The sequence below is a fragment of the Eucalyptus grandis genome, chromosome 6, assembly GCF_016545825.1.
Source record: "Eucalyptus grandis isolate ANBG69807.140 chromosome 6, ASM1654582v1, whole genome shotgun sequence".
In the NCBI taxonomy this organism is placed as follows: Eukaryota; Viridiplantae; Streptophyta; class Magnoliopsida; order Myrtales; family Myrtaceae; genus Eucalyptus; species Eucalyptus grandis.
Window position 1 is genome coordinate 15,464,260 of NC_052617.1, and position 72,089 is coordinate 15,536,348.

The window sequence follows — 72,089 nt, forward strand, 5'->3', positions numbered from 1 at the left end:
TTTAACGCAATGGATTTCTTACCTTTAGGGTCTTCGTCTTCATTGATTCGTTCCACTTCATAAGACTGAAGAGTCCCAACCAACTCATCAACAGATAGAGGCATTATTCTTTGGGTTTCTCTGATTGAAGTCTTTATGTGATTCAAATCCTTGGAGAGTCCACGCAGTAGCTTGTTTACTTTCATGGGATCGAAATTGGTTGACCTTGATTTTCAAGACCGTTCACAATATCTGTAAAACGACTAAACATATCAGTTATAGATTCTCCTGGTTTCATTTTAAATGCTTCATATTGGCCGAGGAGAATGTTGATTCTAGTCTCTTTCACTCGATCGGTTCCTTCATAAGTAATATGTAATCTATCCCAGACTTCTTTAGCTGTAACACAAGATGATATTTTGTTATAGTCAGTAGGAGATAAAGCACAATATAAGGAATAAATTGCTTTTGCATCAAGAGCTTGTCTCTTGATTTTCTCTTCCTGAGTCATTTCACTAGACTCAACAACATCTTTTCCTCTTTCTAAGACAGATGCAGCTTTAGGAATAATTCCTTTTTCTATAACGTCCCATTCCAGAGGATCCTTTGATCTTAGGAATGCTTTCATTTTGTTCTTCCATATGTTGTAATCCTTTCCATCAAAGTAAGGAGGTCTGGTATTGCTTTGCCCTTCTACCAGCCCTGGAGCCAACATACTAGCCATTGATCTTTAACTCTGAAGTAAAACACTTCAACAAAAGTGAGTACACAGGCTCTAATACCAATTGAGATAGCTAGTATAATCACCTAGAGGGGGGTGAATAGGTGCACAAACAAATTTTCGAGATACGGATGCGATTTTAGGCAATCGATAGAAAGGAAAATACGATCAAGGTAAAGTAAATGAGAGAAATGAACACAAGATTTATAGTGATTCGGCTTATTCCAAGCCTACGTCCACTCTTTCGCACTGACAGCCCACCGGCTAGATTTCACTATAACAAAAGAGAAGTTACAGCACAGCTTTTCCTTGATTCCACAGTGTAGATGTTCTACCACACTTCCTCAAGGTTTCTCACGAGTATAGACTCTCTTTTGTTTACACGATTATGCTCAACAAATGAATTGACTAGAAACAAGGAGCTTCAGACTTTGGAATTCTTCTCTCGTACATCTTCTCGAACGACTAGAACGTCTTCCTTATATACTCCTTCATGCCATCATACCCATTGGCACTTACCAAAGGAATTCCTCCAATCTACCCATTGGACGGAATCAATTAGGAAGATCATTCGAGCTATTAAAGGAACATGTCGATAGCCCATCAATCATGTTCGCCCATACAATCGGATCTCGGTTTCCATAAGTAGAACCTTCCAAGTAAACTTTGCCAATTATCGGATCCTTAATATTCGAACCAATTGTGATCAAATAAAGAATTCCGATATGTCATATCCAGCCAAGAGATCTTCTCCAATCGATAAGGCCACATCCTTAATGAAACATTCAGTTCTGGATAGCCTTTCTTTAATGGATTAGAAACTGTCAATGAGGATAGACTTTGAGTCTTGAGTCTGGCTGTCCGGAGGTCTTCAGACTTTAAATAGTAGAGTTTGCAATCATTCAGACTGGACTGATGGAAACGTTTTGTCAACTTCAAAACACTTCAAGGGGAATTTCTCCAACAGATGTCGCCATAATACCTTAACCAGAGGGATCTTCTTAGTCCTAAGAATTTGTTCCTTTCGATCCAATATCTGTACAAGCTCTTCAATGAACCTCACTTTCTCATCCACTTTGATGGCTTCATGATCGAGTATGTGACCAGGATCCAGCTGGTACTTCCTCAACATCGATACATGAAACACATCATGCAAATTTCCCAACTTAGGAGGTAGCGCTAAGCGATAAGCTACATCCCCTATCTTTTCGAGTATTTCAAAATGTCCAACAAATCTGGGGCTTAATTTACCCTTCATCCCAAATCGAGATATCTCTTTCATTAGAGATACCTTAAGGAATACATGGTCTCCCATGCTAAATTCCAAATGCCTTCTACGCCTATCTGCGTAGTCCTTCTGCCTACTCTGAGCTGTTTTAAGTCTTTTCCTAATAATTTCAACAGCTTCAGTGGTAACTTGTACCCGATTCGGAGTCCTGTCAATTTCCTTTCACCTACTTCATTCCAGCGAGAGACAGAGTCCTACATCTCCTTCCATATAATGCTTCATAGGGAGCCATGCCTATACTTTTAAAACTATTATTATAGGCAAATTCCACCAAATGCAATCTTTCATCCCAATTTCCTTTGAAATCAATTACACAAGCCCTCAACATATCCTCTAATGTCTGGATTACTCTTTCTGTTTGTCCATCTGTCTGGGGATGAAAAGCAATACTAAACTGAAGCTTAGTTCCTAATGCAATTTGAAGACTTCGCCAAAAGTTCGAAGTAAATCTCGAATCCCGATCTAAGGTATACGCAAGAAGAGCTGGACAAAAGCTTAACACCTCCACTCTGGATGAATATCCCAACAATTGAGACAATTAAGGAAGACTTGGGATCGTCTCTCTCTCACTTTCACACATCACTCTCTCACTCTCACATCGAGATGTACAAGAGCAAAGTGTCTTTGTCCATTCTCCCTCTTTCGTGAAGACCACTCTTAAGAGCAAAGAGTCTTTGTCCATTCTTCCTCTTTTGTGAAGACCTCTCTCTCTCTCTCTCTCTCTCTCTCTCTCTCTCTCTCTCTCGATTGAAGGTAAATTTGTGGTCCAAGAAAGTTATTATGCAAGAAAAGTTGAACCAAAGCTCACTCAATTTTGGATGAATATTCATACATTTGAGGAAGACTTGAGGTCATCCCTCTCGCTCTCAAACATCACTCTCGCTCGACATGCAAACATACAAGAGCAAAAAGTCTTTGTCCCCCTCTCTCTCTAGGTTGAAGGTAAATATGTGGTTGATGAAAGTTATTACGCAAGAAAAGTTGAACCAAAGCTCACTCAATTCTAGATGAATATTCATACATTTGAGGAAGACTTGTGGTCGTGTCTTTCACTCTCAAACATCACTCTCGCTCTTACATGCAAACATACAAGAGCAAAAAGTCTTTGTCCCCTCTCCCTTTTTTTGTACAAAAATGCATGAAATTAGACCGTTCACTTAACAATCATCTCTTTCTTGCTTTCTCGCTTAGCCAAGTTTTGTTTTCACACACTCCAGTTAAAGAGCGGGAGATCTCTCTCTCTCTCTCTTTGCGTTGAGCTCGAGACTGAAATGATGATGGTTCTCTTCTCGGTTTGATGTCTCTTCTCTGTGCTTGTTCTTCTCCACACTACTGACTTAGCTGCCATCGCTACTCTTTTGCCCCAAGATGAAGGTGAAAAAAAAAAAAGACCCGCTGATCTTTTATTGCTTTCATCGTACCGTTCCTTTACCTTTTGGGCTCCAACGTACACCGAGGTTTTTTTTTATTTGTTTATGCTTGTTTTTCATACATATATTCAACTTCAAGTACAAGTGAATCTGACATCGTTTGTGCTTGTTTTGCATGATATGTTGCTGTTCCTACTACTTGTCGGCTCTTTTCTCTTTTAGTGGATGCGTTGAAAGAAATAACAGAGACGTTAGGGAGATTGAACTGGAACATCAGTGCAGACCCATGCGATGTAGAGAGTGAATGGGGCAACATCATCACCTGCGAAACTTCCACCGACGCCCACAACAACACCGTTTCCCACATCATCAGCATGTCTCTCTCTCAATTTCATGAATTTTACCATCACAGATTCCTAGCTAGACTTTGATATTAATCACACGATTGCACATCAAATTTTTTTTTTTAATCTCTTTATAGAGTCGAGTGGCTGCCGAACTGAATCTCTTTGCACTATATTAGTATTTCATCGAAAAAAATTAGCTGATTATCTGGTTGAAATTTTAGTGATAATACATAAATTATTTATCATATTAAAATTACTCATGAAGTAATTATGAGCATAATATTAATTGTTCACGGTATGATTATATAAATTTTCATAATTTTAATTAATACAATCACATATTATGTGCTTAGAATTTAATTATATAAATTAAATTTTTAGTGATAAATGGAAGTGTTAAACTCAAAGATCATGATTGAATATCAAAGTGATGAGAGTTATATTCCCTCTGACTTTAATTGTATGGTTAATTTCAGAATTTTAATGCTATTCTCTCCTTATTACAAATGTCATTCATACTAATGCACGGTAGGGTTGTGCTTTGATGCGTGCTTTTCATATTAACTATATATTCGTTTGCTTTAAACAAAATCTTCTTTTTTTGAGGCAATTTTTGAAGAATTTTTTTTATTTAGAATCAGCTGAGATTTATGTATATGTATATCAATAGATGTAATAGAGCCATTTTTTAACGTCATTTTGATGCCTAGTTTTTAAGTAAAGATAGAGTAAAGCCTTTCCGTCGTTGCGAAAACAGAATTCTTAGGGAGCAGTCACTTGCTGGCACTCTTCCGCCTCAACTGTTCAGATTGCCTTCCCTCCGGACCTTGTAAGCACTCTCTCTCTCTCTCTCCATTTCCCCTTTCTCCATTTTCGATCTTCTTCTTCTTCTTCATCCTCTCTCTCTATAAACAGTGATGTCTCCCGCAACTACCTGAACGGCCCAATTCCTAAAGAATGGGGCTCTACGACGTTGCGCTACATGTTTGCTCTCTCTCTCTCTCTCTCTCTCTCTCTCTCTCTCTCTCTCTCTCTCTTGCGAGTGTATGTTCTATTGATTGATTGGGGGAAACGCGATGATGTGGGTGCAGTTATCTACTCGGAAACCGATTGACTGATCGAATCCCGAAGGAGCTAGGGAACATATCCACACTTTGGGAATTGTAAGTGACCACTCATTCCGACGCTCGCGTTTGGCCTCTTCGCTGTTTTAAATTTGATTGATAGTTTCAAGATTTTAACTTTCTCATTCTGCTCAGAGACGTCGAGATCAATTGGCTTTCTGGACCTCTGCCTCCAGAGCTCGGGAACTTGTCCCTGTTAGATCTTTTGTGAGTCTCTTGATGCAAATTTCAGTGTTAGGCATCGAGTTTTTATTCTCCGATGATTTTGTATCTGGCGAGGGAATTTTATCCATTGGAGTGATCTGTTGAGAGATCATCATTTAGGTTCTATTAACCAATGTGATGTCATGGGTTCTTCTTGTTTCAGGAGCCTTTCGTCAAATAATTTCACGGGAGAGCTGCCTCAAACATTTGTTAACTTAACGGATTTGAACGAACTGTTAGTTTCCAGTTTCCACAAACTCAGCTAATATTTAGCCATTTATGTTCTTTCTTCTTCATGTGAATCTTGTTGTTGAATGCACTGTAGGCGACTCAGTGATAATAATTTCACGGGACAGATACCTGATTTTATTCAGAACTTGACATATCTCAGAACTCTGTAAGGCTTAATGGTTCTTCCCCTTTTAAGTCAGCCTATAAAGATATACCCCCAAGATAATACAATCTATGAATTGTATTGTTAGGGTTATTCAAGGAAGTGGATTGCAAGGGCCAATTCCCCCTGAGATCGCATTTTTGGAGAGATTGTCTGACTTGTCAGTGTGGAAGTTTGGCATTTCGATCTGATCTCTCTTTCTTTGAGATGTTATCAATCAAATAAAGCTCCCTATTTGATTTTGATGTGCAGGAGATTAAGTGACTTCGATGGACTCGAGTCCCAAGTTCCAAAACTTAGGTGTAGAAATATTGAGACACTGTGAGAGCGCTGTTCCTTCATAGATGGTTTACTTTATGCAAAAGAGCCAATTCGTCTTAGCAATGTGAAAAATATCATGCTATTTTCTTATAGGATTCTGAGGAGCTGCAATCTCACGGGAGAGCTACCTGCTTTTCTAGCACAATTGACAAACCTAAAAATATTGTGAGTTGAAAACAGATTTTCCCTTTTGCTATTCCAAGTTGAACAAATAATTTTATCCTTAAGGAGTGAAATTTCTACTAGCTTTTGGTTGACTATTTGTTGCAGTTAAAGAACCCATTTAAAATGGCTTGAAGGTCCCTTACTAACTTCAATGGTGTTTTGATATTTTCTGTTGAAATTGCTGAATTATGAATGATGTGGCATTTAAATTCTTCGTGATTGTGGCCTCCACTGTAGAATATACAGTTTTGGGCAGAAGTATATGGACCTTTTCTCTCTCTGAGAGTTTGTGGGACTATTGCCAACAGTTCTAAAATCTCAAGCTATTAGATGAAAGCGTGATTCGTTATTTAAATATTCTAACACTCTCTCTGTTTTCACTTTTCCAGGAATAGAACCACAAGAATTCTTACCTTGGTTGTGGTGTCCATTTCGTCTAATTTACTTTTGCTTTGATCTGTTATCTTAACTTCTTAAGAGCATTTATGCAAAATGGAGGCTTCTAGTGGTTGATTGCCTGGAAACTTTCCTTCCAGTGGTTTACATTCTCGAATCTTAGCCCTACAATATCTAACTGGGGTTTTATGATTGACTTTTGTACACTTGTAAGCCATAACATTCATAGTTCAAACGAGAGCATGGCTTCAAATGCATCTCTATGCAAGTCAATTCTTCTTGTTCATCTGGTCATCTCTGTAAATTTTATAAATGTTACTTTTAACAGCAACTTTTTCCCATTCTGTTATGGCTCCATTTGTTTCACAGAAAACGTTTTTTGGCATTTGATTTGCTTAAGAAAATGAGTTAATGGAAAATGTTTTCCTAGTCAACAAAAAATATGCGTTTAAATTCAGGAAATTTTTCCTTTTTATTGAAAATGTCAAAACACATTTTCCAAAATATGATTAGGTATGGCGCTTTAACCCACAATCTTCGCTTGGACATGGGAACCCCGATGCCTGGTTCTTGGTCCTCGGCTTTTAGGACCAAGTCTTTAGTACCCAGGCCTGGTCCATCGAGGTTGGGCCCAAAGCCTTGGTGCCCGGGCCCGAAGCCTCGGCATCCGAGCCCAAGTACATAAAGGCAGTGGGTCCTTGACACTCAAGCTCTGGTCACCAGCACTTAGGTTCAAGTCCTCAAAGGCTGTGCGCAAGTCCTTGGCGCTCAAGTTCGGATCCTTAGTTAATGGAATGTTCGTTCTTATGAAAATTTAATAAAAAAATCGAATTTTTAATTATTTTTTCTTTCTTTTTCTTTTTCCTTCTTCCTTGGTCTATTATTGGCCACGGCGACAACCGGGGACTGACCATAGACAAGGGACAAGCTCATCCGATTCCAGTGAAGCTCATGTGAACTTATCCCTCGCCCATGGCCCGTTGTTGTAGCTAGCAACCTCGGCCAAGGAAGAAGTTTAAAGAAAAATATTTAAAAATAAAAAAAATTTGCATTTTTTTGGTAATTTTTCCTTAGAAAATCAAATCAAATTTTCCATATCAAACCACGGAAAATATTTTCCGTTTATTTTTTAGATTTCAGCCAAACACTGGAAAAAAATTGTCATTTTCATAGAAAATAACTTCCTGGAAAACATTTTCTAAAAACGTCACATTTTCTGCGAAACAAAAGGAGCTTTAATTCTTTGTTTTTCTGACATTCTTGGATGATGTTCTGCTGTGGCTTATCATATACTCTATTCCCTTTCCTGTTTTTTGAAATCCTCATTTTATTCTTTATTTTTTATTCACTCAAGCTGATATTTCATTTTCTAAGCACCCTAGTATTGAGTCAGCATCCCTGTATTCATAAATAAAATAATGTGAAGGAGATGTGTTCAACAAATTATGTTTAGCTTTAGTTTTGGTCCTATTAGATTAGTGGAATCTCCCAATTTGAACTATAATATGTTGCACTCCTTGGGATGCACTCAATTTAGTGCCCGAATAGCATTTCTAGTTATATAAAGTGAAATTTCCATTTTGTAAATTTGATTTACGGCAGTTTTGTATAGATACAGCATGTGACCAACTTGAAACATGGATTTTGGCGATGAATGCCTTTGGAAATTAATGTCTAGTAGAAAGCATAGGCACTAGGCTGTCGACCTGTATGTCTAAACATCTGAACTGGCTTTGTATGTTCGTTAATGTTGTCTGTGTTTCTACAATCCTCTGAAGTATGCTCAAAGAATGTCCTGTGGGAGTCAGTTAAAACTATCTTCTCAATATATATTCACATTAAATTGCTTTGCAGAGACCTCAGCTTCAACAAACTAAGTGGCAAAATCCCTATCTCCTACAGGAGCCTGGAAAGAGTAGGATATATGTACGTACTTCAATGTTGAACTTAGGCTTCTTTTCGTATTTTGTGGAAGAATCTAAAATCTCAAAATGTTCCAGTGGTCAAGCTATAGGCAACTTTTACTGTAAAGTAGTTGAGCTATCAATAGAACTTAGACCGTGCTAACATATCCATTTTATAACTACCAAAGTCCTCATGTCGTGAATGCTTATTATTTCACCATCCATATTTTATAATAACTTGGGTTATGAATTTATGATTATTGTCAAGTAATTATTTTGGTGGGACTCTAGTCATGGAGCAGGCGTAGATCGTTAATATTCTGTTGCTTAATAAGCATGATTCACAAGTTTCAAATAGTCACTTGTTTACGCTGGAAGAGTTAAATGAATCAGTGATACTTAAGTATTTGACAGTTGTATGTGTCTGTACTCAATGCATGTCTTGTGTGCCTATTTTATGATGTATAGGAGATTAAAGATAGCAAAAGTCCTTAGGCTCTCTACTTGGTTCTTTCCACAGCAATGGCCCTAGAAGTTTGGTGAGAGCAGTTCTTAAGTGCTATTTAGAAGGTCTGCGGAGGACCTTGGTATCTTGTCCCTAGTTTTGAAAATGATGAGACTGTTTTAACATTGGTGCATTGTCTCATCTTCCTGCCTGATGATTGACAGCTTGACAATGGCACATCTTCCTTAATTATTTATCTTAGGTCTTAGAAGGACAAAAGCATTAGCGCGAGGAAATAGTTGATAAGCTAGTTTGGAAGTATCCTTCACTAGTTCAGCTTTGTGTACTAGTGTTATGGTAATCGTTCTCCTTGCACTCCAAGTTTCACAAGGATCAGGGTTTTCCTCTGTCATTGATTTCCTTGATCTTTCATCTCCAGCTAAAAGCTCTATATTGTTATCATGACTTGAACTGATTTTTTTTTTCCACACCACTAGTAGATAAATGATTTTAATCTGCTAAATAATGTGTTGTTGAGGTATAACTCTTAAAAAAATTTCAGTTTGAGTGCATAAAGTACATGAGGAACTGACTCAATCAAATAATGTTGTTTAGCTATCTGACTGGAAACCAGTTGACTGGAGAAGTCCCTGTTTGGATCCTGGCGAAAGGAAAAAATGTGTAAGCTTTGCTGCCTGAAGAAAATGTCTTGTTTAATCATGAATTTGCTTCTAGCTCTATCTGGCTAATGTTGCTCTGAACCAAGCAATTATGCATTCCCATCTTCCATCTTTATGGTTAGTAGCCTTTGGAGGTAAATGGAAACATCATAAGTACCTTTCTCCTTGATACTGTATGATATGCATGAAAGAATATATAGTGGATTCTCTTGAAAGTGCCTGCTTAGCTCCATTTTCCCCTATACAAAAAGCCGTTCCTTTTTAGCTGGAGATCTTTCAGACCTCTTGGAATGATTAAAATTACGTTTGAAATTTTTTTTACTTCCTGTTAATCATCTTTGAAAGTTTGTCTAATGTGTCACCCGCACTATATGATTAGTTACTTGGGCTATTTCTTGCTGATAACAATGTTTTTATGGGTTTGTGTATTTGAGAAACTCTACAACCAAAATGAGTGTACTTAGGAGAAGTTGATATTATCTTATGGGCGTAGGAATGAAGCTCTCATGTGGTAGCTTAAACAGATAAATGGTGGTGTGGATATTTTCTTATTAGAAGACGCGACTTAGCACTAGTTGGAATCACAGTTCTGTTTTAGCCTCTTTGCCTTATACATCATGACTGTTGTATTGTTACTGGGTAAAAATGTTTTTATACACTATAAATAGTTTTGAAGTCTCCGTTTACTCCAATTAGTGTTTCTCCTTTTCATATTTTAAGATGAGATATTTTCAATAGGAATAAAATATCTTTCATCATCTTGTGATGTTTTTGCCTTTCATCTTGCCTTACCTGTCCATATTTTGCAACTGGCCTGCATTTTTGTACATACTTATCATTTGATGGTAATATAAAAAAAAAAAAATCATTTGATGGAATGACTTTCAGCGTATTCTTCAAATTGATGAGATTTTGGAAACGGCTGACTGTTTCTCTGTGTAGTGATTTATCATACAATAACTTCACTGCTCGAGGCTCAGAATGTCAAAACAGATCTGTGTATGTCCTATTTCCTTCAGTCAGTCCAGGGCTCCCCCCAAATGTGTACTTAATGAGTAACTTATATCCTGTATGTGTATGATATTTCCATTGCTCTGCTGAATGTTGATTTTGTCTTTTCTCTACAGCAACTTGTTCGCAAGCTCCGAGGTTGAGAATGCGTATGTTCGCGATTAAATTTTGAACGAGAGACTTGGATTTCCAAGGACCCGCATTTTTATTGTTTATGTGCTTAGCATTGAACTTCATTTAGAATGATGATGATTATAACAGTAAAATATTTGCTGACTTGCTCAGAACCTCAAATTCTGCCACAAGTGGACTTGTCTTATGTTTGCAGAGTCACCATTGTACAAAAAGTAAGTTAATATGCTACAAAGTCATTGTTGTAGAATAAGTAAGTTGATATGTTGTATATCTTATGAGATTTTGTGGGACCACAGCTAACTGTTCTAAAAGTTTAAGTTGTTAGATGAAGTGTGGACATATTTAATTGGGGAGACAAATGGGGCCTCAAAAATTGAACTCATGACATCCAGCTCACCATACAAGATTTTATGAGACCATAGTCAACTATTTTAAAAGTTTGAACCTTTAGATAAAGATGTGATTTAATATTTAAATTATTCTAACATATCCTATGATTATCATCATATCCTAATTTGCATCTTTCTCTCTGTGTAATTTCTCATCAAATTTATCTCCTTGTCAACTCTCCTCTTGGCTATTGTGTCAATCTTTGATGGTTAATGCATAATTACTCAAATAACTTCAAAAGCCACCCACCTTCATGAAATAATGGGTTGCTCATACACTAGGGAGTTTCTATGTAATTTTCCAATAAGTGAATGCTAGCTTATTTAGTGTGTCTGGAAAGTCCACTCCATATTAACAAAAAGAAAAAAACTTGATTTTTCTCTGTGGCTGCTTCTTTACTCCATCCAGATCGGTATAACCTCTTCATAAATTGTGGTGGGAACAAAGCAAAAATAAGGGGCACCACATATGAAGATGACTCGTGGGAGGCTACACCTTCAAGTTTCTTCGAGAGTGATTACTGGGCATGCAGTAGCACTGGTTACTTCACCGATTACGAAATCGCTACATATGGCTATACAGTTAAAAATACATACGGGCTGTCCATGAATGATGCACAACTTTACATGAAAGCACGACGTTCTGCTATCTCTCTAACTTATTACGGTTTTTGTCTGATGGATGGGCCCTACAATGTATTCCTTCATTTTGCGGAGATAATGTTCACAGACGACAAAACTTATCAAAGCCTTGGGAGGAGAGCTTTTAATATTTATATACAGGTAAGCTCAGGGCATTATGTAGTGCGGGTTCTAATATGTAAAGCATATAAAGCGTTCAATATGATATGGTTGGGAAGTTTATCCAAATATCTCGTACTTGCAAATCATGATTTTTTCACAATTTGTACATTCTATGGAAAGTTTCACCTTGTTGGTTACCAAAAAAAAAAAAAAAAATTCACCTTGTGTAGTGTGGAGACACTCAACTTGATTCAGATGAAACATTTTTTCAGGGGATATTGGTGTGGAAAGATTTCAACATTGAGATTGAAGCAGGTGGAGTTAGAAAGGAGGTCAAAAGAAATTTTTCTGCCTATGTGACCAAGGGCACTCTGGAGATACGATTCTACTGGGCTGGGAAAGGAACCACTGCTATACCTGACAGAGGAGTCTATGGTCCTCTTATATCTGCTATCTCTGTCTATCCTGGTATGAAGATGGATGCTTCCATGTTTCACTTGGTGCTTCTCTGCTGAGAAAGTTACTCATATTCATGTTGAAAAGAATACCCATATTTTTGTCTTGCACCAGAAGTCATCAATAGGCTATTCAGTTACTTGGTTTGGTTTTAAATGCCTACTGTTGGATTCAGGCCATTGGCATATGTCACTATTGATCAGGTCAATTACGCATAATAGCTGACTAGGGTCTATTATTATTCTCTTAGAGTTGAAAATTGGTTATCAATTGCTTTGTGTTCTTTCTATCTGAGCATGTTTTCTCTGTGTATCTTTAATCCTTCCATTAGACTACAAAATGATAGCCTTGTTCACTTTTCCGCTATGGATTACAACCATTGCGCCTGTATTATACAGTACAGCCTTGAGAATGAAGAGTAGATTTTTTTTTTCTCCCTTTGTATTTTGTATTACATGTTCCATAGGTGACATCTTCCTATGCTCATTTATCTGATAGTTTCTGTGGAGTACTCTGGGCGGTTTTATGTCCTCTTGATTCTCAATTAGTGTGTTCTCCATCAATTTCTTTCTGTGTTCAACGAGAAGCTACAGATATATTTCTGCATTAATGTCTACCCCATGTAACTGAACAGTTTTGGGTCAATATTTGTATGTTCTTTCTTCTCTGCAGGCTTTGATCCCCCAGCCAGCAAATCTGCTGGCACAGTGGCTGGGATTCTGGCTGCTATAGTTTCTGTAGTTTTCCTTATCCTGGTTATCCTTTGGTGGAGAGGATGCCTTGGACGTAAAGATAAAATGGCACAAGGTAGTTGCTTACCTGGAATCTCTGCTGTTTAGTCCAAGTGTATCTGTCAAGAAATATGAGAATTTTATGCACTCTGAATACATTTTCCCCCTTCCGTACTCTGGTTGAGAGGGAGAATAATCATATTGCATCATTTATATTTCCTGGTGGGGAAGGTGTAATCACAATGCATCATTAATGCTGCATCTAGATTTACAGTTCCCGTAAAATTGTTGATGTGTGACATTTGTCCATTCCATAGGGAATTCGATTCGACGCCAAAAGCCAAAGATCATTATTAGGCGATATACAGCCAAAGCGTCATTGAACCATTTGGTTTGCTCAACTAACTAACTTTTCATTTAGAAATCCATAAAGTGAAGGAATAGATAGTTATAGGGAGAGACGGTAGATCGTTTCTCAGATGCGCGCGCGTGTGTGTACACACTAAGTCTACATTTCATGACACCGAAAATAGCTGCCGGAACTTCACATGTACGAGAAATTAAAACATACAAACCATGCCCTACGTTTCCAAGTGGGTTTTGTGTATGATTTTTCTTTTCCTTCACTACCAAATACCAAATACCTTGGGGACATTCTCATTTTACTTTTCAAAAATACATACCGCCAACTGATGCCAGACTTTCCTAGAAAGTAATTTTCAAGATGCTAAGCTATTCTGTACTGAACTTGCTCAGACCAAAAGGTCACAAAAGGGTTTTCTGGAGTATTGAGAAGGAATTGATATGTCTTTGTTAGATAGTTTATTACATACTTTAGCTGTTGACTTTTCCAAATTCTTAGAAGTTCCAAAACATGTTACAGATTTGAGGGGTCTAGCATTGCAAATCGGTTTATTTACCTTGCAACAGATTAAAGCCGCCACAAACAATTTTGACGCTGCCAATAAGATAGGAGAAGGTGGTTTTGGTTATGTATACAAGGTATGCTGGAAAATTGGCAAGCCAAATTCCCCCAACTCCCAACAGAAAAGATCTGTAGAAAGCAACATTCAATGTAACTCAATTTTCACAGCATGGATCTGATGCCAAAGTTGAATTGCAGGGTTTTCTGTCGATGGCACCACTATAGCAGTGAAGCAGCTTTCATCCAAATCACAGCAAGGAAATCATGAGTTCCTGACTGAGATTGGGACGATTTCTGCTCTTCAGCATCCACATTTGGTGAAAACTCTATGGATGCTGCATTGAAGGAAATCAACTTTTGCTGGTTTATGAGTACATGGAAAATAACAGTCTTGCTCGCGCTTTATTTGGTAATTTGATATCACATTGTGCTTCACTGACTTCAGTTAATGACATGGCAATAAAGCAGCTTTGATGTCTTCTGATACAATTGAAGGTCCTGAAGAATTTCAGTTAAAGTTGGATTGGCGGACAAGACACAAGATATGTCTGGGTATTGCCAGGGGCTTGGCATATCTTCATGAAGAATCAAGGCTGAAGATTGTGCATAGAGACATTAAAGCTACTAATATTTTACTGGATAAGGATCTCGACCCTAAAATATCAGATTTTGGTTTAGCAAAGCTTGATGAGGAAGACCACACACATATTAGCACCAAGATTGCTAGAACTTAGTAAGTTTCTTGCTTTATGTTCCTGTTAACCTAATTAGGAGTTAGTTACAACATAAAACAATGGAGTTGGAACATATAGTCTAACTTAAGAAAAGTGAGTTGAATGGAGCTTTGTGATCAATTCACATCATCCCAAAGAATGGAGCTCAACAGATGTGGCTTAACCACAAAAGTTTATGCCTGTCCTGCCACTCTTCATGTCAAAAGAATGTTAAGTATGTCACATAACCTACCATTAATAATGTTACTCTGATATTGACTCATGTAATCTTTAATTTGAATATAATTGAGTATTATAGGCAATAGAGCTAATTCACCCACGTTTCTATTTTATACCCAAGGAAAAACATAAATAAGCATGTTCACATGTTTCAAAATTTTGCATTAACATGTGTGAAAAGTCAACTTGTTTATGAAAAGAATGTGATTAATTAGGGAAAAGGATATAGCTGTAAGTTTGTTCTACTAACTCTAACATTAATTCAACAAAAAAGAACTATAACATTAATTAATTTCCGTTATCTCAACAAACTTAGATAACGTAATACAATTTCTGGAAAGTTCGTATCCTCTTACGGGAGATTGATTGATAATATCCTATGTGCTCCATTTACAACATTAAGAACAATCCAAGATAAATATTTCGTACGGTAATTCAGTGTGCCCTACCTAATGTGTTTACTCAGACAAAAAGCTTGTTTGTGAAACTATTATGATACAATTATGATGCAATACATTTTAACAACACATATTGACACGTAATATTAAGTGTTTTAATATGTTTCCCCTATAACAATCAACTTAATGCAAAACAAGTTAATGAACATTAACTACTGTATGTTAAAATTTCAATATGAATTATCTATATATACTCCTTTGTATGAAAAACACAATTTTAGTAGATATGTCTCACATGACATTAACATAGAGGATGCACTTTCAAAGTGAGTTACAAACAAAATAAAACCAAAATATACAAAGCAAGCACGTGCGTCGCAAGGGTTAGAAAGCTAGCGAGGAAGTGAAAGGCTGTTTTTCTATTGGTACAGCAACACCGATGACAACAAACTAAGAAGCTTTTCTGCCCCTAGGCTTGGCTTTACAAATCCTCCTACGGTCGCTGCCCATGTATTCACAGACCTTGGCTCAGCGTGTTTCCAAATCATTTTTTAGTCGGAGTGCCTCTTTTCCAAGTTATGAAATCATATATGAAGCTTGATAATTATATAAAACAACAATGGTCTTTTTCTTTTTTTGAAATATTCTCAGTAAATTCTATTAGAATTGTCACATTTAGGAATCTCTCTTTCTTTTGAATTTTATGAATATTAAGTACGCACTATTTAAGGCAGTTACCTTGTTGCAAACTCAAGCTTTTTTCTTGTTGTGCAGTGGATATATGGCACCAGAGTATGCGATGCATGGTCACCTCACTGACAAAGCCGACATCTATAGTTTTGGCATCGTTGCCTTAGAAGTTGTTAGTGGCCGGAGCAACAGTAGTTCCAAAAAAAATGAGGAATGCTTTTATCTACTTGATTGGGTAATCAACTCTATCATTTCAATTATGATCGTTTCCATATTTAAATCTCTACTTGTGCCGGTGGAAAATGGATTAAGGATGCGTGAGCATAGTATGTAATTCCTCACATGCACTTTTAATTGTTGCAAAGGAGTGTTACAGTTGCCAGCTATTGAAACCTGCTTAACGAATTGTCGTGCTGCTAAGTGCAATTTGTCATTTCAAATTAATCTAATTCTTCTTATTATGTTGGTCTACACTGAATTTTCATGTAGATTCTTATTTTGGATTGAAGAAAATTCTATTCCTTCAAGTTTGGGGTAGTTCAGTTTTGGTCTTTATGTTTTTATGCTTGACGTTCATACTCCTTGTAGTTCCATTGGTGCCAAACAAGTCCTTCGACTACTATTCAATTTTGGCAATAACTGTTATATTAAAAAAAATTCAAGACCATGTCTTGACTAGAATATCCATATACTTTCAATTGAGGTATAACTTTTTTCACATTCATATAATTTTGAGTCCTTTAGTTAGATTTTGTCTTGCTTTGAGTAAGTAATCATTATTAGTCCCCGTTAAATTTGATTGTCACCTGAGTTGCATAAAGTATTTCTTGTTAAACTAGAATTGAGAGTAGAAGGCAATGGATGGTGTAAAACATTTCATGTAATGACACTGACAAATAATTCTTGCTAATAAAACTCAATAAAAGCTGGCGATTTTAAAACAGTATTGGTAAGTTTTTGGCAACCAGTGAACCATTAGTAAGTGATGTTGGAGTTTACCAACTTTTAATCAAAATCGGTAAAGAAATCATGTTTGATCCGTATTTGACTCATTTGAGATGAAAAACTAGGGGTGCTTATCAACTGCATTTGTCACGTAATAATCAAGAGACATAATATACTTCATCCTGTTGTAGTATTTAGAGCATATTTTGCAACTGATCAGTACCTGAAGCTTGAAAGGGAAATATTTGCACTTTTCATTTCTGTTTCTAGGTATGAGTTTTGAAGGAGAGAGGAAATTTGATAGATTTAGTTGATCAGAGGCTCGGTTGTCACTTTGACAAAGAGGAGGCGCTAGTATTGACAAAGGTAGCTCTGATGTGTACTAATGCGACTCCAGCACTCAGGCCGCCGATGTCATCTGTGGTTAGCATGCTTGAAGGGAAGGTTGCTGTTCCGGTGCTGGACTTTGGAGGCGCTGTCATGACTGAGGAGAAAATTGAGGCCATGAGGAAGCATTTTAGAGGTGACAAACATCAGGCAGTTGGTGAGAAAATCACCAACAGTATGTCCATTGATGGCCCAAGGATCGGAACCACTTCGTCCGCATCTGCTAATGATCTTTATCCAATATTTCTGGATACTGATTACCGACAGAAGAAAGGTTTGTTTTGTTCTAAGTAAAATAGTTCCCCAAAGAACTAGGCTTTAGCTCTTGAATTTCTCTCCGAAGTCTCTCTTTCACTTACATTTGAAACTGAAGGTAGATATAATATAAAGAAAACAACGTGTTATGCAGTGCAGTAATTGTGTATTTTGAACTCATTAGTAGGGAAAGCCTGAAGACAATAGTTTGTGGTTTGGTGGTTGTATTTGAGCCGTTTCTTTCCATAGTCATTCAAACAGAGACGATGTTGCGACTTTTTTTCTCTTCACACGATAAAGATGCAGATGGTTGCCACTGCAAGGGAGGAATCTATTATGGAAGTTCTTCATTTGTTTGAATGGCGAGATGTGCGAAGTGGCATGTTCTTGCTCTGGACATGTTTTGTTCACTAGCTCAACCCGTTATACGTTGCTACTCAAAAAAATTTCTTAGCAAACGCAAATTTTTCTGTCTTTAATATGGATGCTGGTCGGCCAACTTCGTCTTTCCCATCTTTGAGAAATGAGGAAAGAGAAACTTGATACTTGCATGTCTACACACAAAAAAAAAAAAAAATATCTGGAGAAATTTGCATGTCCAGTCACTATTTCTTCCCGGTGGATTGCTGCCCCATCAGCTTACTAATTCCATTCCATCAGTGGTTCTGTAATATGAGTCAATGCCCAAAACGTTCTTAGATTAATGTCAAAACAATCAAACAAGTTGAAACCGAAATCGAAACCTCAATGGGTTCAGCAGGTCATCCTAAGATTTGAGAGGTGGGGGCCTAGTGAATATTGATGAAGTTGACATCCCACGATGAAAATTGAAGTGTTCCACATCAGAGGCGGGTGATTTGCCGCTGCCACTACAACTACAACCGAGCAAAACAAAACAGCAGATCTGCTGCAACTTCGTAAATCCTGATTCCTGTACTAGTGGACCTCCACAGAAAATGGAAACCAAATCCTGTATCCTAAGTAACTAACCGAAAAAGAACAAAAAAGAAGGTGTTTAGTAAGGAGAATCCGATAAGCGCCTGTATCTTAGTGGACCATGACCTCTAGGAGTTATTTTTTTACCCTTTCTTATCAAATTAATACATAGACTTGATATAAGTGGAAATGAGTTAATGTCAAGAAATTGGCAAAGCATAGGAATAGGAATGATTTTTCTTCAAAAGAAATGGCAAACCACATCTATTCATATTGCCCTTTTCTTTTTTTTGTATGCAAGGTATATTCCTAAACTTTGGAGCTCATCTACGAGTAGTTTTGCGGGCCCCTAGTGGGCCCTCCTGAGGAAATCCCATAAACTCATAAACTCCCATTCAAAGGAGGGGAGTTTTGAAATCTCCACCTCCCCATTCCCAAAAGGAATGGTGGCCACTGGAGCAAGCCCCAATGGTTCCTCTCTTTGGATTGGATGATGACATGTACCTTCAAAATCCAAATAAAGTTAAAAAATACTGAGATTAAAAACATTTAAATTGAATTGGGATATTATAAAGGAGTAGAGATTTTACATACATGTGGTTATTGTTTGCCCGATGTGAACTTGAAATTTTAAGACAGGTCATTGGACCCTTGGTCTCGTATTCATATGCTGAAAATCATATCTTTCTTGTCTAATGTGATAAATTTTCCTACATCTCACTCATTCAACAATTGATGAAGATACCCTACCTGAATCACACGTATTCTTATATGTTTCCGAATCAATTCTTAACCACGTTAATGCATGTAGTGATATATTTGCAGTTGGAATATGAAAAGACAATCATGGAAGTATCGTGTAGGTATGAAAGATTGACATCTTCTTTGAACACAATGAATCACCCCATCCATGGGGAAGTTTCCGATCTCAAGAAAAAATGGGACATGGAAATTTCTAAAAAGCTAATAAGCAGAAATTTCTCCTCCTTAAGTGCGAAAGCAAAAGCAAATTGCCAAATCATGGAGCAAGGGTTCCTTTTTCGTCTATATCATACAAATTTAAAAAAAAAAAAAAGTAAAAAGAAAAAAAGGCATTTGACCATCGAAGTGTTGGGTGGCAAGACCCATAACCTAATTGGGTTTTACTTTTAATGAGTTGATTTTCTTCGTTTAACATTGCTAATCATTAATTCGAATCTCAAAAGTATTAAAAAAAAAAAGAAAAAAAAAAGGCAATGGAGATTGACTTGAATCTTGTTTGAGGGGCCGTGCCTTTTAGCCAATTTTAGATTCGAAATGTCGATTTCTTTAGCTAAAATTAAGTACTTTAAAATTTGGAAAGAAATAAATGAAAGTTAACATTGAAGTTTTCCTTTTTTTCAAAAAAAAAATCAAAATACCTATTGATAAAAAAAGTAAGCACCACAGCAAAGTGTAAATATGGATATATTTTATGGGATAATTGAGTAAAGAGTCCTCACTTCTCAATACTAGGGATGCCATCATGATCACCACTCACCATAGGGATGCCTTTTAAATGTACGTACATCTTGCCATACGACGACATTTTTCTCGTGTCGTGTCTTATGTTATGGCTACATCTATCACCTAGAGGAGGGGTAAATAGGTGATATTGTAAAAATTAAAATAAATTAAACTAATATTGCGAAGACATAGCTTCTGGTGACAGAGTGTAGTGGTTACATCTTACCGATATACAATTTTATCACAATTAAAATAAAGAGAGTAAATGATAAAGAATTGCATACAAAAGATTTTAGTGGTTCGGCTTTTGCAAGTCTACATCTACTCTCCCACTGAAAACCTATTGGCCGGATTCCACTATTAAGAACCAATAAGAGGTTACAAGATTTGAGCAATGAATACTCAAGCTCATATGGATACTCCTCACACACTCTCAATCTTTAAATGATTACACAATGTTACTTATAGAGACAAATGTATTTGATTGGAAAATACTCTTTCAGACTTTGGAATTATAAGTTACGATTCTCTCATTTTACGTTTATATTGGGGGTTTCTCACTATCAGGCTTCAATTTTCTCGTGTTACGTTTATGTTGGGGGTTTCTCACTATCAGGCTTCTCAGTCTTTTTAGATTGCTAAATCTGTTTAGCTGAATTTGATGCCTTTCTTTCTATTGGTTCTTGAGCTGCTTCAGACGGTTGTTCTCCTTGATCAGAATCTTCAAGTATTTCAAGATTTTCATCAAAATTTACGTCGATGGATTCTTCTACTATGTGAGATCTTTTATTGTAAACTTTGAACGCCTTGCTTGTGGTTGAGTATCCCAAAAAAATTCCGTTGTCTGATCTTTTATCTAACTTGTCAAGCCAATCGTTAGCATTTCTCAAGATAAAACATTTACAGCCAAATACTCAGAAATATGAAATATTTGGTTTTGTACCTTTGAAAAGCTCATGGGGGATTTTTTTACTAATGAAGGTATGAGGAAAACTCGATTGATTATGTAACATGCTGTTGAAACGACTTCTACCCAAAAGTATGATGCAATTTTTCTTTCAATGAGAAGGGTTCTTGCCATTTCTTGCAAGAACCTATTTTTCCTCTCTACTACACGGTTTTGTTAAGGTGCATAGGGAGTTGAAAATGTTGGACGCAAATTGCGCAATCCCAAGATCTCCATAACCAGAACAAGAATGTAATTGAGTAGAAAGATTAACGCACCTGTTTTGGGATCCATCGAACATAAAGCGAGAAGCAGGAAAAGGATTACCCACATATATCAAGGGGATCCACGCATCAAGTCCTTCTCCTCTATTGCCCTCCGTATCACTGGCTCAATGAGGCGGCCCCCCTCACGTGCAGTGTTAGGTAAACGCCCCTTAGGTGAGGATACATGTGAGAATTAGGGTTAGAGGAGAGACTTGAGCACTATTTATAGAGTTTTCAGCCAGTCCCTCTCATTACGGGTCAGGCTCAACTCAGCCCACACTAGCCAGCCCATATTAGACTAATTAAGAAACTTTCTATCTCACCTTAGACCAACCCTGTTTTATGGTAGCCGTAAAAACAGTAAATTACAATATCAATTAATTTAGTCCACATTAGGAAAAACTCTTACATTCTCCCACTTGGACTATATTAATTAAAATCGCATCTTGTATGTGCGCACATTTGGTCCGAGATAATTCTTAATAGTCAATCATATCCCATAAAGTCTTAAACACCGAATCATGGCGGTAACTGCATGTATACACACAAAGCCTTCCATGGTCACGAATGTTCTCAACTTTATTGATATGGATTCAATATGGTAGTGTGGCAATGGATAACATCTCTCATAGAGAGATCCCATTTGTCGATCACCATTCCCTTAACTTTAGGCGTCACAAAAACTTGTGCCACTAGAGAATGCTTTATGGTTCCAATGAACCCACATATGTCTTGTCCTTATGGTTAACATTTATTTATGTATCACAAGACATATGCACAAGGCTAATAACCGGATGCCCCTAGCCTTCACTCAAGGTTTATACAATCCCTTGAGACTTTATCAATATGTATTCAACATAATAATAACACATTCAAAAATATTTTATTGAATGCAAAAGTTGATACATATCAAACCGTTACAAAATGTAACGAATACAGATGAAACCCTTATTAGAGTAAAGCCAAAATAGCTCCCACTAAACAACAGCATCTCATGATGCTTCTAGGCCCATGCTAACAATATGTCACTCAAATACATACGAGCGTAGGCCTTTAGTTAGTGGATCTGCAATCACATCATCTGTGAAATATATACTATATTAAAACGTCACCTTTCTGTACTGTTTGCTTTTGGTCAAAAATTTTGACCACCATATATTTAGATCCCTTGAGACCTCTGTAGTAAATAATAATACTACAAATTTGTTATCTCAAGATCTTCATAACCAGAACAAGAACGTAATTGAGTAGAAAGATTAACGCACCTGTTTTGGGATCCATCAAATATAAAGCGGAAGCAGGAAAAAAGAATTACCCACATATATCAAGGGGATCCACACATCAAGTCCTTCTCCTCTATTGCCCTCCGTATCACTGGCTCAATGAGGCGGCCCCCCTCACGTGCAGCGTTAGGTAAACACCCATTAGGTGAGGATACATGTGAGAATTAGGGTTAGAGGAGAGACTTGAGCACTATTTATAGAGTTTACAGCCAGTCCCTCTCATTACGGGTCAGGCTCAACTCGACCCACACTAGCCAGCCCATATTAGACTAATTAAGAAACCTTCTATCTCACCTTAGACCAACCCTGTTTTACGATAGCCGTAAAAACAGTAAATTACAATATCAATTAATTTAGTCCACATTAGGAAAAACTCTTACAGAAAATTGATGCTCAAAACCATTTTATTCACAAGAGTTTATGAAATTTTGATTTTTGAATTTTTCTCCATGATCCATTTTGGTGCAAGAATTGAATATCATTTTTCATTTGAATTCTTTTTACAAATTTTGAAAAGTGAGAAACTAATTCATGCTTGTATGCAAGAAAGAAAACCCACATGTACCTTATATAATAATCAACTATTATTGTTTGTGTTTTTGTTGGTCCAAAGATGTCCATATGGAGAAGCTGCAAGGCACGATTATTAGTTACATAATTAATGGGTTTGAAGGAGTTTCTTACCTGTTTACCAAGGGCACCCACTAAGCAAACTTCAGATCTTTCAAACATTAGATCTGGTAATCCTTGTACTAGTCTCTTCGAAAAAAGTTCCAAAATTTGCATTGTAGTGATGTGTCCAAGCTTCCTATGCCGAAGACCTTTTTCATTTTCAATTGATACAAGACATTAAATGTCATCGGTTTTTATATCCAGTAAGTATATATTTCCATGTTTCCTTCCCGTGAAAGACTGCTTCTGATGTTGATCAAATTATAATTGAGTCCTTTGACAAGGATACATCTCTTCTGGTCAGGTTTCCGATCTCAATTGTTCCTTTACCAATAATCTTTCCTTTGTTGTTCCCTTCAAAAGATATGCTTCCATCATTAAAATTTGTAAGTTTAATGAACTTACTTGGGTCACTGATCATGTGTCTCGAGCATCTGCTATTTGATTACCACTTGTATTTCTTCTTCTTTGGTATCTCAATTTCTTCATCAGAATCATAATTTGTCATCAGACAAGTGTTAGCATAATCTTTGTCGCTTTCCTCACACTCAATGTCACTCCATGTTTCGGCCTTCAGCACTTTCTTTGTTTTCTCATACTTGTTCTTTCTTTCTTCAGAAGGGGACAATTAGGTTTGATGCGTCCTTGCTTTTTGCACTTGAAACAGACCACATTTTTGTTTTCATCTCTTCCAATGAAGTTTCTTTTTGCTTAGATGATCTGAATGGTTTTTTTTTCTTTGAATTTCTTTCCTTTTTAGGCCATCTTTTGAAGCTTCTTCATGATGAGTGCAATTTCCTCATCATCTTCTTCGTCATCTTCTAAATCTGAATCATCAGAGTCAAGATTAAATTTTAAAGCTATTACTTTCTTACCTCTAGTGTTTTCATTGGTCAAACGTTCTTCTTCATAAGATTGGAGAGTTCCCATGAGTTCATCCACAGAGAGATGATATCCTTTGACTTTCTTGAATGGACGTCTTAATGTTGTTCCATTCTTTTGATAGTCCTCAAAGTATCTTGTTCACATTCATAGGATTTGATATAGGTTGCCCTTGATACGCTAGCCCATTGATAATGTCAGTAAATCTGCATAAGATGTCAATTACAGTTTCTTCAGGTTTCATCTTGAAGGCTTCATATTGCTGGCTCAATCGGTTCCTTCATACGTCACATGCAACCTGTCCCAAATTTCTTTAGCAAATTCACATGAGGATATGTGATTATATTCTGAAGGAGATAATGCACAATATAAGAATAAACTGCTTTAGCATATAAAACTTCTCTTTTGGTTATTTCTACCTCAAACATAGCTTCGACTTCAAGCTTTTTGCTATCCATATCCTTTGAGGAAAAGGCCAGAGGTCTTACACCTTTCAGAACTGCGTCTCACTCTAAGGAATCCTTGGATCTGATGAATACTTTTATCTTGTTCTTCTTGATGTTGTAGTCCTTTCCGTTAAAGTACGAAGACCTTGTGTAACTCTGTCCTTCCATAAGTCCTGATGCAATATTGCTAGCCATAGAAAGATCGTTAACTTAGAAGTAATTGAATCACTTCAATAAAGAATAACCATGCTCTAATACCAATTGTTATAGCTAGATTTATCACATAAATGGGGTGAATAGGAGATATTGCAGAAATTAAAAGAAATTAAAGTAATATTATGAAGATATAGCTTCTAGTGACAGAGAGTGTGGTGGTCAAATCTTAGCGACGTGCATTTCTATCACAATTAAAATAAACATAGTAAATGATAGAGAATTACACACAAAAGATTATAAAGATTCGACTTTTGCAAGCTTACGTCTACTCTCCCACATTATAAACCTATTGGCCAGATTCCACTATTAAAAACCAATCGGAGGTTATAAGATCTGAGCAATGAACACTAAAGCTAGTGTGGATAACTCCTCACAAATTCTCGACCTCTAAATGATTACACAATGTTGCTCATAGAGACAAATGTATTTGATTGGAAAACATTCTTTCAGACTTTGAAATTATAAGCTTCGATTCTCTCGTGTTATGTTTATCCTTTCAACTTCGAGACCTCTTTTTATACTATTCCCCATACAAGCTGATCGTTGGACATATCTTCAGGAGGATTATCCAGCCAATCTACCACTTAGTCTAAATCTTGCTTAGAAGATCTACTTCCAGGTTGCTAAGGATGAAGCTTACATAGATTTTGATTTCCATACAGTAATTTGGGTTTCCATAGTTTAGTGCTTCAACTTGGAAAAAATGCTTTGCCTCATGCACAACATTCAAGGAAATCCAAATCTTCAAGAGATATATTGGAAAATTTCCTTTGGAACTCCTTATATGTAAGGCAAGAAATCCAACCAATCGTCACTAGTTGTTGCATGAGTATATTATCTCCTTTCTAGCCATTTGACAGAACATATAAGGAAATAAATAATTAAGCCACAACTTTGATTCTGATTGACACCATCTGATCATATCCCATCAGACTTTCCATCTAAAAAATACTTATCATCATAATCAAAATTTTTTACTATGGATAAGTTTTGTTAAACTTCAAAATTACTTTAGGGAATGTTTTCTTAACACCTTACACATGATGTAAACATGGACACAAGGTTTTGTGTGATTCTCATGTGAGATACTCTCGGAGATCCAACCTTCGGGCCTATTTTGTTCGGGAAAAAGTTTTAATTTTCGAATACGTTTGTTTCAGAAAAAATTTCATAATAAGGGAAAAAGATTTCCATGAAAATCATTTTTGAAAAAAAAAATGTTTTCCCCTTTTTAGATTAAGAAATTCATTTTCCTCATATTATGTATGAATATTTTTCTTTCACCGCAAATGATTTTCAAGCAAACGCATGAAAGTCCCAAAAATTAATTTACGGGAATTTCTTTTACTCAAATAAACACATTATGTATGAATAATTTTCTTTCACCACGAATGATTTTCAAGTAAACGCATGAAAGTCCCAAAAATTAATTTACAGGAATTTATTTTTACTCAAATAAACACATTATTCATTTCGTTGATATTCAAAATAAAATATATTTTCAATTTTGTTGTAAAATGAGATTAATCGGTTGAAGAATTATTTTTTTTTCTTGATCGGATTGTTGATGAACTATTAATTTAACAAAGAAGGAAATCTATCATTTTTTTTTTTTTACAAAATAAGTTCATTTTTCAATGGATTCATAAGAAGTTCCTTCTTTAATTAATCATCTTTCATTTTATATTTTTATTAAGCTACTATGTAATTAATTCAATTTACTTTGTTATTGCTTAATACAATATGAAACTAAATATCTACTACTATTATCAAATGTATTCAATAGTTTTCGATTTGTTTTTCTTGAAAACATGTTTAATTTGGAAGACTAAAAAATTCAATAAGAATGGGAATTTTGAAAACATGTTTGGCATGTCTTTGAAATCTTTCCTTTTATATGCTTTTTTAATCAGTATACTCCATCTTTTTAACATCTATAAAGACACTAATGCTGGTAAAACATCATTAGTTCAGTAAACACAGTATTTTACCTTGATCGAATTGTTGATAAACCACTAATTCCTTGTGAAGCAGAAAAACTACCAAATTGTTGTGGTGGTGATTGTGATGAACCTCTTCATCCAAATTGGGCTCTTGTATCAACTAAAAGTTTCGGGTGGTTGGTCTGCAAACCCTTTTACGAAGTTGCTGAAGATGTCGATTGAAGCCTAACATCTTTGCCTTCCTCTCATTAGGAGGCAAAGAAGATGGTGAAAGAGTTGGGGCTTGGATGTGAGAAAATCGACTCTTGTCTGAGTGGTTGCACTTGATACGTAAATGAAAAGAGATATTGGGAGTTTTGTCCACTTTGTGGTTCTTTGTGAGGAGATGAAACAGGATAATGTCGACGACACATTTGATGAGGAAAGCGTCCGATCAAAGCAGGGAAAACCCGCGAAGGTGTTGAGAAATTTTCCTTTGATGAAGGCCGCACGAAGGATGGAATGTTAAGACATCTGACTGATAACAATGACTTGCAAAGCATTCAATTAATGATATCCAGAATATGCGGCAGAACCGCCAAACAACACCAGATTAGGTTTAATTAAGCGATGGCTTCAATGCATTCAGAACCATGAGTTCTACTTGTAGCGCACAACCAGTCGTCGTGAATCGCGATTAATTACAACACTGAACTGTGGCTTTGCATGAAACAATCTTCAATCATTCTGTCACGGTCCATCTTGGCGGAAAATTACCAAAGCGATTGTAAATCTATTGCAATTTTTCCAATTAAGTCCTAAATTTTTCTTTTTTGCCAATTCAGTCCTTAATTTTTTGTAGTTGTATCAATTCAATCCATCCGACTAAATTTGGTTAGCCAACACTCACATGATTGCTGATTAGCACCGTTTGACCAATACTAATGTGACAATTTTTAAATATATATATATATATATATATATATATATATATGTATATATATTTTGAATTTTTTTCTTTTTTTCTTTGTTTTTCTTTCTTCTTCTTATTCTAACCCTAAATTGGCCAAACCTAGCTGTCATGGGCGAGCTTGTCCTCGCCATGGCTAGGCGAGACATCGCCCTTGCCGGATATAGGTGAGGGCAAGCTCACCCATGATGGCGAGGCCTTGTCAATGCCTCGCCGACTTTAGCCTCTAGTTGGTCTGATGACAAGTCGGGAAGAAAGAAAAAATAAAAACAAAAGTTAATAAAATTTTTAAAAAATAAAATATTTTTAAAAGTTAACGAGTTTCGGATTGCGAGCAAGTCTTCTCTAGAAGATCAATGATTTTCCCGCTTCTGCTAGTTTATCTGGCCGGAGTACGAATGGACAAATTGCATGTCCTTCTTGTGCTGGTTTGACCGACTCAAAAAAATTTAAGTCATGGAAGAGAGTTCTCCTATCCCACTTCTGCTAATTTATTTGACCGGGGGTTGATGTGTCTGATGCCTCCAAAATAAAGTTTCAGATTGCGAGTCCAATATAATTGTGTTGGTTGACAAAATTAAAATAACCCTCAATGACTCAACATTAATCTGATTAAACATGCATTGAAGATGACGTTTGCTTAAGTCTCGTGCATGAATTCACCCGTGGAATCATTAGTATTTGGTCTAAGTCTAAACTTCTGTTTTAGATGTCGTGATTTTTCTGCTGTTGGTGTCTAGATTTATAACATGGAACGGAGATAAAAGAGGCCATCTTTGGCCAAAGCAAATCAAAGTACAAAACCCTCACGCTCCGGTTCCAAATTCGATCAAACTTAGAACATGCTCCATCGACGATTCCATGACTCACGCTGTGATTGGAAAATTTCAGCCTTTTTCAACGATGACTATGTAAACAGTTAAAAGTTTCTTCAAATATCTAGGTACGCACATAACTTGGCTTGTTTTTTCTAAAATAAATTTATAAGCACTTGAAAGTTTGATTTATTTTTCTATGTTGTTCAAATATTTGAGTTTAAAAATGATCGGACTTTTTAGAAGCCAAAACAAAGAAAGTCGTGCATGGACATATATTAATTGTTCTAGTATTAATTAATTGTTGTTATCTCTAGACCAGGTTAGAGAGCTTTTATAAGCAACTCAAGAAAGAGCATGTGTTAAACACTGTCGACATCAATAGAGACTTAGATACCCTAATGTACAAGCACCCATTAATAAATGGGATAGACTATGATGCCAAATCTTTCAATTTCCACGACCATGCAATTTAATTGTTGTCCTAAAAAATCCTAAGATAATATTATTTTGTATGTCTAAATTAGAATCCAAGCTCAACATATATGATACTTCTGTTTTGTAACTACTCTAATAGGACAACTCTTTCCATTGATTATATTTAACATATATGATACCACCACCAGCATGCAAATAATATTGGGTCAAGGGCCGAAGATTTGGACTTAATTGGTTTGTAGGCTCGAAGGGTATTTCATTGGCCTTCACATTATTGGGTCTCCACGGCCATACCCCCGAATAAGGTAATGAAGTTTCTAAGAATAATGGAATTTGGACTCCACCAACGATAAATTGTATAATAACCTAAATCTGAAATGTGGTCATAGCAAAATTGTCAATGCTGAATCACACTCAAACTCCCCACATTAAACAAGCCCATAACGCTCATGGACTTACTAACATATTCGATCCTCAAACTTAAAAAAGGTACAGTCGTGAACTCGAATCACAGGAAAGTGAATGCGAACTGAGTGAACTAAGGACGAACGTTATGATTTTTCTAAAAAAAGAACATCCAGGTGTTTCGGAAAAAAAAAAATCCTCAAACGAGGAAGTGACTTCGTTTAGGCATTGTCACAAACACATGGCGGTCAGCTCCGATGCATAGCACAGAGACAGGTTTACACAAGCTTGGTTCAAGCATTCCGTCGAGCAGGTGGTGGGCATGGAATGAGGAGAAGGTCGACATATCCAAAACGCAAGCTCAGACCAAAATCCGCAAGCAATGAACCAGTAAAACTCGACTTCAATGGGGACGACTCATTTGCGCTCAGTACAAACGTGAAAATCAGCAAGTCTCGGCCATCAACAAAGAACACGAATGAGCATCTAACGTAGGCTATTCATCGAGTAGGTGGCGTGCACAGTCTGAGTAACAAGCGAAAGCTCAAACGGGACCCAGACAAACCGCAAGGGACAAACCAGGGCCTAACAGCAACAAAGCATAACATGGTCGGTATCCGAACTCGCACGAACCAGACAACGGTAGCCCGGTCCGGCGAGCCCAAATCAGGGCACAAAAACAGAACGAGGAGGAAAAAAAAGGGGCCGTCGGTGGTGCTCCCTAACCGGCTCGGGGGCGGCGAATGAGGGCGAGCTCGATTGATCGGACAATGTCCGGTCGCCCCGCGCGCCTCCGAGCCAGAATCCTCGGGAACTCGACGAACCCGAAAGGAGAACAAACAAGATTCGAACCGAGACTTAACGTGGCTTCGGCTCGGGAAGGGGGTGACGTCGGTAGGTTGTCGGCCGGGTTTCGAGTGTGCCCGTCGCCGGAGGACACTCGCTCGTTCTCAGTTTCTCTCTCGATTTCTCACCACGGACCTTTTTTTTTCCTCGCTTTTCTCTCTTCTGTCCTGAACCCCTGCGAACTCCCCGGTCAGCGTCCAGAGGCCTCCCTTTATAGGCTCTCGACCTGGGGAAGAGTCCAATCGGCGGAGGCCCATTAGCCTCCGGTCTCTCGCTCGCCGGCCGGTCCTTGGGCTACACCGGCGGTCCCTTCTCCTCCCCCCTGCTCTGGCGCCGATCTGTGCTCTGCTTTGGACAGATCTGCAGCATTGTCACTTTGCCGCCTGCTCTTCTCTTTTAGCCGGCGGTCCCTTCCGGCGTCGCCAGTCCCTCGCACGGACGGCGGTCCCTCGCGTGCTCTGTCTCCCGCGGGTGAGCGGGGGAGAAGGAGGAGGGAGTAAGGAGGGGCCTGGGCCGGGGAAAAGAATAAAGAGGATGGACCCGGCCCGGGCTGCAAGGAAGAAGAAGAGAGGGGGAGTAGGCCGGCCTGGCCCGGCTTCCTTTCTTTATCAAATTCTTTTTAAATTTTTAAGTGTTTAATTAATAATTTAAAAAATTTTTTTTTATAAAATTAGTAAATTTAGCACTACTAATGCAAATGATCTTAATGCCTACCTGCCGTGTAATTTAATGAAAATTTCTCTGTTTATAAGTTACAATTTAATTTCTAATTTTCTATGCAACTTAAATTTAAGTCAACGACTAAAATTTAAGTATCAACAGAAATTAGAGCAATAGAAAAGACTATTGTCATTGAAGAACGATATGAAAAGAGGGAAAAAGAAATTAAAAGACTTTTATTGGATAAACTGGCAAAATGAAAAAGGTTATTATGCAAGAAGAGTTGGACAAAAGCTTAACAACTCCATTCTAGGTGAATATCCCTACAATTGAGACAATTGAGGAAGACTTGGGGTCGTCTCTCTCTCACTTTCACACATCACTCTCTCACTCTCACATCAAGATGTACATGAGCTTGTAGTCCAAGAAAGTTATTGTGCAAGAAAAGTCGAACCACAGCTCACTCAATTCCGGATGAATATAAATACATAGAAGACTTGGACAAAAGCTTAACAATTCCATTCTAGATGAATATCCGTACATTCGAGGAAGACTTGGGGTCGTCTCTCTCTCACTTTTAGACATCACTCTCTCACTCTCACATGCAAACATACAAGAGAAAATAATCGTTGTCCATTCTCCCTCTCTCATGAAGACCACTCTCTCTCTCTTTCTTGAAGGAAAATTTGTAGTCCAAGAAAGTTATTGTGCAAGAAAAGTCAAACCAAAGCTCACTCAATTCCGGATGAATATAAATACATAGAAGACTTGGACAAAAGCTTAACAATTCCATTCTAGATGAATATCCATACATTCGAGGAAGACTTGGGGTCGTCTCTCTCACTATCAGACATCACTCTCTCACTCTCACATGCAAACATACAAGAGCAAAGAATCTTTGTCCGTTCTCCCTCTCTCGTGAAGACCACTCTCTCTCTCTCTCTCTCTCTCTCTCTCTCTCTCTCTCTCTCTCTCTCTCTCTCTCTCTCTCTCTGCATCAAGCTTGAGAGTGAAATGATGATGATTCTCTTCTCGGCTCGATATCTCTTCTCTGTGCTTGTCATTCTCAATTGAATTTTGGCAATTTCTCTTCTCAGCTCACTCTCACATTCATACTCCCTATAGTTTCATTAGGGTCAAACAAGTACTTCCACTACAATTGAATCTTTTCAATTTCTGTTAAATTAAAAAGTTTTCAAGACCATGTCTTGACCCGAATATCCGTATACTTTCGATTGAGGTATAGCTTTTTTTCACATTCATATAGTTGAGTCCTTAAGTTAGATTTTTTTTTTTGCTTTAAGTAAGCCAATCATTAGCAAAAACAATTATTATTAGTCCTTGTTAAATCTGATTGTCACCTGAGTTGCATAATCAAGAACATTGAAGGACGAGTCTACCATTTCATGTAATGATACCCACAAATAATTTGTGCTGATAAAACTCATTAAGAGCTGGCAATTTTAAAGCGGTGTTGGTAATTTTTTTGGCAACTGGTTAACCATTAGTATTACTAACTTTTATTTAAAATCGGTAAAGAAATCATGTTTGATATGTATTTGAGTCATTCGATTATTTTATCCATTTATAATACCACCCGTAAACGAAGATGAAAAACTAGTAGGTGCTTATCAGCTGCATTTGTCTCGTAATAATCAAGGGACATAATATACTTCTTCCTGTTTTAGTATTTAGAGCATACTTTGCAGCTGATTAGTTCCTGAAGCTTGAGAGGGAAATATTTTCACTTTTCATTTCTATTTCTAGTCACGCCTTTTGAAGGAGAGAGGAAATTTGATAGATCTAGTTGATAGGAGGCTCAATTCTCACTTTGACAAAGAGGAGGCGCTGGTATTGATAAAGGTAGCTCTGATGTGTACTAATGCGACTGCCGCTGACGTCATCTGTGGTTAGCATGCTTGAAGGCAAGGTTGTTGTTCCAGTGCTGGACTCTGAGGGCGTTATCATGACTGAGGAGAAAATTGAGGCCATGAGGAAGTATTCTAAAGGTGGCGAAGATCATTCAGTTGGTGAGAATATCACCAAGAGTATGTCCATTTGATGGGCCATGGATTGGAACCGCTTCGTCTGCATCTGCTAATGATCTCTATCCAATACTTCTAGATACTGATTACTGGCAGAAGAGAGAGTAAGAAATGGTTTGTTGTGTTCTAAGTATATTAGTTCTTCAATGTACTAGGGCTTTATTTGGTAATCCTTGCGACAGAACTCTTAAATTTTGCTTTGAAGTTTCTCTTTTGCTTACGTTTGAAACTGCATGTATAGATAATATAAAGAAAACAAGTGTTATGCAGTGCATTAACTGTGTATTGTGAACTAATTAGTGGGGAAAGCCTAAAGACAATGGCTTGTGGTTTGGTGTTTGTATTCGTGCTGTCTCTTTCCATATTGTTATCAAAGAGAGACTATGTTGCAAGTTTTTCCTCTTCACACGATAACGATGTAGATGGTGGCCACTGCAAGGGAGGGAATCTATTACGGAAGCTTGTCATTTGTTTGAATAGAGAGATGTGCGAAGTGGCACGTTCTTGCTCTGGACGTGTTTTGTTCAGGAGCTCAACCTGTTATATGTTGCTACTCAAGAATTTCTCTTAGCAAATGCGAATGTTTTCTGTGTTTAGTGTGGATGATGGTCGGCCAATTTCATCTTTCCCATCTTTGAGAAATGATGGAAGAGAAACTTGTATTTCTACCCGCAAAAAATTATCTAGAGAAACTTGCTTGTCCAATCACTGTTCCTTGCAAATGCTGGATTACTACCTCATCAATAGACTACTTCCATTCTATCCATGGTTCTATATTATGAGTCAATGCCCAAAACGATCTTAGGTTAATGTCAAAAGAATCAAACAAGTTGAAACCGAAACCGAAAGCTTAATGGGTTCATCTGCTCCGCCTAAGATCTAAGAGGTGGGTGCCGAGTGAAGGGAATAGTGTTAAAAAAAGTCATAAATCTTTTGCATTTGTGCCAATTTAGTCATAAACCTTTTTTTGTGCCAATTTAGTCTTAAATCTTTTTACTTGATGCCAATTCGGTCCCTTCCTGTGTCGCTAGTCCCTCGCACGAACGGCGGTCCCTCGCGTGCTCTGTCTCCCACGGGTGAGCAGGGGAGAAGGAGGAGGGAGTAAGGAGGGACCTAGGCCGGGAAAAAAATAAAGAGAATGGGCCCGGCCCGGGCTGCAAGTAAGGAGAAGAGAGGGGAGTAGGTTGGCTTGGCCCGGCTTCCTTTCTATATCAAATTCTTTTTAAATTTTTAAGTTTTTAATTAATAATTAAAAAAATTTCTTTTATAAAAATTAGTAAAATTTAGCACTATTAATGCAAATGATCTTAATGCCTACCTGCCGTGTAATTTAATGAAAATTTCTTTGTTTATAGGTTAAAAATTAATCCTTAATTTTCTATGCAACTTAAATTTAAGTCAACGGCTAAAATTAAGTGTCAACAGAAATTAGAGAAATGGAAAAGACTATTGTCATTGAAGAACAATATGAGAAGAGGGAAAAAGAAATTAAAAGACTTTTATTGGATAAATTGGCAATATGAAAAAGGTTATTACGCAAGACAGCTACATTCTAGATGAATATCCCTACAATTAAGACAAACGGGGATGACTTGGGGTCGTCTCTCTCTCACTTTCACACACCACTCTCTCACCCTCACATCAATATGTACAAGAGCAAAGAGTCTTTGTCCATTATTCCTCTTTCGTGAAGACTACTCTCTCCCACTCTCTCTTTCTCTTTCTCTCTTGAAGGAAAATTTGTAGTCAAAGAAAGTTATTGTGCAAGAAAAGTTGAACCAAAGCTCACTCAATTCCAGATGAATATAAATACATAGAAGACTTGGACAAAAGCTTAACAATTCCATTCTAGATGAATGTCCTTATATTCGAGGAAGATTTGGGGTTGTCTCTCTCTCACTTTCAGACATCACTCTCACTCTCACATGCAAACGTACAAGAGCAAAGAGTCTTTGTCCATTCTCCCTCTTTCGTGAAGACCACTCTCTCTCTCTCTCTCTCTCTCTCTCTCTCTCTCTCTCTCTTGAAGGAAAATTTGTAGTCCAAGAAAGTTAAAGTGCAAGAAAAGTCGAACCAAAGCTCACTCAATTCTGGATGAATAGAAATACATAGAAGACTTGGACAAAAGCTTAACAATTCCATTCTAGATGAATATCCATACAATCGAGGAAGACTTTGGGTCATCTCTCTCACTTTTAGACATCACTCTCTCACACTCACATGCAAACATACAAAAGCAAAGAGTCTTTGTCCGTTCTCCCTCTTTCATGAAGTTAAGACCACTCTCTCTCTCTCTCTCTCTCTCTCTCTCTCTCTCTCTCTCTCTCTCTCTCTCTCTCTCTCTCTCTCTCTCTCTATGCATCAAGCTTGAGATTGAAATGATGATGATTCTCTTCTCGGCTCGATATCTCTTCTTTGTGCTCGTCATTCTCAATTGAATTTTGGCAATTTCTCTTCTTGGCTCACTCTCACATTCATACTCCTTGCAGTTTCATTAGGGTCAAACAATTATTTCCACTACAATTGAATCTTTTCATTTTTTGTTAAATTAAAATGTTTTTAAGACCATGTCTTGACTCGAATATCCATATACTTTCAGTTTTTTTTTTGGTCGGTCCTACTCTATTCCTATTCTAACTCTCACTCTCAAACTTTTGCCCTGCCTCCTTGCAGGGCGTAGGAGTTGAAACCCACATATGAAATTACATCATCCCCACCCCAACCCCTTGACCTCCCCATTTCATGTTGGAAGGGTGGCCACTAGAGCAAACCCCAGTGGTTATATACTTTCGCCTGAGGTATAATTTTTTTTCACATTCATGTAGTCGAGTCCTTAAGTTAGATTTTGTTTTGCTTTAAACTAAGCCAGTCATTAGCAAAAACAATCATTATTATCCTCATTAAATCTAATTGTCACCTGAGTTGCAAAATCAAGAACATTGAAGGACGAGTTTACCGTTTCATGTAATGATACCCACAAATAATTTGTGCTGATAAAACTCAATAAGAACTGGCAATTTTAAAGTAGTGTTTGAAATTTTGTTGGCGACCGGTTAACCATTAGTACTACTAACTTTTATTTAAAATCGGTAAAGAAATCATGTTTGATATGTATTTGAGTCATTCGATTATTTTATCCATTTATAATACCCTGTAACGAAGATGGAAAACTAGCAGGTGCTTATCAGCTGCATTTGTCTCGTAATAATCAAGGGACACAATATACTTCTTCCTGTTTTAGTATTTAGAGCATTTAGAGCATATTTTGCAGCTGATTAGTACCTGAAGCTTGAGAGGGAAATATTTTCGCTTTTCATTTCTGTTTCTAGGCATACTTTTTGAAGGAGAGAGGAAATTTGATAGATCTAGTTGATAAAGGTAGCTCCGATGTGTACTAATGCGACTCAAGCACTCCGGCCGCTGACGTCATCTGTCGTTAGCATGCTTGAAGGCAAGGTTGCTACTCTAGTGCTGGACTCTGAGGGCGTTATCATGACTGAGGAGAAAACTGAGGCCATGAGGAAGCATTTTAAAGGTGACGAAGATCATTCAGTTGGTGAGAATATCACCAAGAGTATGTCCATTGATGGGCCATGGATTGGAACCGCTTCGTCTGCATCTGCTAATGAACTAGGGCTTTATTTGGTAATCCTTGCGACGGAACTCTTAAATTTTGCTTTGAAGTTTCTCTTTCGCTACGTTTGAAACTGAAGGTATAGATAATATAAAGAAAACCAGTGTTATGCAGTGCATTAAATGTGTATTGTGAACTAATTAGTGGGGAAAGCCTAAAGACAATGGCCTGTGGTTTGGTGTATGTATTTGCGCCGTCTCTTTCCATATTGTTATTCAAAGAGAAACGATGTTGCAAGTTTTTCCTCTTCACACAATAACGATGTGGATGGTGGCCACTGCAAGGGAGGGAATCTATTACGGAAGCTTTTAATTTGTTTGAATGGAGAGATGTGCGAAGTGGCACGTTCTTGCACTGGACGTGTTTTGTTCACGAGCTCAACCTGTTACTTGTTGCTACTCAAGAATTTCTCTTAGCAAATGCGAATTTTTTCTGTGTTTAGTGTGGATGATGGTCGGCCAATTTCATCTTTCCCATCTTTGAGAAATGATGGAAGAGAAACATGTATGTCTACCCACAAAAAAAAATTATCTAAAGAAACTTGCTTGTCCAATCGCCGTTTCTTGCAAATGGTAGATTACTACCTCATCAGCAGACTACTTCCATTCCATCGATGGTTCTATATTATGAGTCAATGCCCAAAATGATCTTAGGTTAATGTCAAAAGAATCAAACAAGTTGAAACCGAAACCGAAAGCTTAATGGGTTCATCTACTCCGCCTGAGATCTGAGAGGTGGGCATCGAGCAAAAGGAAAAGTGTTAAAAAAGTCATAAACATTTTAGATTTATACCAATTTAATCTTAAACCTTAATCTTTTTATTTGGTATCAATTCAGTCATTTCCGGCTAATTTTGGCTGAATTTTGTTGGCGGGACGCTAGTCAACCGATGTGGCACAATTGGCGTCAACTGGTGAGGCGAGTGGCCACGAGGGCGGCCTCGCGTGGGGCGGCAAGGCTTGCCCATGGCCGATGAGGCTCGGCTCTTGCCAGATCCGACAAGGGCGAGCCTCATCGCCCGCAAGAGGCTACCCTCACGACCACCGACAAGGCTCGCCAACCGTCACCTCAGGTCGGTCGCCGAGGTCTGGCGACTGACTGGAAGAAGGAGGAGGAGAAGGAAAAAATAAAAAATAAAAAATAAAAAATATATATTATTAAAAGTTGTACACGTCAACACTGATTGTGCCAAGTCAACCGAACGGCGTACAGTTAGCAAAATCCAATCAAATTAACCGGAAATGATTGAATTGGCACAAAGTAAAAAAGTTTAGGATTAAATTAACACCGAAAAAAGGGTTTATGAGTAAATTGGTATAAATGTAAAAAGTTTATGACTTTTTTAACACTTTTCCCGTTAAGTGAATATTGATCAAGTCGACACTTAACATCCCACGACGAAAATTGAAGTGTCCACATCAAAGGCGGGTGATTAGCCGCTGCTACAACAACTACAACCTAGCAAAGCAAAACAGCGAGATCTGCTGCAACTTCGTTAATCGTGATTCCTTAACCGGCGGACCTCCACCGAAATTGGAAACCAAATCCTGTCTCCTAAGTAACTAACCAAAAAAGAACAAAAAGAAGGGGTGCATTAAGTGGAATCCGACAAGCACCTGCATCTCGGTGGACCATTACCTCTAGTAGTTACTTTTCACTTTCTTATCGAATTAATAAATGAAATCTGACAGTTCAATGCCATGCCATTCCTTCCTTCTCTCTCTTAACTCTGTGTTAAAAATTCAGTAAAAATGGTTCGTTTTTGTGCAATGCAAAGCAATGAATTTTGGGAACTAAGTGAAGTCAATACCGCTATGGAGTTGGCATTGACCGTTGCCGTTGGATTTTAACTTTTGCAACTTGGGGGGTCAGAGAATGCAAGTCGGACCGCGTTCAATGAGCAGCCATCATTATAAGGTAAGATGACTTATTTTTCCATCTATCTATATTTCTTAAATCACTTAGGTTTAGGTTTGATTTATGACTATAGGTGCAATCGTTAGTGAAATTTTATTTAAATAGTGATATTTGGGAATTTTTTTTTTGTCAATTTTATAACTATCATCAGTTTAATAATTGCGTGTCACTATGAAAAAAAAATGAACTTATATTTTAGTTTAAGATAAAATTTGTGGCAAGCTATAGAGGTAATTTTTCCATGACTCATGAAAGGGTAGGTTTTCAAATGAATACTAACGACCGATATCACTAGAAAAGCATTAATGGTTTAGATATTTTTATAGGACATAGGAAGGTTTAGAGATTGGAAATGAGTTAATGTCAAGAAATTGGCAAAGCATGAAAATGATTTTTTTTCAAAATAAGTGGCGGATCTCATCTATTCACATTGTCTTTTAATCTATGTTCCTCTCATTAGATGATGGCATGTGCATTTAAAATCAAAATAAAGTTAGAAAATATCAAGATTAGAAACATGTAAATCAAATTGGAAAACAAAGTAATAGAGAAATTAAATACGTGTGGGTCATGGGTTTCTATGATTAGACTTAAGGGAGAAGTGGGTCTCAAAATTTAAGATTGGTCACATTAGATGCTTCGACTGATATTATTTATATGCTGAAAATTATATTATGCCTACCTAATATAATAATTTTCCCAAATTTGACACATTCACCGGTTAAATGAAGATCTTCAACCCAGCCCACACTTACTCTCATTAGTGTCCGAATCAACTTTCAACTGCATTAATGCATGTACCGATACGTTCACAATGCGATGTGTAAACACATTCATGGAAGCATCATGTAGATGTGAAAGATTGACATTTCTTGTGAACACAACGAAATGTCTGCGTGGAAAGTTTCCTATCACAAAAAGAAAAGAGGTACATAAAAAATTCAAAGAAGCTCATTAGTGTAAATTTCGCGTTCTAGAGTATGAACGCAAAAGCAAATTGCCAAATCATGGAGGTCAGGTTCTTATTATTGGTAGGAACGAATAATTGTCTCCGGAGACTCCTGTTGCCAATGCACATGTCACAATTCGTGATTCTCTAGTACCCATAAGCCCTTAGGAGAGAAGCTTGGCATTATCGAGTGAAGAGTGAGGACGCAGAAATGATGAACACAACTTGTTCGTGGGAATAGCGTCAAGATGGTTGGTGCTAAGAGTTCTAGAATAAAAAGATTATATTATTTAGGAGCTCTGAAGGTGGAGTTGGCCTCCCATGCACAAACTGGTCGGGAGCTGATGTTGCTCTCCTGATGAGGCCATAGCAAGCCGAAACCAATTGTTGAGCCTAAAGTGATCTGCTATCTCACTTGATGGACTCGACACTAGAGTGGAGATGGGCGTGATACGATCTCGTATAAAAGAGATACTCACTATTGTTTATTGGAACAACTATAGAAGGAAGGTTAGCTTGGCGAATTCCGCTTGCCAAGCGCCGCATGGGTTATTCAATAGCCAAGAAACTACCGACCCATGACAAATGGTATCAGAGCAAGGATCCCTCCAGTAGGTGGGCAATTCGGGGAAAAGCCTATGGTCTTCCCTATCTTGTGAGGGCGGCTAGAGAGGGCTCGGACAACATGTGACTCTCGTCTAGCTTATGTGATGGCAACGAGGGTATAGAAAGGAACCGAATTACTCGCTAAATGGGGCTAACGTTCCTAGATCAATGTGCAAATCTCAAGAAGAGGTCTGCGATCATGTTTCCACCAAGGGAGACCCTTTGTTGGCTTGTAGAGATCAGGAGAAGCTTAGTAGGTGAAAGAAGGTGCTACCACAGGGGTGCAGTTGGCTAGGGGTGCCACACTTGTCGGGGAGCACAAGTGATTGGAGATTCACGAATAACTTTGATCAAGGGAAGCAAGCAATAGAGTGAAGTGACTTGTTCTATTGGGCAAGCGTTGTCATCTATGTAAGTCCTAGGGAGTGGCATTGATGGTTAGGGAAATGCAGGGAAGCGATAGGACAGCCTGCAATGAAGGCATTGCAGAATTAAGTGGGGGAGTTTGTCACAATCCGTGATTCTCCCGTACCCGTTAACCCTTGGGAGTGAAGCTTGGGATTATCGACTAAAGAGTGAGGACGTAGAGATGATGAACACAACTGGCCTGTGAGAATAGCGTCAGGACGGTTGATGCTAGGAATTCTAGAATAGAATGATTACATTACTTAGGAGCTCTAAAAGTGGGGTTAGCCTCCCGTGCACAAACTGGTCAAGAGCTTATGCTGCTTTCCTGATGAGGTCATGGCAGGCTGAAACCAATTGTTGAGCCTAAAAAAATCTATTTTCTCACTTGATGGACTAGACGCCTGAGAGGAGCTGGGCGTGGTACGATCTTATATAAAAGAGTTACTTGACATATTGTTCACTGGAACAACTATAGAAAGAAGGTTGGCCTAGCAAATTTCGCTCGCTAGGCGCCACATGGGTTATTCCACGGCCAAGAAACTACCAACCCATGACACATGCATGCATGTTTCTTGTCGTAGAACTTTACCATCCGTCAATGATTGTCCCCTCGTTGCATGGTTGATCAGTTCTTGTTGAGTTCAAAACTCACCGTGTCAACAATAATAAAAGGTGTAATTAAAAGGTTTTCGACCCAAAAAAAAAAAAGTAATTAAAAGGTCAAACATCGAATCACCTTTAAACCAGCGATGTCATAGTGTAGTCTACTAATAACGCTTTAGGCGACTAAGCAAGTAAACTAACTATGTTCTACTGTGAAGGAGTTTTAATTTTTTTTTCAATCCAAGTTGAGAATTATAGTGACTAAAAATGTAACCTTTTGTACTATCACGCCCCGAACCTCGAGCACGCGCGCATCTCTCTGTGATCAATAAAATTGCGACATCCCAAAATGTGTCGCCGACCCATTCATTTTATTGCATATGCGGAAGCGAATAAACAAATCCCCAGTCAACACAAATATGGGATAGAAAAGCAAGATCACAATTTCACCAAAAACCATATTTTCATAAACAAACTAGTCTGTTTACAAAAAAAAAAAAAAAAATCTGTTTTCAAAAAGAAGCTGTCCTATGACCTACTAATCGGACACATTCACCGATCCTTCAAACTCCACCTCCACAATGCTATGCAGATTTGAAGGTTCTAGCATTGCAAATTGGTTCATTTACCTTGCGATAGATTAAAGCTGCCACAAACAATTTTGACGCTGCCAATAAGATTGGAGAAGGTGGTTTTGGTTACGTATACAAGGTATGCTGGAAAATCGGTGACCTAACTTGCCCCAATTCCCAATAGAAAAGAATTGTAGAAAGCAGCATTCAATGTATCTAAATCTTGACAGCATAAATCTTATGCCAAAGTTCAATTGCGGGGTCTTCGTCGACAGCACCACTATAGCAAAGGTGAAGCGCTTTCATCCAAATCAAAGCAAGGAAATCGTGAGTTTGTGATCGAGCTTGGGATGATTTCTACTCTTCAACATCCACATCTTGTAAAACTCTATGGATGCTACATTGAAGGAAATCAACTTTTGCTGGTTTACGAGTACATGAAAAATAACAGTCTTACTCGCGCTTTATTTGGTAATTTGATATCACATTGTGCTTCACTTGTCTTCGATTAATGACATGGCAAAGAAAGCAGTTTTGATGTTTTCGATACAATTGAAGGTCCTGAAGAATTTCAATTAAAGCTAGATTGGGGGACAAGACACAAGATATGTGTGGGTATTGCCAGGGGGTTGGCATATCTTCACGAAGAGTCAAGGCTAAAGATTGTGCATAGAGACATTAAAGCTACTAATATTTTACTGGATAAGGATCTCAACTCTAAAATATCATATTTTGGTTTAGCAAAACTTGATGAGGAGGACAACACACATATTAGCACCAAGATTGCTGGAACTTAGTAAGTTTCTTGTTTTATGTTCCGTTAACTTTATTAGGAGTAAGTGACAACATAAAAGAATGGAGTAGAAAAATCTTGTCTAATTTAAGAAAAGTGAATCGAATGGAACTCTGTGGCTGACTCACATCATCCCAAAGCATGGTGCTCAACGAATGGGGCTTAACCGCAAAGCTCCATGCCTCTCCCACCGCTCTTCATGTTAACTAAGGAAAAAATGTTAATTATATTACATACTCTACCATTAATATTAACTTATGTAATTGTTAATTTGGCTATAAGTTGATATTATAGGCAACAGACCTAATTCGCCTATGTTTACATTGATTATTGTATGAGGAAATTATTTTTTGGCATATAGAATTTGTATACATACAGAAAAATATATAATAAGCATGTTCAAATGTTTCAAAAGTTTGCGTTGACATGTGTAGAAAGTCAACCTGTTCATGAAAAGAATGTGATTGATCAGGGAAAACATAGAACTAACTCTAACAGCAATTGCTTAACGAAAAATAACTATAACATCAAACAATTTCATTATCTCAACAAACTTAGATGATCTAATACAGTTTCTGGAAAAATTTATCCGCCTACCTGAGATACTAATCAAAAGATTGATTGTATTCTACACACTTCATTTAATACATTAAGAATAGTCAAGAAAAACATTTCGGAAGGTAATCCAGTATGCCCTACCTAATATATTCTCTCCTGCAAAGAGCATATGAAAATATTATGATACAATTATGACGCGATACTTTTTAACAACCTATATTGACATGTAATTTAATTGTTTTTATTATGTTTTTCCAATGACAATCTAATTAATGTAAAACAATTTGATGAATAAGAACAACTACTATACGTTACGGATTTCGATGTAAATTATCTATATATATTCTTTTGCATGAAAAGTTCAATTTTTCGTGAATATATTTCACATGACATAAACATAGATGGTGCACTTTCAAGTGAATTACAAAAGAATAAAACCAAAATTACAAAGAAAGGCACATGAATCACAAGGGTTAGAAAGCTAGTGAGAAAATGTAAGGCTGTTTTTCTATTGCTACAGCAACGTCGACAACAACAATATTAAGAAGTTTTCTTGCCCCTGGGCTTGGCTTTAGGAATCCTCCTACTGCTGCTGCCTATGTATTCAGACCTTGTCTCAGCCAGTTTCCAACTCTTTTTTCAGTTAATGAGCCTCTTTTCCAAGTTATAAGGATGCACTTGTTTTCCAACTATGGAGCTATATGCCTCCTGAAAGTTATATAAAACCCACAAATGTCTTGTTTTTGTTTTTTTTTTTAATATTCTCAGCGGAATCCTACTGAAAAATTTCTAGAATGCACTTGTTTTTTCCTTGACTCTTGAGACCATTGTGTCATGATTAGGAATATCTCTATATTTTGTATTTTAGGAAGATAAGAGGGATGGTCTTTGGAAGAAAATATTAAGTGCAATTTAAGACATCTGCCATTTTGCAAACACCAGCTCTTTTCTTGTTATGCAGTGGATATATGGCACCAGAGTATGCAATGCATGGTTACCTCACTGAAAAAGCCGACGTCTATAGTTTTGGCATTGTTGCCTTAGAAGTTGTTAGTGGCCGGAGCAACACCAGTTACCAGAAGAAGGAGAAATGCTTTTATCTACTCGATTGGGTAATTAACTCTAGCATTAAAAAGTTTCTTATTATGATATTGAAATCTTTGCTTGTGCTGGTTGAGAGATGGATTAAGGAAGTGTGAACATAGTACAGAACTCCTCATATGCACTTTAATGGTTGCAAATGAGAGTTACAGTTACCAACTATTGAAACCTGTTTAACGAATTGTCATGCCGTTAATTGTCATGCCGTTAAGTGCAATTTGTCATTTAAAATTAATCCAATTATTCTTGTTACTGAATTTGAAAGGAGCAAGTAATCCTTGCAGTAGCCGGCCCATGGTGTTCACGCTCAAGATGAGCGACTTGGGATGGGGGTGGTCACGGATTAGTCTGGTTCTGAGAAACTGAAACTGGAATTTACCTAGTGACACATTGAAACTCGAAACAATGGGCTGCCTCCTGAAAGAAGGGATCATGTAGATTATTTTTTGGATTGAAGACAATTCTATTTATTGAAATTTGAGGTCCTTAAAATTTGGGTTGGTTTTGTTTTGGTCTTCATAGTTTTATGCGTGACATTCATACTCCCTGTAGTTTCATTAGCGCCAAACAAGTTGGTCGAGTACTTTGCAGTTTTGACAATTAGTATTGGATTTAAAAAGTTTTCAAGACCATGCTTGACCCAAATATTGATATACTTTCAATTTAGATTTGACTTCTTCACATCCATGTAATTGAGTCCAAAAATTAGATTTTATTGTGCTTTAAGTTAAGCCAATCACTAGCTAGAACAATGATTATTAGGGTGTAAACCATTGATGGACGATTCTCCTGTTTCTTGTAACGACAAACTGACAAATAATCCCTGCCTGTAATACTCAATAAGAGCTGGTAATTTTAAATCAGTGGTGGTAATTTTTTTGCAACCGGTGAATGTTAGTAAGTGATTAACAAGTGTTTAAGTTTACTAACTTTTAGTTAAAAATGGTAGAGAAATCATGTTTCATATGTATTGACTTGTTCGATTTTTTCCTTCCAAATATAAGTTACGAAGGAGGTAAAAAACTAGCAGGTGTTTATCAACTGCATTTGTCATGAAATTTTTCCTGTTTTAGTATTCTGAGCATATTCTACAACTGATCAGTACCTGTAGCTTGAGGGAAATATCTTCCTTTCCATTTCTGTTTCTAGGCACGAGTTTTGAAGAAGAGAGGAAATTTGATGGATCTAGTTGATCAGAGGCTGGGTTCTCATTTTGACGAAAAGGAGGTGCTGGCAATGATAAATGTAGCTCTGCTGTGTACTAATGCGACTCCAGCACTCAGGCCGCCAATGTCATCTGTGATTAGCATGCTTGAAGGCAAGGTTGTTGTTCCACTGCTGGACTCTGAGGACACTATCATAACGGAGGAGACAATTGAGGCCATGAGGAAGCATTTCAAAGGTGACGAAGATCAGGCAATTGATGAGAATATCACCAAGAGCATGCTCACTGATGGGCCGTGGACTGGAACCGCTTCATCTACATCTGCTAAAGATCTCTATCCGATAAATCCGGATACTGATTACTGGCAGAATAGAAAATAAGAAATGGTTTGCTATGTTTTGAGTTAATTTTGTTTTGAAAGACCTAGGGCTTTATTTGGTAATCCATCAAAAGGAACTCTTAAATTCCGCTTCTAAGTTTCTCTTTTGTTCACATTTGAAACTAAAGGTATAGATGCTATAAAGAATACGATGACTATTATGCGGTGTAGTAATTGTGTATTGTAAACAACTTATTGGGGAAAGCCAAAAGACGATGGCTTGTTGTTTGATGGTTGTATTCGTGCCGTTTCTTTCGATATTGTTAATCACTTCCTCACGCAAGTATGATGTGGATGATTGCCACTGCAAGGGTGGGAATATATTATGGAAGCTTTTCATTTTTTGAATTTCGAGATGTGCGGAGTGGCAGATTCTTGCTCTGGATGTGTTTTAGTCCCCGAGCTAGGCCTGTTATACATTGCTCCTCAAGAATTATTTTAAGGAAGTGCCAAATTTTCTCTCTTTAGTGTGGATGATGCTCCGCCAACTTCATCTATTCCATATGTGAGAAATGATAATATAGAATACTACATCCACAAAAAAATTATCTATAAAAACTTGCATGTCTAGTCACTGTTTCTTATAGATGGTAGATTCCTGCCTCATCAGCACGATACTTCATTTCTATTAATTGTCTCCGTAAGCCCTTGCTAGGGGACTTACCTTGGATTCTCAGTGACAGTTAAGTGCGTAGGTTCACCAAAGGAAGAGAGCTTTTGTTCATAGGAAAGCCTCTGCTTCCTGTCCACTTGATTTATAGAGATATCGAGTTCCATGGAGGGGTTCCTTTTTTTTTTGTATTATTTCATATCCCAAATTGGTCATTACAAGTTTTACCTTCTTGGTATTTTTACATTTAGGGAATCTCAATGTGTGGATTAAATCTCAGTTGAAATCTTTTTAAGGACATATACTCAGGTCACCAAAGTAGTCTTACATTAATGTCAAGAGAACTAAACGAGTTAGAAATCTCACTGGCGTCGTTTACTCCCCTTGAGATCTGAGGGGACTAGCTTGTCGTCCCTCGGCGAGTTGGTTGACCCCACCAATTCGAAGTGTCAACATCAAAGGCAGTGATTGGCTGCTGCTCCCTACAACTACAGCTCACAGCTCAGCCAAGCAAAGCCAAGCCATTAAAAAAAAAAAAAAAGAAGCATATCTGCGGCAACTTCCTAAATCCTATATAAATTCCTAGTCCCACCATCCACCGAAAATGGAAACCAAATCTTGTATTTTAAGTAGCTACCAGAAAAAGAATACAAATAAGGTACATTAATGGCGCGTTTGGTAACATTTCTGTTTAAAAATTATTCTAGGAAACAGAAATAGAAAAAAGTGTTTCTGTTTCAGGGAACTATTTTTGAATAAAAAAACGCGTTTGGTAAACTTGTTTCGGGAATAAAAAATGAACAGAAACACGTTTGGTAAATTTGTATAATTTTTTTATTTCTTTTAATTTTTTAATTTTTTAATTTTTTTTTTTCTATTTTCTTTCTTATTTTCTTATTTATTTTTCCTTTTTCTTTTTCTTTTTCTTCTTTTGGCCGATCGCCGGCCTCGGCCATGACCGGCGACCGGCCGACAAGGGCCGGCGGCCTCGCCCGGCCACGGTGAGGCTCGCCGGCTTCGCCTTGGCCGGGCGAGCTCGAGCTCGCCCGGCGACCGGCGAGGCTCGGCGTCGCCGAGCCACCGCCCGGCGAATCTAGGCGAGATCGAGCTCGCCCGCTCGGCGTGAGGTCGGCCTCGCCTCGCCAAGGGCCGGCGATGCTCGGCGAGGTCGCCGACCCTCGACGGCGGTCGCCGGCCATGGCCGAGGCCTGCGACCAGCCAAAAAAAAAAAAAGAAAAAAAAGAGAGAAGAAGAAAAGTGTTCTTAAATTTTGTTTCGAAACAAGAAATAACTTTTTGTTTTTTTTTTGTTGTTTCTATACTGAGATGTGTTTAAAACAAAAAAATAATTTTAACAAAAACGCACACAAACGCGTTTTTATTTCTTTTTTGTTCCCAGGAATAAAAAAACAAAAAAGTTGTTTAAAAACAGAAAAAAAGAAACAGTAACAAACGCAGCCTAAGTAGCCCAGAATCCAGCAATGCCCTTTATCTCAGTGGACCCATGACCCCTGGTTTTCTCTCAATTCCCCACCCACCTACGTTAAATGTAACCCAGAATCCAAAAACTCTCTCTCTCTCTCTCTCTCTCTCTCTCTCTCTCTCTGCGCGCAAAAAGAGCCTTTTGGGTTGCTACGTTGCAGTGAGAGCAAAATGGGTTGGGGTTGGTGGGTACAGAGGCAATGCAGATGGGCTCCTCCTCCTCCTTCTCCTTCACATTCTTTTCACTGGAAACTGGCTCTTCTGACATTGACGGTATGGGAGGGTGCGGAAGTAGCCCGGGGAAGCAGCAGCAAAGATACGTCGACCGGGCGTTTGGCTTGAGGACGTCGACCGAGCGTGGTCGTTGGACAGGGTTCGTGCTCGACCGCGATATCGGCCGACGCTAGCTCTCGCTCCCTGCTCTCGCTCTCTACGCATCTGCCTCCCTCTCGGCTCACTCTCTCCCTCCGATTTCTATCGGTCCGAACCCCCATCAACTCACACCGCTCTCTCCCTTTTAAGCTTGGCCGACCGACAGGCGCGCATGGCTCCTGCCACCGCCAGCTGTCCTGCCGGCCTGGCCCGACCACCCCAATTCCGGTCGGACGGTTCCTGCGTCTGCTCAGCCTCGTACGTCCTTCCCTGTCCCCTCCTTTCGTCGCGAGCGGGAAAGAGGAATGGAGGAGGAGAGGAGAGAAAAAGGAGAGGGCTGGGCCAGGAAATATAAAAAAGCTGGGGCCAGTGGGAAGAGAACAAAAAAGACGGAAGGAGGCCGGGCCGGTCCATCCCCGGCCCGGTTTCGCTCCTTTTTTGTTTTTTAAACATGTACATATTATTATCTCTTTTCTTTTTCTTTTTTTAATTCTATTACTATTAATGTAAATGCCCCAAATGTCTATGTGCCATACAATTTAATGAAAATTATTTTTCATAGGAGTTAAAAATTAATCTATAATTTTTTATGTAATTTATGAATGATTAAATAGGTCCTCAAAATTTAAGTTTCAACAATATCCAAAAAAAAAATTAAAAGAAAATGCCAAATGAGAAAAGAACTAACGTTCTCTCGTTGCTATGCTTTAATTTTTTTTTAAAGAACTGAAGATGAGGCTCCAAGGCAAAGCCTCGTTCGATAGGTATTCCACAAATGTTCACGAAAATTACATATCAATTGACACTGGAAAGATTGGCCTATAGTTTTGTGTCAAAATGTATCGAGTGCAAAAAAGAAAATGGAAATTCATTGGGTTAGGAAATTGAAATAAAAGTTCGGCTATTCGATTGCAAAATCCACTAAATTCAAAGATCACGATCAAAACTTACCCCATGAAAATAAGCCGCATTTGCAAATAGTTATTTTCATTTTGAAATTCAAAACCATCGAGATGAAATTGGAAGGAAAAATAATAAAAGAGTTGTCGCCCACTTGTAATTTCTATCGTGTCATGGTTACATGATCAACTTGTTGCCAAACTTTCAGTTTTGACAATGATTTACCTCTAAACATAATAGGGGTAGTGTTATTAGGGTAATTGGCTAAAGGTGCTTTCTAAACCGTCAAAGGGGAATGAGATCTTTAAAGTTTTCGGTAAAGCAATAGCATTCCAATTTAAAATTAGTCGTGTTTACTAGTGCGTCCATGGCCACCCGATTTTCGTATTAAAACATTAAATAATAGCAAATATCATCTTGACCATCGTCTTAAAATTATTAATACAGTAATAATGAAGTACGATTACCTAAATTGTCATAATTTGATTTCGTATTATTTATCATATAATGATGTTTATTGCTAATTAAATGAATTAATGCTCGAATTGTTATATAATTATCATTTAGTATGCTATTATTTATTTCATCAATTACTATTAATAGTAGAATAACATATTTTTTTTGATAAAATACAAATAACAATAGAATAAAGCCTTTTGCGTCATTGTGAAAGCAAAGTTCTCAAGGAGCGGTCTCTTTCCGGCACTCTTCCGAATCCAGAACTTGTAGGCCCCTCTCTCTTCATCTTCCCTTTCTCCATTTCCGATCTTCTTCTTCTTCATCGCCGTCGCCGTCGCTTACTAGATGAAATGTTTAAAAGAAAAAAAAAAAAAAACTTCCTCCCGGAATCTTTACCATTATGGTCACTTGATCATTCACCTAGTAGATGAAGCAAGCTTGACGGACCGGTGCAATTTACATACCTGGATCCTATTGAAAGGTAATCTTTCTCTCAGTTTAGCAATCTCTTCATATCTTTTATTCATGATGCTAACCGAAAATATATGTCATAGGTTTTTAATGGAGTTCGTGTGCAGTTTTCGCAACAAATATCATGCGGAGGAACGAGGGTTACATTGTGAGAGTGTTAGACCTTTTGCTCAGGATATATTAATCACATAGACACATTGGTTGATTGACTTCATCGGAATAACACAATAAATTCACGTGTTCATCTAAACGTCCCATACACACGTCCTAAACAGGCTCGAAAATTGTCCCCATTTGCACGATGTTATGGATATGTTCGTTTCGTGAAAAATGAGTGATTTGGAAAACATTTTTCGAAAAATGATTGCTTATATTATTTAGAAAAATAAATTAATGGAAATTTTTTTTCATTGCCTATGAAAATAATTAAGCATAGATAGTGAAAATAATTAAGCATAGATTGTTATCAATTATGAAAATATTTTTTGTTAACTAATTTTTGCAAACGATATAACCGATCATTTTTCAGAAAATATTTTCCGAATCACTTATTTTCTGTCAAAACGAACGCGCCTTACATACTTAGAATTCTTGGAATTTTCAAGGCTCTCCTAAAAGGTTTTGAATATAATTGTGTTGGTTGACAATATTAAAACAACCCTCAACAACTTGATGTTAATCGACTAGACATGCATACAAGATGACGTCTTGCTGAAGGCTATATCTTACAAAACCGTATGCACAAAAAATATTTTCATTGTTCATAAATATATTTACATATAAATTATTGTTAATAAAGAATTTTTTTCATTGACTAATTATTTCAAGTGATATAGGCAATTACTTTTAGAAACATAATTTTTCATTGACTAATTATTTTTTGAGAAAGAAACATAACTTAAAAATCTAAATTTTATATCACGTGTCGTGGTTTTTCTGCGGGTCGTGGCTACAACTTCTAACGTGGAACGGAGACAAAAGAGGCCATGTTAGGCCGAATCAAAGATTAGTGGGCTCTGCCGTCAAATTAGACCAAGTCTTGATCGACGGACTCGTACTCTGATTGGAAAATCTCAGCCTTATTCTACCATGACTATGCAAAAAGTCAAGGTTTTTTCAAAGCTTTAGCGATGGCTTCCAGATGATTTGGCTCTTTTTGAAAAAAGAATTTACAAGCACTTGAAACTTTTCATTTGCCACGACAGTTCTCATATGATCTTTCTATGATTTTTCAATGAGTGAGTTTTAGTTTGAATTTGGTGGGAAAGGTAAAAGATTAATTGTACTTTCGAGAAGCCAAAACAAAGAAAGTTGTGCGTGGACACATGCATCTCCACACGTTCGTGATCTGCATAAACATTTTTTAGATTAATATTATAAAAAAATCTCAAATTAATATAGTTATGATAAATCTATTTTAAACTAATTTTTTTACCATAAAAAATTTCGCATTGATACATTTGTGATAAATTTATACTCCATTAATTTTCGTTAAATTAAATTAATACCATAAAAGTCACAAATCCGTATATTCATTAAAAACAAATGATAAAACTCCATAGATATATCAGTTCATATTTTTTTCTGATAAAAAAATTAATTTAGGATATTAATTTGAGATTTTCCGTTGTCTTAACTCAAAATTTTTCTAGTATTTCTTTCATGAGCACCTCAAGAAAGAGAGTTGCGTTGTCAACTCGGATTAATCTATTTCGAGAGTGAGTGGGTGAAAGTGAAGCTCGTCAGCATCCATGGAGACTTTAGATATGCCGAAGTACAAGCAACCATCATCGAATGGGGTACAGTAAGGGACAAACTGTTTTTCTTATCCTACAACTGTACAACTCGATTATTGTTTGAAGATCCGGAGATACTATCGTACTGTCAAGACAATCTATCCATCATTCATATCCGAGGTATTCAATCTTGCCAATTACATGCACACTATTCTGAATTGAAACCATTTGTGCATATCAAAATACTAGATTTGACGGTTCACAAGGTTTGTGAGATGTCTCATCAGCCTACAAATAATCGGGTATCCATCCCCATTGCTTTTGAATTATTAAGAAATTAATAATTGTTATGATTGAATTAACAAAAAGGAAAAAAAATTATCCAAAAAGGTTAATCTAATCCTTTTACAGGACAACTTAATCAATTAATGAAGTTTTCTGACAATCGTGGAATTTGGACTCTACTATCCATGAAGGGTCTACTAACCCAAATCCGAGATGTGTTCATAGAAAAATGAAAACGATCAAAAAGACCGTTGTCGTCAGGAGAACAAAATGGAGAGAGAAAATGAAAAGAAAGAAAAGACTTTTATTAGATATATTGATGTTATAAAAAATGTTATTACTTGGACAAAAGCTTGCTACTCCATTTTAGATAAAAGAATAATGATACAAAATAGTTCATGAACTTTTGCTTAATGTATAATGTAGTCCTTGAACTTTACCATAATGTTCAATATAGTCTATGAATTTATAGTTTGTTTAATGTGATCTCTGAATTTTTATACTTATTCAACTTATTCTTTAAATTATATGAAAATATTCAATATTGTTCCCAATCTGAATTGATGGAAAACAATATTGAACATTTCCATATAGTTCACAGGCTAAATTGAACGGTATTGCATATTGAACTAAATTTTAGTGATTATGTTGAACAAATCAAAAGTAAATAGACCCCATTATGTATTAAGTTAAGATTTAGGAATCATTTATAACATTTTTCCCTAGATAAATATCTATAAGGGGAAGACTTGGGATCATCTCCATATAGTTCACGGGCTAAACTAAACGGCATTGCACACTGGACTAAATTTTAGGGACTATGTTGAACAAATTAAAAATAAAGAGACTGCATTACATATCCAATTAAAGTTCAAGATCATTTATGACATTTCTCCCATGTAAATATCTATAAGGGGAAGACTTGGGGTTGTCTCTCTTGCTTTCACACATCACTCGTGCTTCGGGAGAATTACCAAAAAAATCATAAACCTATTGCAATTGTGCCATTTTTTTTTTTTTGTCAATTTAGTCCTAAACCTTTTATAATTGTGCCAATTTAGTCCATCCGGTCAAAATTGGTCGGCCGGCACTAACATGGACACCGGCGGGGACAAACACCGGCAAATGCCGACGTGGCAATTTTTTAATATTTTTTTCAATTTTTAAATAATTCTTTTCTCTTTTTCTCTTTTTCTCTTTTTTTTTTTTCACCTTCTCCTTCCTCCGCCGGCTGACGCCGGCCAAAGGTGAGGGCTGGCGAGGGCGAGGCCTTGCCTGATTTGGCAAGGTTAGCCTCGCCGGCCACTAGTGAGGCCGAGCCTCGCCAGATCCGGCGAACTCAGCCCTCGCCAGATTCAGTAGGGCCTCGCCTAGCCAAGGCGGGGGTCAACCTCGCTAGTGGCCAACAAGGCTCCTCGCGGGGATGTTGGGTTTCTCGGCAAGTGATTGCGACGAAGGTGGCGATCGGACGGAGAAGCGAGACATTGCTAATGAGCTTGATGAGGTTCTAGGCGACGGGCTCGCTCCCGCATCTGGATCTTTCATTGTTGGGGGGGGGCAGCTTTGTTTCTTGCCTTTTTAGGCGGGCGTCAAGACCCGGCGTAGAGAGTGAAAGAGACGAAATGGGAGTGAAAAGATAAGAGCTTGGAGATGGGTTTTCCACTTGCAATCGAGCTCGAGTTGCGAAATGGAGATGGAGATAGGGATGTTGGGTTTCTTTGGCAAGGAGCCTCGCCAACCACTGGCGAGGTCGACCCTCGCCTTGGCCGGGCGAGGCCCTGCCAGATCTAGCGAGGCTCGGCCTCCCCCAGCCTTAGCGAGGGCTGAGCTCACTGGCTGGTGGGGCCTTGCCCTCGCCAGTGGCCGGCGAGGCTAACCTCACCAGCCCTTGCCTCCGGTCGGCCAAAGGAAGGAGAATGTGAGAAAAAAAATTAAAAAATTAAAAAATATTAAAAATTTGCCACATCAGCGTTCGCTGGCTAGTTGTCCCCTACCGACGTTCACATCGCCTGGATGTACCGATTGGCACAATTATAAAAGGTTTAGAATTAAATTGGCAAAAAAAAAAAAAGTTTAGAATTGAATTGGTTCAACTACAATAGGTTTAGGATTTTTTTAGTAAGGCCTTGTTTGGTAACCATCCAAATAGGGCCAAATTCTGATTCTTCGTTCCCGGAATCAATTTGGGCCTAGAATCGCGTTTGGTAAAAATTTTGTTCCCGAGAACAGATTGGGAATGGAATCAAAAATCAAAAAAAAAGTTGATTCTTGTTCCGGAACGAATTTGAGAATCAAAATCAAGAACTCTCCTTCTTCCTTCCGGCCATCTCGCGACCGCCGTCCACCACCGCCCGCCACCGTCCGCCGTCCGTCCACCGCCGGTCCAACGAGCTCGTCGAAGGCTCGCCGGACCAGGGCGAGGTCCGGTAAGCTTGCCGGGAGGCAAGCCCGGCCACGGGCGAGGCTCGACCTCACCAGATCCGGCGAGGCCGAGCCTTGCCGGGCTAGGCAGGGCCGGGCAAGCCTCGAGACGCCTAGCCCCGAGGCTTGCCCAGCCCACCGGTGGCTAGGCGAGGCTCGCCCGGCCTCGCCGATGGCTGGCAAGCCTCGCCCGGCCCGGCGAGGCTCACCCGACGAGGGCCGGCCTCACCGAAGGCGGCGACGCTCCGGTGAGGTCACCGGCCCTCATCCGGCCGATCGCGGATCCAACGACCGGCCACAAGAAAGAAGAAGAAGATGAGAAAATGAAAAAAAAAAAAAGGAAAAAGAAAAGAAAAAAAAAGTAAAAAAGTAAAAATTTTATTTAAAAATTAAAAAATTGATTTGGAACATAATTAATAAGCACGGTACCAAACGCAATCCTATTACAGAATCAGAAATTTTGGACAGTTACCAAACGGCTTAAAATGCTTAGAATCAGTTCTCGGGAACAGAATAAAAAAGAATCAGTTCTGATCAGAATCTACTCCCAGGAACATAATTGTTACCAAACGCGCCATAATTCTCCCCTCATGCTCCTCCATTGCAAACATACAAGAGCGAAAAGTCTTTGTGCCTTGCCTCTTTTTCTACATAAATGCATGAAGCTAGACCACTCTCCTAACAATCATATCTCTCTCTCTCTCTCTCTAGGTAGCTCGAGACCGAAATGACGATGATTCTCTTCTCGGCTCGATCTCTCTTCTTTGCGCTCGTCCTTCTATGCGCCGTTAACTCAGCTGCTGCCACCACTCGTTTGCCCATCGAGGAAGGTAAAGAAAATAAAGAAACCCACCATTCTTCTTTTGCTTTCATCGTACTGTTCCTTTTCCTCCTCCTATTTTGGGCTCTCACCTTCACTGAGCTTGTATTTGCTTGTGCTTTCTTTCTTAAGTTAAAGAAAGATGTTGTGCAGGCATTCAACCTCAAGCGCGCACGCGAATCTGACGTCATTTTGTGCTTGTTACGCATGGTATACTGCGGTCTCTTTTGACTTGTTGGGCTCTTTTCTCTTTCAGTGGAGGCGTTGAGAGAAATAGCAGACGCATTAGGGAAAAGGAACTGGGATTTCGAAACAGATCCATGCAACAAGACAAGTACATGGAGTGACAAAAGTTGCCTGACGACACTACTAATGACGTCAACTGCAGCTGCACTTCCATCGGCAGCGCCAACAACACCACCGTTTGCCATGTCACCAGCATGTATCTCTCTCTCTCCAAATAAATTGGAAAAAAAATCACAATTTCGTGAATTTTACAATCATAGGTTCCTAGCTATACTTTGACATCAATCACCTGATTGTGCACCAATCTTTTTTTATCTTGTTGTAAGGTTAGCTTGCTGACATGACAAACCCGAAGCCTATACTTTGGGCACCATGTTAGCAGTTCACCAGAAAAGATCGACCTGTATTTTTGGGTCAAAATGGATTGAGTACAAAAAAAAGAAATGGAAATTCTTTGGATCAGGGAATTGAAATCACAGTTCGGCTTGCAAAATCCATTGAACTCAAGGATCACAATTGAAACTTACCCATGAAAATAAGCTGCACTTGTGAATGATTATTTTCGTTTTGAAATTCAAAGCCATAAAGATGGAGTTGGTAGAGAAAGAATAGAAGAGATGCCGTCATTTGTAATTTCTATCATGTTGTGGTTATATGATCAACTTCTCGTCAAACTTTCAGTTTTGATGACGATTCACCTCTGAACAAAATATGGGTAGCTTTTATTTGACTCAAGGTGCTTTTTCTGAACATTGAACAAGAAGGATATCTTTAAAGATTTCGGTAGAGCAACGAGGTTTCAATTTAAATTAGTGGTATTTACAAATATCATCTTCACATTATATGATCATTTATCATATATTAAAATTATTAATACAATAGTAACAGTTACTTACTGGTGAAAGTAAACCGCACTTTCAAATAATTATTCTAGTTTTGAAATTCAAAAAACATATAGATGAAATGGGAAGAGAAGGAACAAAAGAGATGTCGCTCACTTGTGATTTCAATTGTGTCATAGTTATGTGATCAACTTCTCGTCAAATTTTCAATTTTGACAATGATTTACCTCAAAACAAAATAGGGATAGTTTTATTTTAGGTAATTGGCTAAAGGTACTATTCTAAATAGCAAACAAGAAGGAGATATTTAAACTTTTTGGTAAAGCGATAACACTCCCAATTTAAATTAGCGGTATTTACAAATGCAATAGGTAAATATCATCTTGATAATATATTATTATTTATTGTATTAAAATTATTAATACAGCAATAACAATCTCTTACCATTAAGTGTGGTTATCCAAATTGGCGTAATTTGATTTTGTATTATTCACCGTATAATGATGTTTATTGCTAATTAAATGAATAAATGCTCGAATTTCTATATAACTATCATTTCAATCATGCTATTATTTATTTCATCAATTACTATTAATAATAGAAAAACATAATTATTTTTATATTGAAAACAAGTCACGATAGAATAAGCCTCTGTGTCGTTGTGAAATCAGAGTTCTCAATGAGCAGTCTCTAAACGGCACTCTCCCGCCTCACCTGTTCAGATTGCCTTTTCTCGAGAACTTGTAAGCACTCTCCCTCCATTTTCCATCTTCTTCTTCTTCTTCTTCTTCTTCTTCTTCTTCTTCATCGTCGCCGTCGCCGTCACCGTCGTCTGTCTCTGTAAACAGTGACGTCACCCGGAACTACCTGAACGGCACGATTCCTAAAGAATGGGGCTCTACGAAGTTGCGCAACATGTATGTGCTTTCTCTCTCTCTTTCTCTCTCTCTCTCTATTGCGAGTGTATCTTCTATTGATTGGGGGAAACGCGGGTTGCAGTTCTGTACTCGGAAACCGATTGACTGGTCCAATCCCGAAGGAGCTGGGATACATATCCACACTTTTCAAATTGTAAGCGATCACTCATCCCGCCGCTCGCGTCTGGCCTCTTCGCTATGTTAAGTTTGGTTGATGTTTGAAGATATTGACTCTCATTCTTCCGCTCAGAGTCGTCGAGATAAATCAGCTCTCTGGACCTCTGCCTCCAGAGCTCGGGAACTTGTCCCAGCTACATATACTGTGAGTCTCTTCATGCGAATTTCTGCATTAGGCATCCACTTTGTATTCGCTGATGACGTCGTATTTGTTAAGAGATCAGCATACAATTTCTATTAACCAATGTGATGTAACTGGGTCTTCTTGCTCCAGGCACCTTTCGTCAAATAATTTCACTGGGGAGCTGCCTCCGAGATTTGCTGAATTGACGGCATTGCAGGAGCTGTTAGTTCCCAGATTCCACAAACTCTGCTAATATATCTAGATACTTCTATTCTTCTTTCTTCATATGAGTCTTGTGGTTTAATGCACTGTAGGCAACTCAGTGATAATCAGTTCACGGGAAAGATACCTGATTTTATTCAGAACTGGACAAATCTCAGCAAACTGTAAGGCTTAATGCTTCTTCACCTTTTAAGTCGGTCTCTATAGAGATACCCCCAAGATAATTCAACCTGTCAATTGTATCATCAGGGTTATTCAAGGAAGTGGATTGCAAGGGCCAATTCCCTCCGGGATCTCACTTTTGGAGAAATTGTCCGACCTGTCAGTAAGGAAGTTTGGCATTTCAATCTCATCTCTCCTTTCTTTAAAATGGTATCAATCTAACAAAGTTTCCTATTTGATTTTGATATGCAGGAGAATAAGCGACCTTGATGGACCCGAGTCCCGAGTTCCACAACTTAACTGTAAAAGTATTAAGACATTGTGAGAGCACTGCCCCTCCTTGAATAGTTTACTTAATTCAAGAGAGCCATATCGTCTTGGCAATGTGACAATATCAGTGCTTTTCCCTTATAGGATTCTGAGGAACTGCAATCTTAGAGGAGAGCTACCTAGTTATCTAGCAGAATTGATGAACTTAAAAACATTGTGAGTGGAAAACGGCTTTCCCCTTTTCCTATTCTGAGCAGAATAAATAATTTTACCCTTAATGACTGAAATTTCTCCTAGTTTATGGTTGACTATTGGCTGCACTTAAGAAACCCATTTGAGATGGCTTGAAGGTCCCTTACTGACTTCAATGGTGTTTTGATCTTTTCTGTTGATACTGATGAATTATGAATTGTGATGTGGCATTTAAGTGTCTGGTGATTGTGGCCTCTGCCTTGGAATATACAGTTTCGCGCAGAAGCAGAGGGACCTTTTCTTTCTTTGTTTTCACTTTGCTAGGAATAGAAACCATGGGAATTCTTACCTTGGTTGTGGTGCCCATTTTGTCTATTTTACTAACTTCAATGGAGGCTTCTAGTGGTTGATCATCTAGAAATCTTCCTTCTAGTGGTTTACATTCTTGAATCTCAGCCCCACAATATCTAACTGGAGTTTTATGCTTGATTGTCTTATATTTGTCAGCCATTATATTCTTTGTTTGAATGAGAGCATGGCTTCAAATGCATCTTTACACAAGTCAATTCTTCTTATTCATCTGGTCATCTCTGTAAGATTTTATAAATGCTACATTTAACAGCAGTCTTTTGCCATTCTGTCATCATCAGCCATCAATGCTTATTCTTTGTTGACATTTTGAATAACCGAATTTATGCAGTTCTGTGTGGCTTATCATATGCTCCATTTCCTTTTCATTAGATTTGACTAGTTTGTAATTTCTCCATCAATAATTATATTGAACTGCAGAATCATGCTTTCCTGTTTTTGAAATCCTCATTCTATTTTTTATTTTACTATTTTTTTCAATATTTTTATTTTATTATTCACTCAAGCTGATATTCTACTCTTTTACCATCCTAGTATTTAGTTATCATCCCTTTATTCATGAATAAAATGTTATGAAGGAGATCTGTTCAATAAATTATGATTAGCTTTAGTTTTGGTCCAATTTGATAAATGGAATCTCCCAATTTGAACTATAATATGTTGCATTCCACGGGATGCATATAATTTGTTGCCAGAGTAGTATTTCTAGTTATATAAATTGAAATTTGCATGTTGCAAATTTGATTTACAGTATAATTTTTGTATATGTGACCAACTTAATGCACATGGATTTTATGCAATGAATGCCTCTGGAAAGGAATGTCTAGTAGAAAGCATAGACACCAGGCAGTTGACCTGTATGTCTATACATCTGAACTAGACCTGTAGGTTCATTGATGTTGTCTATGTTTGTACAGTCCTCCAAAGTATACTCAAAGAGTGTCCAGTGGTAGTCTCTTAAAACTATCTTCTCATTATTTTTGTCTCCTTTCCATTTCAATTGTTTTGCAGGGACCTCAGCTTCAACAAACTGAGTGGCAAAATCCCTGAGAACTTTAGCAGCCTGGTGAAAGTAGAATATATGTAAGTACTTTGATGCTGGACTTACGCTTCTTTTTCATATATTAGATAAGAATCTGAATTTGCAAGTTGTTCCAGTGGCCAAGCTATAGGCAACTCTTACTATAAAGTAGTTGAGCTATCAATAGAACTTACACCATGATAACACATCCAGTTTATATCCCTTAAAGTCCTCGTGTCTCGAATGCTTATAATTTCACCATTCAAATTTTACAATGATTTGGGTTATGAATTTATGTTTGTTGTCAACTAATTATTTTCATGGGACTCTAGTCTTGGAGCAGATGTAGATTGATGATATTCTGTTGCTTAAAGAGCACAATTCACTAGTTTCAATATAGTTACTTGTTTAAGCTGGAAAAGACAAATGGATCAGTGTTACTTAAATACTTAATAGTTGTATGTGTATGTACTTAATGCATGTCCTGTGCGCCAGTTTTATGATGTATAGGAGATTAAGGATAGCAAAAGTCCTTAGGCTCTCTATTTGGTTCTTTTTACAACAACGGCCATAGGTTGTTAGGTGAGTGCAGTTCTTGCGTGCTATCTAGGTCTGCAGATTGGACCTTGATGTATTGTCCATAGTCTTGCAAATGATGAGAAACTGTAGTCCTAAGCTTCTTGGACCATTTAACAATGGCACATCTTTTGATCTTTTTGCTCAACGATTGACTGTTTGACATTGGCACATCTTCCCCCATTATTTATTTTGTCTTAGAAGGACAGGAACATTATCACGAGGAAATAGTTAATAAGCTAGCAAGATAGTATCCTTCATTATGTTCAGCTTTCTGTACCAGTGTTATGGCAACCCATGCTCTCCAAGTTTTGCAAGGATCAAGTTTTTCCTCTGTCATTGATTTCCTTTATCTTTCATATCCAGCTGAAAGCTCTGTATTGATATCATGAGTTAACAGATTTTTTCCTAGACCTCTAATAATTAAATGCTTATAATCTGCTCTGTGATTTTTCGGTTTGAGTTCAAAAAGTACATGAGGAACTGACTCAATTCCAATAATCTTGTTTAGCTATCTGACTGGAAACAAATTGACTGGAGTAGTGCCTAATTGGATCCTGAAGAAAGCAGCAAATTTGTAAGCTTTGCTGCCCGAAGAAAATGGCTTGTTTAATTACTAATTTGCGTCTAGCTCTATCTCGCTAATTTTGCACTGTAGTAAGCAATTTTGCACTCCCATCTTGCATCTTTCTAATTTGTAGCCTATGAAGTTAAATTGAGATATCATAAGTACCTTTCTCCTTGTTGGGATTTGTCTTTTGGAAAGTTATATGTAAGACGAGAGGCTGAACGGTATGAAAGAATAAAAATCGGATTTTCTTAGTAGTGCCAAGTTAGCCCCACTTTCCCCTATACAAAAAGCCCTTCACAGCCCTAGATCTTTGTCAAACTTCTTGGAATGATAAAAATGGCATTTGGAAAATTTTTGCTTCCTATAAATCCTCATTGAAATTTTGTCAAACACATCACCTGCACAATATGATTTGTTGCTTGGGCATGTTTATAGGTTTGTGTATTTGAGAAACTCTGCAACCAAAATGAGTGTACCTAGGAGAAAGTTGATATTATCTTATGGGCATAAGGATGAAGCTTTTATGTGGTAGTTTTAACAATAAATAGTGGTCTGGATATTTTCTAATAAGAAGATCCAACTTAGGAGTCGTTGGAATCACAGTTCTATTTGTGCCTCTTGCCTTATATCTCATGTCTGTTGTACTGTTACTGTGTAAAAATGTATTTATGCTATCCGACTAGTTCTCAAGTCTCCGTTCACTCCATTAGTCTTTCTCCCTTTAATATTTTAAGATAAGATTTCTTGAATAAAGATGACATATTACTTTCATTACCTTGTGATGTTTTCGCCTTTCCACTTGCCTTTCCTGTCCATATTTTGCAACTGGTCTCCCTTTTAGTACATTATAATCATTTGATGGATTGACTTTCCATGTATTTTCCAAATTGATGAGATTTTGGGAATGGTTGGCTATTTCTCTGTGTAGTGATCTATCATATAACAACTTCAACGTTACAAACACAGACTGTGAAGAACGATCTATGTATGTACTACTTCCTTCAGTCTAAGTCGAGGGCTCCCCTCAAATGTGCAGTTATAACTTATAGTCCTGCAGATGTACAAAATTTTCATTTCTCTACTGAATGTTGATTTTGTCTTTTCTCTACAGCAACTTGTTCGCAAGCTCAGCAGTTGACAATGCGTATGTTTGAGATAAATAATTTCACCAAGAGTCTTGGATTTCCAAGGACCTGCATTTTAATTTTTTATTGAACTTCATTCAGAATGATGATGATTTTCACATTAAAATCTTTGTTGACTTGCTCAGAACCTCATATCCCGCCACAAGTGGGCTACCCGCATGTTTGAAAAGTCGGCCTTGTCCAGAAAGTAAGTTGATCTGCTGTATATCCTATCATTATCATCAGATCCTGATATTGCATTATACTCTCTGTGCATCTCCTTGTCAACTCTCCTCTTGGCTATCGTGTCAATCTCTGGGGGTTAATGCATAATTATTACTCTAGAAATTCTAAAAGCCACCTTCATGAAATAATGTGTTGCTCATAAACTTGAGAGTTTCTATGTGATTTTCCAATAAATGAATGCTAGTTTATTTAGTGTGTCTGGAAAGTCCACTCCTATTAACAGAAAGAAAAAAACTTGATTTTTCTCTGTGTGGCTATTTCTTTACTCCATCCAGATCGGCATAACCTCTTCATAAATTGCGGTGGGAATGAAGTGAAAATAGGGGACAACACATATGACGATGATTCAGTGTCGCTTGTACCTGCTTCAAGTTCCTTCCCGAGTGGAAAATTCTGGGGCTACAGTAGCACTGGTCACTTCCTGGATGACTCCATTGAAGTAGCTACTTATATATTAGACAATGACTATACATCCGTACTTTCCAAGGATAGTGCCCAGCTTTACACGAATGCACGACGTTCTGCTATCTCTCTAACTTATTATGGTTTTTGTCTGATGAATGGGATCTACAATGTAAGCCTTGATTTTGCGGAGATAAGGTTCACGGGCGACAAAAGTTATAAAAGCCTTGGAAGGCGAGTTTTTAACATTTATATACAGGTAAATTTTGGCCATTATCTAGTGCTGCTTCTACTATGAAAAGCATATAAAGCGTTCAATGTGTTATGGTTGGGTTGTTTTATCTACATATCTCATATTTGCAAATCATGATCTGATCACAATCTCTACAATTTATTGAGACTGATAGTTCCACCTTGTTCAGTGTGGAGACATTCAACTTCAATCAGATTAAACGTTATTTCAGGGGAATATGGTGTGGGAAGATTTCAACATTGAGATTGAAGCAGGTGGAGTTGGAAAGCCGGTCACAAGAAATTTTACTGCCAATGTGACCAAGCGCACTCTGGAGATACGCTTATATTGGGCTGGGAAAGGAACCAATGCTATACCTACAAGGGGAGTCTATGGTCCTCTTATATCTGCTATCTCCGTCTATCCTGGTATGCAGACAGACGCTTCCATGTTTCACTTGGTGCTTCTCTGTTGAGGAAGTTACCCATATTCACATTGGAAAAAAGTACCTTTTTTTTTTTTTTTTTTTTTTTTGGGTCTTGCACCAGAAGTCATCAATAGGCTACTCAGTTACTTGGTTTGGTTGCAAATGTCCACTTTGGATTCAGGCCATTGGCATCTGTTACAGTTGATCAGATAAATTTCTATAGTGGCTGACTACGATCTATTATTTGTCTCTTAAGAGGAGAAAATTGGCTATGGTTTGCTTTTTTTTCTTTCTATCTGAGCATGTTTTCACTATGTATCTTTAATCCTTCCTTTCAGACTATGAAACTATAACCTCATTCACTTTCCTGCTGTGAATCAACGACCATTGCGCCTGTATTATATAGTACAGCCTGGAGAATGAAGAATATGTTTCTTTTTCTTATTCTTTTTCCCTTTGTATTCATCACATGTTCCAAGGTGCTTATTGATCTGATAGTTTCTGTGAAGTGTTCTGAGCAGTTCTTATTTCCTCTTGATTCTCAATTAGTGTGCTGTCCCATCTGTTGTTTTCTGTGTTCACCAAGAAGCTACCGATATTTTTCTGCATGTTTGTCTACCCCATTTACTTGAATAGTTGTGGGTAAACATATGTTGTTCTTTCTTCACTGCAGACTTTAAAATCCCAGGAGAGTCAACCGGCATATCTGCTGGCACTGTAGTCGGGATTGTGGCTGCTATAGTTTTTGTAGTTTTTCTTATCATGGTTATCCTTTGGTGGAGAGGATGTCTTGGACGTGGAGATGAAATGGCACAAGGTAATTGTATACCTCTGTTATATTGTTCACATATATCTGTCTAGAAATAGAATGTTATGTGTTCTGAATACATTTCTCCATTCCCTACTCTCTTTTTTTCTGTTTTATCAGTTTTTTTGTTTTTTTTTTTTGGTAATGGAGGGGTAATCACATCTCATCATTTATATTTCACACAGTTGTCCTGTCAAACTGTTGGCGCGTCCTTTTCTGGTGGGCGAAGGGGTAATCACAATGAATCATTAATACTGCAACTAGCTTACACTATTCTCCTGTATAACTATTGATGCATGACATTTGTGCATTGCATTGGAAATTCTATTTGACACAAAAAGAAAACAATTTATTGTTAAGCCATAATACAGCTAAAGTGTCATTGATCCATTTCTTTCTTAGATGCGTGTGTGTGTGTGTGTGTATTGGGTCTCCTTTGGGGCACAATCGACCATATATATTCTAAATCTGTGTTTCAAGATGTTGAAATAAAATGCTGGAACTTCGGATATACAAGATATTGAAACATTCAAACCTTGCCTTACGTTCCCAAAGTGAGTTTTTCCTATGATTTTTCTTTCCCCCCACTACTAAATACCCGGAGGGCATTCTCATTTCATTTTTCAAAGTACATACTGCCAACCGACGCCGGAATTTCCTAGAAAATAAATTTCAAGATGTTAAGATACACTGTCCTGAACTTGCTCAGACAAAATAGTTACAATAAGGTTTTCTGGCACATTGAGAAGGAATTGCCACGTCTTTGTTAGATAGTATATTACATACTTTAGTTGTTAATTCCTCCAAATTCTTGAAAGTTCCAAAATGTGGTGCAGATTTGAAGGTTCTAGCATTGCAAATTGGTTCATTTACCTTGCGACAGATTAAAGCTGCCACAAACAATTTTGATGCCGCCAATAAGATTGGAGAAGGTGGTTTTGGTTCTGTGTACAAGGTATGCTGGAAAATCGGTAAATAAACTTCCCCCAATTCCCAACAAAAAGGAATTGTAGAAAGCATCATTCAATGTATCTAAATCTTCACAGCATAAATCTTATGCCAAAGTTCAATCACAGGGTCTTCTGTTAGACGGCACCACTATAGCAGTGAAGCAGCTTTCATCCACATCAAAGCAAGGAAATCGTGAGTTCGTGACTGAGCTTGGGATGATTTCTGCTCTTCGGCATCCACATCTTGTGAAACTCTATGGATGCTGCATTGAAGGAAATCAACTTTTGCTGGTTTACGAGTACATGGAAAATAACAGTCTTGCTCGTGCTTTGTTTGGTAATTTGATATCACATTGTGCTTCACTGACTTGAGTTAATGACATGGCAGTAAAGCAGTTTTGATGTCTTCTGATACAATTGAAGGTCCTGAAGAATTTCAGTTAAGGTTGGATTGGGCGACAAGACACAAGATATGTGTGGGTATTGCCAGGGGGTTGGCATATCTTCATGAAGAGTCAAGGCTAAAAATTGTGCATAGAGACATTAAAGCTACTAATATTTTACTGGATAAGGATCTGAACTCTAAAATATCAGATTTTGGTATAGCAAAGCTTGATGAGGAGGACAACACACATATTAGCACCAAGATTGCTGGAACTCAGTAAGTTTCTTGTTTTATGTTCCTGTTAACCTAATTAGGAGTCAGTGACAACATAGAAGAATGGAGTAGAAAAATCTCGTCTAATTTAAGAAAAGTGAGTTGAATGGAGCTTTGTGGTTGACTCACATCATCCCAAAGCATGGTGCTCGACAAATGGGGCTTAATCGCAAAGCTCCACGCCTCTCTCACCGCTCTTCGTGTTAATTAGGAATAAATGTTAATGATATTTCATAATCTATTATTAATATTAACTTATGCAATTGTTAATTTGGCTATAAGTTGATATTATAGGCAATAGAGCTAATTCGCCTATGTTTCTGTTGATTATTGTATAAAGAAATTTTTTTTTTTGCATATAGAAGTTGTACACACACAGAAAAATATATAGTAAGCATGTTCAAATGTTTCAAACGTTTGCGTTGACATGTGTAGAAAGTCAACCTGTTCATGAAAAAAATGTGATTGATTAGGGAAAAGATAGAACTGTAAGTTCCTTCTACTAACTCTAATAGTAATTGCTTAAGGAAAAATAGCCATAACATTAAACAATTCCATTATCTCAACAAACTTAAATGATCTAGTACAGTTTCTGCAAAAATTTTATCCACCTACCTGATATATTAATCAAAAGATTGATCGTATTATACACACTTCATTTAATACATTAAGAATAGTCAAGAAAAACATTTTGGAAGGTAATTCAGCATGCCCTACCTAATATATTCTCTCATGCAAAAAGTATATGAAAATATTACGATACATTTAGGACGCAATACTTTTTAACAACCTATATTGACATGTAATTTAATTGTTTTTATTATGTTTTTCCAATAACAATCTACTTAATGTAAAACAATTAATGAATAAGAACAACTACTATATGTTAACGATTTCAATGTAAATTATCTATATATATTCCTTTGCATGAAAAGTGCAATTTTTCGTAAATATATTTCACATGACATAAACATAGATGGTGCACTTTCAAGTGAATTACAAAAGAATAAAACCAAAATTATAAAGCAAGCACATGAATCACAGGGTTTAGAAAGCTACTGAGAAAATGTAAGGCTGTTTTTCTATTGCTACAGCAACATCAACAACAACAATATTAAGGCTGTTTTTCTATTGCTACAGCAATATTAAGATGTTTTCTTGCCCCTAGGCTTGGATTTAGGAATCCTCCCACTGCTGCTGCCTATGTATTCAGACCTTGTCTCAGCCTGTTTCCAACTCTTTTTTCTTCTAATGAGCCTCTTTTCCAAGTTATAGGGATGCACTTGTTTTCCAACTACAAAGCTATATGTATGCTGAAAGTTATATAAAAAACACAAATTTTCTTTTTTATTTTGAAATATTATCAGCGGAATCCTATTAAAAAATCTCTAAAATGCGCTTGTTTTTTCCTTGACTCTGGAGACCATGGTGTCATGATTAGGAATATCTCCTTATTTTGTATTTTGGGAAGACGAGGGACGATCTTTGGAAGAAAATATTAAGTACTATTTAAGATATTTGCCATGTTGCAAACACCAGCTCTTTTCTTGTTATGCAGTGGATATATGGCACCAGAGTATGCAATGCATGGTTACCTCACTGAAAAAGCCGACGTCTATGGTTTTGGCATTGTTGCCTTGGAAGTTGTTAGTGGCCGGAGCAACACCAGTTACCAAAAGAAGGAGAAATGCTTTTATCTACTCGATTGGGTAATTAACTCTAGCGTTCAAAAGTTTCTTATTATGATATTTAAATCTCTGCTTGTGCCGGTTGAGAGATGGATTAAGGAAATGTGAAAATAGTATCGAACTCCTCGTATGCACTTTTAATGGTTGAAAAGGAGAGTTACAGTTACCAGCTACTGAATCCTGTATAACAAATTGTAATGCCGTTAAGTGCAATTTGTCATTTAAAATTAATCCAATTATTCTTGTTATATTGGTCTATACTGAATTTGAAAGGAGCAAGTAATCCTTGTAGGCCTATGGTGTTCATGCTCAAGATGAGCGACTTGGGGTGAGGGTGGTCACGGATTAGTCTGGTTCTAAGGAAATGAAACTGGAATTTACCTAGTGACACAGTTAAACTCAAACAATGGGCTGCCTCCTGAAGGAAGGAATCATGTAGATTCTTTCTTGGATTGAAGACAATTCTATTCATTGAAATTTGGGGTCTTTAAAATTTGGGTTGTTTTGTTTTAGAATTTATAGTTTTATGCGTGACATTCATACTCCCTGTAGTTTCATTAGCGCCAAACAAGTTGGTCGAGTACTTTACAGTTTTGACAATTAGAATTGGATTTAAAAAGTTCTCAAGACCTTGCTTGACCCAAATATTGATATACTTTCGATTTAGACTTAAGACTTTTTTACATCCATGTAATTGAGTCCAAAAATTGGATTTTATTGTGCTTTGAGTAAGCCAATCATTAGCTAAAAACAATCATTGTTAGTCCCTGTTACACCTGATTTAAACCTAAGTTGCATAATCAGGCAGGTAATTCTTGTTAAACTAGAATTGAGAGTAAAAGGCAATGAATGGTGTAAACCATGGGTGGACAATTCTCTTGTTTCATGTAATGACGAACTGACAAATAATTCCTGCCATTAAAACTCAATAAGAGCTGGTAATTTTAAAGCAGTGGTGGTAATTTTTTTTTGCGACCGGTGAATGTCAGTAAGTGATCAACTAGTGTTTAAATTTACTAACTTTTACTTAAAATTGGTAAAGAAATCATGTTTCATCTGTATTGACTTGTTCAATTTTTTCCTTCCAAATATAACTTATGATGAAGATGAAAAACTAGCAGGTGTTTATCAACTGCATTTGTCATGAAATTACCAAGGGCAGAATATATCTCCTTTTTCCTGTTTTAGTATTCTGAGAATATTCTACAACTGATCAGTACCTGTAGCTTGAGGGAAATATCTTCCTTTCCATTTCTGTTTCTAGGCGCGAGTTTTGAAGGAGAGAGGAAATTTGATAGATCTAGTTGATCGGAGGCTGGGTTCTCATTTTGACGAAAAGGAGGTGCTGGCGATGATAAAGGTAGCTCTGCTGTGTACTAATGCGACTCCAGCACTCAGGCCGCCGATGTCATCTGTGGTTAGCATGCTTGAAGGCAGCGTTGCTATTCCAGTGCTGGACCCTGAGGACGCTATCATAACGGAGGAGACGATTGAGGCCATGAGGAAGCATTTCAAAGGTGACGAACATCAGGCAGTGGATGAGAATATCACCAAGAGCATGCGCACTGATGGACCCTGGACTGGAACTGCTTCTTCTACATCTGCTAATGATCTCTATCCAATAAATCCGGATATTGATTACTGGCAGAACAGGAAATAAGAAATGGTTTGCTATGTTTTGAGTTAGTTTGGTTTTGAAAGAACTAGGGCTTTTTTTGGTAATCCATCAAAAGGAACTCCTAAATTTTGCTTCGAAGTTTATCTTTTGTTCACATTTGAAACTGAAATGGATACTATACAGAATACAACAACTATTATGCGGTGCAGTAATTGTGTATTGTAAACTTCTTATTGGGGATGATGGCTTGTTGTTTGATGGTTGTATTCGTGCCACTTCTTTCGATATTGTTAATCATACAATGACGATGTTGCGAATTCTACACGCAATTATGATGTGGATGGTTGCCACTGCAAAGGTGGGAATCTATTATGGAAGCTTTTCATTGTTTGAATGGCGAGATGTGCAGAGTGGCAGATTCTTGCTCTTGATGTGTTTCAATCCCCGAGCTAAGCTTGTTATACGTTGCTCCTCAAGAATTATTTTGAGGAAGTGCCAGGTTTTTTCTCTTTAGTGTGGATGATGCTCCGCCAACGTCATCTATCCCATCTGTGAGAAATGATGATACAGAATACTACATCCACAAAAAAATTTATCCGTAAAAACTTGCACGTATAGTCACTCTCTTACAAATGGTAGATTATTGCCTCGTTGGCACACTACTTCATTTCTATTAATTTTCTTATTCTAATCCTTTGCCTTTGATTCTCGGTGACGGTTAACCGTGTAAGCTCACCAAAGGAAGGGAGCTTTCATTCATACGAAGGTCTCCATTTCCAGTCCATTAGATTTATAGAGATGTTGGGCTTTATGGATGTATTCCTTATTTTTGCATTATCCTGTACTCACAATAGGTTAGTATCTTTATCAAGTCCTATACCCGGCTTTACCTTCTTGGTATTCTTACATTTAGGAGATATTGATGTGCAAACTAAATCCCAATTGAAATCTTTTAAGGACATGTGCTTAGGTCGCCAAAACAGTCTTACGTTAATGTTAGGGGTGAGTGCGGTTCCCGAGTCTACTCAGGAACCGCAAAACCCGGTTCTAAAGAGACCAATTCCAATTCGCGGTTTCTTTTTTTTGGGAACTAGAACCGGTTACGGAACCGCAACGATTACAAGGAAAAAAGTTCTTGAGAAACACAAAAGGGGAAGAAAACCTGCTGAGGAAAAACAATAAAAGAAAAGGAAGGAAAAGTTCTTGAGAAAATCGGAGGTCAGCAAGGGACCTGCTTGGTTCGGCTTTGAGGAAATGCCCTTGGCCAAATGCAAATATATTTAGGGTAAAGGGGTTTTCGAGAATGATCGGGCATTTGGCAAATAACGCATTGGAAAGTGACTTGTGTAAAAATACCGTTTGGCAAAACTTATTACAAATGGGCTTTTGTTTTTATTTTTATTTTTATTTTTATTTTTTTAAATCTGAAAATCAAATCCGGCAGCCAGCAAGACCAGACGGCCAGATCTGGCCTCCAAACCGTAGACACACGTTGTCGTCTACAGTCGCAGAGGCCAGATCTAGCGGCCTGATTCGTGCGAGCCGAAGGAGTCAGAGCGCAGAAGCAGGGAGTCGACGTGGTGCTGCTCGTGCTCGTCGAAGGGGATGGATCCGCCGCGAAAGAGGAAGGCGTCGACGGTGGAGGCGGAGGCGGCGGCAGGGCCGGTGGAGAACTCAAGTCGGGGGCGTCCTAGAACGGTGAGGCGAGAGGGCCGTCGGGTTGGTCGAGGGAGGGTGAAGGCCAGATCTCGCCGTCGGACGGCCAGATCTAGCGGCTTGAGGCCTGGTCCTCGCGAGCCGAAGGAGTCGACGCGGTGCTGCTCGCGCTCGTCAAAAGGGATGGATCTGTCATAGAAGAGGAAGGCGTCGACGGCGGAGGCGGAGGCAGTGTCGATGACAGAGGCAGAGGCGGAGGCGAAGGCGGCATTGACAATGGAGGCGGCAGCGGAGAACTCGAAGAAGTCATGGGGAAGAAGGTGAACGACGCGTGAACAGTAAAGCTTGTATTGGGAGAATGCCGAATGCTCAAAGCTGTCCTACCCCAAAGATTGGGCTTTGAGCATTTGGAATGCCCGCATTTCGCAAATGGGCATTCAAAAGCCCTTGCAAAACACCCAAAATTTCTCCCAAGGGGCTTTGGGCCCCCAAAGCCCCTTGGGAATGCCCAACCAAACACCCCCGACAGCTGCAGGAGAGAAAGTGACGTGAGAGAGAGACGTGAGAGCAGAGGGAAAAAAAGAAAAAAACAAAAGCACAAAAGCAGAGACTGTTCATCTTCGTCACTCCGCCCCGTAGCTGCTCGAGGGCTCCACTACGCCGGCCACCGCACGGCATCGTGCTCGTCCATGAACACTGCGATGCATCTTCGTGCCAAGCTTCACTACGAGCAGCATAGCTGCCGCCACCGCCACTTGCTAGTCTGTCACTTCCTCCCGGGACCTCCACACGAGCACCCTTCCGCAACGCTAGAACTGGTCACCGAGCCACCACGCTCTTCCGCCTCTTCTCCGACACCCAGCAACCCTCGCCTACGCTGCTCTCTGTCTTAAGTTCCACCCCCATCTCCGCATAGCCCCGCCGACGCCACTCCACCAGCAACCTACGCTCGCCTGACACCACAGCAGCTCACCTCTGTCGCCGACGCCCCTGTCGCAACACCTCTGCAGGCCAGATGCCGCATTGTTGCCACACCAGCACCACAGCTCGACGACCCGACGTCCCTTCTGCCTAAGCGTTCACCGTCTCGCCGCACTAGCCTCGCTTGCATTGCCCCTCTCTTTTTGTGTTTCTTTTTCCACAGGAACGAAGGAAAAATAAGGTACCAGCTAGTTTTCATATTCTCTTCCTAAATGTTTGCCATGTGATTTTAATGTTAGCAGCAGTAGAGATTTCAAGACCATTCTTTTATGGGCAATTTATTTTTTGATGGGTCATGACCAATTTGCTGCTAGTGCTAGCTGTTATTCTGTAAAATGCTTAGATTTGCATTTTCATTCTACCGCACCCTTTTTTGTATGTGGACAATGTCATATAGAATTATGTGACGATTTAAGCTTTAGTACACATATATTCACATATGTGGGTATAATAATTATAGTTAATCAAGCATCTCATTTCCTCTTTGGAAACTTTTTATTGGTTTTGATTATGTATGTCCATATTCTTGGAACCGGTATGTTTGCTAAGACGTGGAAAGTTACCGTAGAGTATACACATATGTAATAGTTCAAATCTGAAAATGAAATGAAAAATAAAAAATAAAAAAATTGTTGGAATCTGGAACCGACCCTAAAATTTGTGACAGGGTAGGTTCCAGTTCTTGATTCCGACGGTAGGTTCTAGATTCCAAAAATAAGGAACAGGTACCCAATGGTAGGTTTCAGGTTCCAAACGAAACCGAACTGGAACCTGAAACCA

At 38.0% G+C, this 72,089-nt stretch overlaps 1 protein-coding gene and 2 pseudogenes across 1 annotated transcript; all 3 read left to right on the forward strand.

The window, feature by feature from the left end:
- Nucleotides 1-5,222: 5,222 nt before the first annotated feature.
- LOC104448580 (probable leucine-rich repeat receptor-like serine/threonine-protein kinase At3g14840) lies at nt 5,223-45,330 on the forward strand. Its single transcript, XM_039315577.1, is given in 16 exon segments — nt 5,223-5,430; nt 5,516-5,587; nt 5,680-5,748; nt 5,842-5,913; nt 8,164-8,235; nt 9,274-9,339; nt 10,635-10,696; nt 11,283-11,656; nt 11,890-12,085; nt 12,746-12,880; nt 13,688-13,810; nt 13,928-14,049; nt 14,051-14,138; nt 41,838-42,075; nt 43,592-43,742; nt 44,881-45,330. Coding segments are annotated over 16 exon segments (2,319 nt in total). The 5' UTR covers nt 5,223-5,347; the 3' UTR covers nt 45,277-45,330.
- A 9,407-nt stretch (nt 45,331-54,737) lies between these two features.
- Nucleotides 54,738-68,906, forward strand: LOC120294341 (annotated as a pseudogene).
- LOC104431428 overlaps nt 56,639-72,089 on the forward strand; it is a 99,071-nt pseudogene continuing 83,620 nt past the window's right edge.